At 31.2% G+C, this 72,089-nt stretch overlaps 2 protein-coding genes across 2 annotated transcripts; both read right to left on the reverse strand.

Annotated features, from left to right (window-relative positions):
- Positions 1-11,017: 11,017 nt before the first annotated feature.
- Positions 11,018-15,624, reverse strand: LOC124940005 (UDP-rhamnose/UDP-galactose transporter 4-like). Its single transcript, XM_047480482.1, has 6 exons — positions 15,398-15,624; positions 14,215-14,368; positions 13,951-14,135; positions 13,661-13,861; positions 12,703-12,864; positions 11,018-11,599 (listed from the first exon to the last, which is right to left on the reverse strand). Exons 2-6 carry the CDS (start codon positions 14,348-14,350, stop codon positions 11,279-11,281), a joined length of 1,005 nt encoding a protein of 334 aa, XP_047336438.1. The 5' UTR covers positions 14,351-14,368; positions 15,398-15,624; the 3' UTR covers positions 11,018-11,278.
- A 5,470-nt stretch (positions 15,625-21,094) lies between these two features.
- Positions 21,095-22,863, reverse strand: LOC124938655 (mitochondrial acidic protein MAM33). The gene is made up of 3 exons (XM_047479135.1): positions 22,595-22,863; positions 22,118-22,467; positions 21,095-21,480 (listed from the first exon to the last, which is right to left on the reverse strand). The coding sequence occupies exons 1-3, from the start codon at positions 22,751-22,753 to the stop codon at positions 21,288-21,290; spliced, it is 702 nt and encodes a 233-aa protein (XP_047335091.1). The 5' UTR covers positions 22,754-22,863; the 3' UTR covers positions 21,095-21,287.
- Between the last annotated feature and the right edge of the window lie 49,226 nt (positions 22,864-72,089).

A 72,089-nucleotide genomic window follows, 5' to 3' on the forward strand; every position in this document is an offset into this window, starting at 1 on the left:
AGAACATTGACGTCCGGTTTCATTTCATTCGAGAACAAGTCAAAGAAGGAAAGGTTGAGCTGAAGCATGTTGAAAGTCGAGCTTCAGCCGCTGATATATTTACCAAGTCACTATCAACTACACTGCTAGAGAGTTGTAAAAGGCTGATTGGAATGAGAGATGGAAAGAATATTTAAGTTTAAGGGGGAAATTTATTGAATAAACTTAAATTAATAAGGTATTTGGTTTTTTGATATTTGATATTTAATATTCCTAAAGTAATAATTAGGGGTTATGGGATAACCAAGAAATTTGGGTGAAAGTTATTTATCATTCGAAGAGTCAAGCATACGAAGAGTTTGTGCTTTCTTATAAAGAGTGTAAAAATCCATTTGAGAAATATAAGAAAAATATATTTTGTCATTTTGTTACCAACCGAAACTATTTTCTCTATCAATATGAAACGAGAACTTTCTTATGGAATACAATATAGGATCATCGGTTACCAATTTGACTATGTGCCCCATGTGTCCTCTCATAGGGAGGGGTAAAAAAGTAATTACTTATTTTGTTGACAAACAAACTGATCCAATTCTTATTATTTTAATATTTTGTAATGATTACCCTCCCTTTGGGAGAACACGTAGCCAAGTTGATAACAGGGATCTCAGATAATGTTTCACACGAGAGTAGGTAGAAGAGAATGTTTGTAAATAATAAATAAAGAACCAAATTAAGTTGAGGAGCACCAAAATTAAACACAAAACTCAGCAATGTAATAAGAAATCCACACACCTCAACAAGAACAAATGGAATGTTTCACCTGAGAATAGGTATAAGAGAATGTTTGTAAATAATAATAATAAGTAAAGAGAACTAAATTTTATATATATTGGTTCAGTCGAAAATACATTCATCTACTATCAAGATATAGCAAAGTCTCCACTAAATATCAACAAAGTGTTACATTCTAAAATGCACAAGACAATTGATAAAAAAAAACACAAGAACTTCTTGAGTCACACACAACAACAAAATTATTGTAGAAACGGTTGAATAAACTTAAATTAATAAGGTATTTGATTTCTTATGTTTAATATTTCTATAGCAATAATTAGGGGTGAATAGGATAACCAAGAGATTTGGGTGGGAGCTATTTAATATACAGAATAATTTTTTTTGTCATTTGAAGAGTCAAGCATATGAAGAGTTTGTGCTTTCTTATAAAGAGTGTAAAAATCCATTTGAGAAATATAAGAAAAATATATTTTGTCATCTTGTTACCAACCGAAACTATTTCCTCTATCAATATGAAACGAGAACTTTTATTTATTTATCTCAAATATTCCTCACCCATTCAGCAACAACTCATGAAAAACCCACTTAAATCCAAGCTTCAAATCGTCTACTAGTTAAAAGACAAGTTCGTCTTTTTCTTCTTTCTTTTACTAGAGAATATTCTGAAATCCAAAATTTTATCCACATTCAATTGTAGCATGTAATGAACAAATGAACTCAAGGTTGAAGCTTATCGAGTGATTAATTGTGCAGACAGCTCAACACATTTTGTTCTTCTTATAACCAAATTCAATTCTCAAACTGCTAGATTATGACATTCCAAAAAAATATTTCAGTCATCAAAACCAAAATTAACTCTTATATTCATTATTTATGTTTTAGAGGGTTTGGTACGTGTTCTTAGTTATTATTTTTTGTTACTTTTTGTTTTGTCATCATTTTTTTTTGTTGACCAACGTTTTCTTATAAAATAATATCCATATATGTTTAAAAAAACTATAATGATAGGGCATCTTTGTATATGTTAAGGGTTATATTATTTATGTTAATGATGATATAAAAAGGAGGATAAGACGACAATGCAAGTTGTGATTGTTGCTGGTTGGAGCAAGAGGCAATGGGTCCAAATGTCTTTCCCTTGTCCTCTCTCACGTATCCACCAATCAGCCATGAATATGGAAACTCAAAACCCACCACCTTTACTTTTTTTTCATTCAATTACCTTATTTATAACTTATTCACTCTAATATTTTGAATTATTTCAATCTCTTATACACGACTTTTACCACTTGGGTTTCATATGTTCTAACAAGATTAAGCCTTAATCGAGTATTGAAAAAAGAAATATATAGTAAGTAAGAATTTCAAATCAATCTTTGTATTGAAAAAGGAAATAGTATAGTTTACCTAATAAGTAAGAATTTCAAATCAATCTTTCTGTATAAAGGATAGTGAGTGAGAGAGAATCAAGATGAGTGGCACACGAGAGAGTGTGAAGATGACATGAGAAAGGGATAGAGCCTACCAAGAGCTAAATTATTACTTTTATAATTATGATAATATGTGAATCATATACACATTCGTGTGACCAAAAGTAAGCCCTACTTTACGGTTTTTTCAATAATATATAATAACATAATAATAAAGCATGTGCATTTTCATTTAGACACCCAAATTATATATAATTAGGAGTTTATGAGATTTTTCTCAAATATCATTGTGAAGCCTCGAAGGAATAGGAGATTTATTATTTTGATATATTAACATTGTGTTAGGCTTGAAATTATAACTTAGCTTTCTTAGTTCTTGATATCAAGAAACGAGTTCTTGATTGATGGGACTGAGTGTGGAATTCTATAATCAAGTGCAGCGAAAATAATATGAGAAGAGAATTCGAGGTTAAGAAAAGAAGAAACAAAGATGAGAAGAGAATACTACTAGAATAAACCTAGCAGTCCAAGATAGAGGCTCAAGACCGAGAAGATAATTAAGAGTAAGAACTTTCACAAAACTTTCATTCATAGGGCCTTAGGGAAGGAAGATCAGCCTTATATAGTTGTTGTCTTTCCCCATAATATTCATAATTATTATTCTAACAACATAACAGAATTCGGTTTGAGAAACATAAAGGGAAAGATAAACAGAATTATTAAACAAAAAAAAACAGAATTGGCCCATGTGCACAATAGGACCGAGAAAGGGTGCTGGATTTATTCTAGGACCGATGCATTAATTTGTAGACCGTAACATTATCTTCCCCTTCAAAGTTCGTCGCCTCGACGAAAAGACCGTGGCCTGGTCAGCCTCTAATTCGCATACTCAAAACTTCAAAGAAGACTATTACCTCTTGCTTCGGTTGGACTTCAACAAGTTCAGCAAGGGTCGTAGTATAGGACCGCAATCTTTTATAAGCCTTTGATAACATCTTTTCAGTAGTGGAGCTGGTCGGATCCTTGTAGTCTTTTGTACGGTCGGGTCACTCGTCATTCTGCCCATGTAAGAAATTTATGTGCACCCAATGTCAAGTTTTACGTTGTTTAGAGTTGACCTTTGTTGTTGTAATGTCGCCAAGACTTGGAGAAGATATATAAAAAACTTCTTCCAGCTCCGATTATATTATATAGTATCTTCAAAAACCTAGGCCAAGTCTTTCTCCTGAACCAGCATCACAGGGGCAACAAAAGAGCCATAGCTTCTAATTATTCTCCTAACTTGTGGTCGGTCTTCGGGTTGTTAGAATAGAGCGTTGAACACTTCACATAGTTGTTGGAGATCTTCAGGAATATCTTCCAAGGTCATTGCCGCGAGGGAGACAGTTTGGCCTTCATGCTAACTTTTTATTTGCACTTTGGCAGCAACACTACATTCTTCCAAAGTCTTTTCCAGCTGGTTGCCATGCATCAGAGTGACCTGTACCCGAGGAATATCCTTTAGGACCGTGGTTCTGCCTTGCTTCTCATAAGAAATGATCAGTTTTTCGATGTTCCAGGATGAGGGACCTAAATTAATCATCCATACAATGCCCAACACAATATCATATTCGTCCATGAAAATTACCTTCATTTTTGTTTGATAGTCATTTCCTTAATCGACCATTTCAAGTCTTTGCAAATGCTAGAGCATAAAACATTGGATCCATCAGCCAATCTAACCGATTGCGCCTGCGTTGCCATGCTTTTGTGGCCTATTTTCTCCAAAATCTTGCTATTGATAAAATTGTGGGTGCTGCTTGTATCAATCAAGATCACCACCGGCAGGTTCCCGACTTTGCCAAGAATCTGGAGCGTTTAAAAAGTTTTAGAACCCGTCAATGCATGTAAGGATATGGCTGGTTCTTCCCCTGCCCCGAACAACAAAGGTAGATCATCAAAAATAGATTCTTGAATGGGTTCTTGGTCTTCTTGATTATTAGTCGAGACAATGAATAATTTGGATTTGCACCTATGGTTTGGTTGCCATTTTTCATTACAAGTGTAGCATAGGCCCTTCTTTCTTTTTTCATCCATTGAGACCGGGTCTAATTGCTTAATATGGCCCTGGTTTGCACTTGAAGAGGACCCATATGATGAATTCTTGATGTCGGTGATCCGGTTGGTGCTCGGCCAGGCTGTGTTAATATTGGATGGCTTGGGAAGCAACGGTTCTTCAGCGTTGTACAAGTACCCTCTGTTCATTAGGGACCGGTATGTTGCTTCTTGGACCTTAGTCATGGTCATGGCTTCGTTTAGAGAGACAGGGAATCGCAACCTGATGCAGTTTGCAATCTCCTCCCTCAGACCGGACAGGTAGCAATCTATTATGTAGTTCCTTGGCATGTGATATAATTTTTGAGAGATCGACATGTATCGCAGATTATATTCTTGAACCGAACCAACCTGTTTCAAATTCATCAGCTGTCTCATTGGAGTGTCGTGTATAGAGGGCCCGAATTGCGCCAAGAGGTCTCTCTTAAACACATTCCATGACAAGGCTTCCCTATGGTTGCGGTTCTGAAAATATGACCCGTACCACATTCTTGCTTCTCTAGAAAAGTGAATGGGGGCGATTTCTAGTTTAGTTGCATCCTTCGTCTTGTCCACCCTGAAGAATTGCTCGGCGGATATCAGCCAGCCCTCCAGATCGGACCCATCAAACCGAGGAAAGTCGACCTTGGTTAGCCGGGTTGGAGGAACATGGTGTGTGTCACGATTCTGGCCAGGGTGTTGGGGCATTAACGGGGAAGGACCGTGGCAAAAATTATCATCGTAGAGACTAGCGGGGTTCTTGCACATTTCCAGATGCCCCGCTCTCAAAGTCTGTCATTCGTTCTTCAGCCGCATCCAATCTTCAGTCTATTGCAGCTTGCATCGCAGCTATTTGTTGGGACAAATTTTCAATAAGGGCCTTAAGCGCATCCATTTCAGACTGCTGGTGAGTTTCTACCATTTAGAGGATCGACCAACTCTGATACCAATATGTTAGGCTTGAAATTATAATTTATCTTTTTTAGTTCTTGATATCAAGAAACGAGTTCTTGATTGATGAGACCGAGTGTGGAATTCTATAATCAAGCGCAGCGGAAATAATATGAGAAGAGAATTCGATGTTAAGGAAAGAAGAAACAAATATGAGAAGAGAATACTACTAGAATAAACCTAGCAGTCCAAGATAGAGGTTCAAGACCGAGAAGATAATTAAGAGTAAGAACTTTCACAAAGCTTTCAATCATAAGGCTTTGGAGAAAGAAGATCAGCCTTATATAGTTGTTGTCTTTCCCCCACAATATTCAGAATTATTATTCTAACAACATAATAGAATTCGGTTTGAGAAACATAAAGGGAAAGAAAAACAAAATTATTAAACAAAAAAACAGAAACTGGCTCATGTGCACAATAGGACCGAGAAAGGGTGCTGGAATTATTCTAGGACCGATGCATTAATTTGTAGACCGTAACACATTGATAATTATTAAATATCAAATTATGACAATTGTTTTTTGTGTTAGATATTTTTATTGATTAGTTGAGATGTATGAAATATTCACTTGCATGAACACCTATCGAATATGTTTTGTTTTGTGTATTTAAAAATGAGTCAAATAACTTGTTATTTATTATTTAACTCGATTTTATGTTTTTAATATTTTTATTTTTAAAAAGAGTTCATGGAATGTTATAAATAAGAGTTGCTTAAATTTAATAACAAAAGCATTACAAAAATACAAGTGTTCAAATGTCACTTACATGAAACACAACTACAACGGGATTAATCATTTGAGAACAAAAGTAAAAACATAAGCAACAAAATGTTTACCAACAAAAAAAAATATAACATAAATTTAGAGTTAACAAGTTTCGAAATCTTAAAAAAGATAATGAGTTTATTCATAAAAAAAATTCCCCTATCGTAATAATAATAACGTTGTGTGGAAATCCTATTTTTAAACCATCTAAATGCTAGTTATACTATTTTTTAATTTATATTGGCTAAAATATTTTTATTTCAACAATACATATGATCATTACGTTAATAAAGTTATCAATATATTTAAGTTTTTTCTTACAGAGTACATAAAATCAAGTATGTTAAGGAAATAAAATTAGTTTTCTTATAATTTAAAATTTATATATTGGAAATGTTACAATTTATCATTTTACTAACAGTACAAATTTAATATTTGCAACTAAGTATAAATTCCAAAAATCTGTTTGAGCAAAAGATGATTGAGAAATGTTAACTATATGAAAACATAAAAACATCTGACCGATTTGAACTATGAGGTACCAAAATAAAATTGAGCAAAATTGGATCATAAAAAAGATTCTCTTAGCGATAATACTTAAATAATTTATAGAGTTTTTTTCACAAAATAATAAAATAAATCATTTGTGTGTCTTGGAATGCTTGAATGCTCAACTTTTCAGTAGATAAAAATTGTTTGTAATCTCAGTTATATGTTGGTGAAGCAGTTGGCTTAAAAGGAAAAAAAAAATTTTGAGAATAAAAATTTTCTTCAAATGGTTCTAAATTATTTTTTCATGATCATGGTCAATTTCCTTGAGTAAATTAAAGATCGGTTTTTATGTATATTTTTACTTGTAATAAAATACAAGATTGTAATGAGTTTAAGTTTAAGTTCAAGTTTGTATGTGTTCTAATCTTTTTAAACTAATAATAACTTTGAACTAGTTTATTTTAAATGCTGAGTTCTGTTTCTTTGAATTGTAACTAATCCTTGCAAGTTAAGCATTTAGCTCATAAACGCACTTAATTATTTAATCAGGCATAAAATTTGTTGTCTAACGGACTCGAACCCGAACCCAGAACCTCGGAGAGGCTGATTTATGGCATATAATATAATGTATCTCACTTAAGAGTAACCACTTAAGACTTAAGAGTAACGCGGATTGGATTGGATCAGTTTTTTTTATTGGTCAGTTTGACCATTTGATATATATCAATAATTTATATTTGACAAGTTTTAAACTAATTTTAAAATAATAATTAATCAAATATTAAGTAAATAAATATTAATATAATAATAATTTCAACCAAACTTTTTATTAAATTAAAACGTAATATCAAATTGGTATATGTAAAAGAAATTTGTTATTTATATTATTAGTTAATATATTACTAATGTGTGAATCAAATTAATTCTAATATTTGAATAAATTTTATATAAATCCAATCATTTAATAAACACCCAATAATGGATGTATGATATATTTTTGAATTTTGAATTATATACCTGTGAGGAGAACCTGTCTTGATAATCAACCAAAAGCCCATGAAGTACAAATTGACTTAGAGGCCCATTTTTTTCTTCATTTATATGTTTTCAATTCTTATTAAATATATCTTAAAAAATTCAACTCTAAAATAATTTGAAAAAAAGGACTAAAATTCTTTTAATATAAAATAATATTTCTTAACTTTATATAATAATATCAATTTATTTTAAAAATAAAATTTATTTTATTATTATATATTAATATTTAAGTTTTTTTTAAAAAAATATTTCTCACTCAACACTTAATATTTTTTAAATAATCTAAATTTATTTTAATAAATTACCCAACAACCTTATGGCGTTTTGATAGATTATTTAATGTTTCTTTTTTCTTATTTAATGGTATAATATTTATTTCATTAATTTTGTGACGAAAATAGTTTTTTTCATAATAACATATTCTATAGGCACGGAAACTCGAATATGTAGTCATTGTAAAAGGAGTTTACTAGTTTAATTAGATTTCCTATTTTTTTACCTAAACTTAATTAACATATTTCTCTTTTTGGTTGGACAATTATTGAATCACATTACTTACATTACAAATAAGCATAGATTTTAAGAGAATAAAACACATAGAGATCACATGTCATATAGTTAGAGATGACTTAAAAATTGTTTCATCACACCCAAGCATCTTTATACATAACATTGCATAGCTTCTTTCATTTTTTTTTTTTTTTGTTACTAAGGCAATGGAAACAGCTCGGTTTTAATATTTTATGTTCAATATGGATATTACACATCTCTATCGTTTTTAAAGGAGTGTAACACCATTAGGTGTTTGATAACACAATTTATCACTTAATTTTAAAAATTATTTTTCTTTATTTGATGTTTAAAACTACAAATTAAAAATAAGGTTTTATTTTAATTTGTGAATAAAATTTCAAGAATAAAAATTCTTAAAACATTTGTTATAATAAAGAAGATTTAACAGTATTCCAAAGGAAGACTACACTTCTTTCTCTAATCATCTTTAAAAAAATTAATTAATAAAAAATAAATTAAAAAAAAAAAAGCACTCCTTTTTATTTTGTCACAAGCTTGTCAAGCCACTTATATGGACATTAGTGCGTCAAGAGAGGATTCAGACGACCAAGTGGGCCGAGATGGATCAAAATATTTAATAAGCAATGCAACCTATGGAGGACACAAAACAGAAGACGAAAGAACAATAAATTCCGACAAAAACAAAAACTGAGCTTATTATACAAAATGTGGAAGAACTCCCCATTCTCACATGCTCCTAAGTAGAAAAAACATGTATGATAGCACGCATGACAAAGTCAGAAAAATTAGTTACGGGAATTTAAACACTTGATCTCAATATTATTAAGGATAATTAGTTTGACACATGCTATTATGGCCCTGCTTTCATTGTGAATTAAACTCGTGACTTTTTTGTTTAAGAAATGTTTGAGTTGGATGAACTGAAAAAATATTTGATGATATTTTTATTATTTAGTTTCGATTTTTGCAGTTAAATAATCAATGAAATATGTTTCATAATTCTCATTTTATAATTAAAAAAAATCATTTTTTACATCTTTTATCCAAAAGTTCTTGTCCTAACTTTCTTGTTTTTATATTGTTAATAAATAGAGTTATCATCCAACTTAATATAAATTAAAAATGCAAGTAATAAAAAAACAAGTAAATTATACGAGATATACATGAAAATTTAAAACATAAAAAAAGGACAAAACATAAAATTTTCACTAAGTTGTCAAGTGATACAATATAAAATAGAATAGAATAACCACTTATTCATTTTTAGAATTATCTTTGCTCATAAGATATAATTTGAAAAGAGAAATGCCAAAGTTTTAAGAATTCCCTTTGTGTATATTCATAATCCTATAAAAAAGAAAAAAAGTTTGAAATACATACACAAGAGTAAACCAAAGTCATAACTCTCTTCTACAAATAAAAGAAAAACACATCTCCTATTTTAAAAGAGCACGACTTTCTTCTTTTAATTTACATACAAGTTGATGTTTGTGTCACTTTCTAAATAGATAAAATTAATAATTTTATACTTTCAAGAAAAACAAATTAAACGAAACATTAATTGATAGCGATAATTAATTGAAGAATAATATCAATTTTTAGTCTATTAACATGGTGTTGATTTTATTACATATTGTTCATTGAACCTTTAATAAACATCTACTCACATTCAATGTTTATTGACATTAATGCATCAACACAAATAGAATTCATCAAGACTTTTGTGTTCCCGGTTTTATCTAATATGGGAGGTTGTCAACATTCTTAAATTGCTTTAGGGTTTCTTGGTCACGACTCACAAACTCATGTCCCATAGACTTACTGTTCTTTTTCTTCATCGTCGTTTTGTCAAGTCAACCCATCTTCGTGGTAATTGGTCTAGTTTCCTCCTTTTTTTTGGATTCGTCATATTTTCAATTTATGTTGTTTTATGCTTGTATTAATTTATCTATTATATAGTTTCTAACATATAAAAAAATAAAACACCACAATAAATGTGTTACATTTATAGCATTGGATGGGATTTATTAAAGGTTCAATTGGGCAATTAATTGGATGAGATTTATTAAAGGTTCAATTAATTGTTAATTTTATTCTTTGAATTCAATTGGGCAATTAAGTGATCATATTGGTTTTTTATTTGTGAGTTAAAAAACACAAAATTAATGCATTAAGGGCCAATTAATTATCAAAATTGAGCAGCTTATCCATACCTTGTACATATGTTCGATTTTTTTCACCAATTCAAACAGACCATAACAATTACTAAACACATTCTTCCTGTCTTCATTTCTTATTGTTTTCTGTCGTTGTACTACGAGAAATAAAAACCAACAAGAAAATATTATTAATCAAGTGAATTTGCATCTTGTTCAGAAACTTATTTGTTGACGAAAAATTGTCAATTCTATGAAAATATTCAACATTCAAAATATTTATGATTTTTTCGTCTCTTAAGCCGACATTTACCACTTAACCTTGATTGGTTCTATTGTTTTTTAGTTACGTTTAAACAACTCTCATTTATATCATATTATATGGAAAAAAATTCAAAAGAAAATCGTGTATAAGTACCCAATATTCCTGGAGTTAATGCAGCTACTCATATCCAATGTTCATTGAATGAACCTTTAATAAATATGCATAAGATTACTGTTTAACATGAATGCAACATATACAAGGAATATGGAGAGAAAACAAACCAGTGAACAGAGTTTCATGACAGATATTTATAATTTCTGCCTCATCATATTAGTAGTAAATGAAGACCACAAATAAATTGACATGAAAGAAGTCTCAAAGTGAGAACAATGAGAAAATGAAAGGGCGCGCTAAAGATTATGAGTCAAACGAGTATGATCAACAACGAAAAATCTAAGTTCGAAAAAGATAAGCAGAGCAAAATCGCAGCTCATTCGAGAACCTGTTGCACGGATGCTAAGTTGGCATTGACCAATGGTGTAATGAAAAGCTTTTACATGTAAAAAAAAGTGATAATTGTATTGCTCCTATAACAAAGGATGTAAAAAGAATGAGATTTTGCGGTCATTGTTGAATTACACAACAAGTAACAATATAACTAAAAAATTTAGTTGGTTTGACAAAATGTGACAACTTTCTTTAACTTTACGATACAACATACATAGGCTTATCGTGTAAAGGAACTTAAAAGAATGGGGTATTTGATCCGCATAATATTGAATCCTCTTTGTCATCTTATACCTTTTCGATAAGTTCACTAGAACCATTTTGTTTAAGAGGTTTGCTCTCGGGCAAAATAGGAGACCATCGCTCTTTCCCTCCAGGTTTGGAGGAGGCGTTTCCATACCAAATCATGCCCATTATGGCAACTATCATACCAAGTACAACATGTATATTGAGCCCTTCTTTGCCAAAGAAAATGAATCCCAATGTGAGGACGAGTACGGTCTTCATGTGTCCAAGCACTTGGAAGGATACTGCTGAAAATCTTCCAATGCAGATGAATTGACTCAAATTGGTCCCAATTGCAATTGTGCATGACAAGAATATGAAAAACTGCAAAGAATTGAACCCAAATAGTTAATGCCAAAAGATGGAAAAATTAGTGAATATATTACAAAATATGCATTGAAATAACATTTTTTAGACCACAGTTTTTCAATTAAGATGTTTTTAGTTAGAATCGAATATGAGACCTCAATTTAGCTCGTAGTTCAAAACACTTACCACTTGAACTACTACTTTGGTGTGTTAAAGAAAATGGATTTATCGGCTATGAATTAATTAAGAGAACAATGTGATTTTATTCTTTTCTAGACAGGAGTTATTTTTTTCCAGAGAAATCTAGCACAACATCCCACCATCATGATCCCAACTCCATTCAATGTGTTTTTAGTAAAAGTCGAACTTGAGAACTCAACCTTCTAAACACATTACATATTTTTTGAAATGCCCTTGTGGGTGGGAACAATATAATTTGACTTCATCCGTTGATAGGGAATAGTAATTTGACAATAGTAATTTGCTTACTTTCCCTTTCTTCATTTGACAATAGTAATTTGCTTACTTTCAAGCAAAGTTGAGGACATTTCTCAGAACAACAAGGCAGATTCTTACGGGTACACATTAGAAAGTCAGTGAGAGAAACAAACAAGCTAACACGATAGGGTAGGCAAAATAAGGATTCAGCTAGGCAAAATGAGGATCCAACTGATTGATAGTAGAGCAAAGGCTAACCCAGGGTAGCTCAAGTGGCAAACATTATTCTTATGAGACCAAAGGTCACGAATTCGATTCTCATTTAGAACACTTAAGTTAAAGTGGAGATCATGCTGGAAACACAGATAAACATGCCCTTATCATCCAAAAGTTGTTAACTAGGAAAATGCAAACAGATATATGCTTTTTGGCTTTTGAAATGGTAAAGTTAGTATTAATATTTCCCCCCAAAAAAAGTTAGTATTTAAAAGATGTAGCAATGCGACATCTAATAATCCCAAGAGTGTTATACTTTATATTAGGTCTTGAAACTTGACTGAATATCTAAACCATCTAGCCATGGTTTTTTGGTTATATAATACAGTCAAGACTATATATGCTTCCTGCACATTAGAAGCAGGAATAAGGAACATATAAAAGCATAAAAGTGCATTGCTTACCAGAGATATAAAAGTGTAGTTATAAGCATCAACTCTCTTGCTTGTCAACCAATAGTCCACAAAGGGGCCTAATAATAGAAGAGAGGCAGCTTGCACTGGGGCAGTATGCCCAAGTAAGTTAAATGATCCCAACGAGTACTTCTTCTGGAGAAAATGTACATACTGCATACACAACATAATCATATATGAGAATGAATGGGACATGACTGTTAAAGTGTTAAGTTATGGGAAACACTATATATAGAGTTCCTAATGCTTTAGAAATTCACAAATTAATGCATTTCAGGACTTCTAAAGAAAAACTAAAGATGCATGGTTCGCAAGTTCTGTTTTGGTTTTCATGTTTTCCCCTTTTTTTCCAGTTTAGTTTCCCCGAGATTTTTTCTTCTTGTACTTGGTAATAAACTAGTATTATGTAGATATGCGGGATGATCCTCTTTTTAAGCTAAAAAAGTATTTCACATCCAAAAGCTTTAGTAGACCTTTGATGAAGATAGATTAACCAATGTAAAAGAATATGGAAGAAAATTTTGAATCAAACAAATTAAGAAGAAAAATGTTGCATGTAAAGCGAGAATAAAAAATGGTGTAAAAAAGAATGATTCTATTATTCTTCCTAACAAGATTCTACCACTGGGAATATATCCAAAATAATATCATTAATGAAATATGTATAGTAGTCATGTATAAGTAGAGATCTTGTGGGCTTGATGAACCATGAGTTGATGCCTAAACTTTGATGCATAATAATGGGCTGTTTTGGTACCAAAAATCACACCAATACAATCTTGTACCAAACCCCCCAAAAAAAACTACTATCAGATTTTGCAATGAGATCATGATTGTGTTGTGACAAATATCAGTTTTCAAATAGGCTCAATATTGTGATTTACTCCAAAAGCAAGAAATACACAATCAGCTACATGTAATATATTCACAAGAAAAGAAAAACACTTACATACTGCTGCAGCGAAGTACTCCAAACAGCCACAACTGCAGCAATAAATCCCTTTGTATTCACACTAACATCAGTAATAGTGCAAACAGCGACCCCAAGAAGGACTAATGATATGCTGAGCTTGGTATCCCTAGAGTATCGAACCTTGTCTAAGGCAACCTCCAGAAAACAAGATACAGGGATCATGCTTAACTTTGCAATCTGACAAACGATCAAAACAAAATAGATTAACTATAAGGGTGGAGTATTATACAGCAAGGAAAAGGGTCAACTAATCACCAATAATTTACCTGATAAAATCCCACTGAATTCCACATTAGACTCACATTCATTCCAACAATTGAAAAATTTGCAAACAAAACGAACTTGATAAGATCAGGCAGAGGTAAATGAGATGATTGGATGTACCCCAATCGCCTAAGAACAATGGTCATCAAGGTAGTTGTTGCAAAATGCAGACCAGTTAAAGTTGTAGCTGCAAAAGAAAAATACTTCATTTGGGCTTAAAGTAAATAATAAAAGAAAATTAAGATGAATCTTATCGAGGAGCATACCAAAGGTGAAACCGTAATTGGCCATTACAGCTTTGTTGACGATAATGATTCCAACTGAGGTGACAATATTAAACGCCCATGCAGCTGTATCAACAGCTCCTTTATTCTCCATTATGCTTGTTGGAATAACAGTCATCTTCTCTCAGATTTTACACTGAAAAACAATATTTACCAAAATCTAAGCCATGCCATACTCAATTGGTAAGGAATGTATGTGTTTCAGGAAAGATAAAAATAAAGATAAATAAGAAGGCAGATAGTATCCTCAGCTTTTTGAATAAGTTATATTGATTATGAAGAAACTGGGTATGAAAGGGATGCCAAATCATTTGACTATTATTAGTGAAGCATTAGTAATGCAAAGACTTCATCAATAAGTTTCCTGCAGCTTTAGATTGGCTTCTACCATCAGCAATCTTGTCTTCAAACAGACAATATATTATCAAATTACTAAATCCAAATGATGTACTCATGTGTCAAATACTACTGTTCATAAATTGTATTTAGGCTGTGTTTGGTTACTCGGAATTGGAACTGAAATACAATTCAAATCCTATGCTTGCAAAAATGGCTAGAATTGAAATTCTAATTTGACTTACAATTTCACCATACTCTACAAAGAATGGAATTAAAATTTGGCCCTAATTTAAATTCCAATTCCACCTAATAAAATTTGCTCCACTAAAGTATCAGTTTAGCACATACATTCACATAAATCTTATGGACTAAAAGTCTCAAACACAGCCAATACATATGCCAAACAGGTCCTAGAAAGTTTCAGTTTAACCTTTTCTAAAATACATACATATATGTATTTCAATTTTGAAGTAAGAATCTAAGCTGAACAATATATTGTAACAGATCTTATAAAAAGCTTCTTAATAATTACTATAACAGTTGAACCCTTATGCTTTGACTCAAGTGATAATCATGACAGATCAAAAGATCAAATAACCACAAAAAGTAGATCAAGATGACAATTGCGGCTAATCTGTAAAGCTAAAGACAATACTAAATCACAGTAATAGAGATCAAAATTTTGATCCTTGATTTGAATCATAATCTTAACAAACAAAAATACAAACCCACAAATTGATGGATGAATTGATGGATACCCTTTTCGAAATAAATGGAAATGGAAAGAGAAGTAAACATAAGATGAAGAATGAATGAATGAACTAACAAGCTGAGATAGCAGATCCCACAATTTGAGAAGTTGGAATGAGGAAGGATTTGGCGTTGGTTAATAATGAATGAATTTGGTATTATTAGGCCATTATATAGAGTAGAAGAAGAAGGATTTGGGAGTCAAGTTTTCCGCCATTAAAGAGAGACTTGGACTGGCCTGGCCGGCGCTGACCTGTAAACGCGCATATTTTACCATCTCGTTTCCACCATATCATGAGAGAGAGAGAGAAAGAGGGAGGAACTTTTCTGTTAATTATCAACTTCTAAAGGTTGCTTTCATTTACCATTTATTAAATAATTGAGTAATTATATCATTTTTTTTAAATAATATTGACTTTGCCTATACATTTTTAAAATATATATTTAGAAAAAATGTTATTAAAATAAATTATTTACAAAATTTTAAAATTATCAAAAAAATTGTAAAATATAAGGCTCTTTATAAAAAAATTATAGTGAACTTAAAAAAAAAATAACAAAAATATTATGGATAAAACGATATTGGATAAAAGTAAGTTGTCTTTTTTTAAAAAAAAAATTAGATAAAAAAAATAGTGTATTAAATTAAAAATAAAATTAAGAAATTATCGGGTATATTACATTTTTAACGTAAAAAAAAAAAAAAGGGTAAACTGGAACCCCTATATAGATTCACCTGTTTATTTGGTCAATTAAGATTTTTACATAGATTCACCTGCTTATTTGATCAATTAAGATTTTGAATCTTCAAACATTACAATTTAGTGCGCTCTTTAAAGTTATAAAAAAACAAGTTATGTCTTTAACGTTTTATAACGCCCTCAACTTATTATTTACATTACATTTATAAATAAATAAAAGAATTATTATCACTAATTTAACTATCGATATCAACAAATTCTTGATTTTGACTATAAAATTTTTAAAAAAAAAATTAGTTAAATTTTAACTTCTCTGAAATTTAGTATTTAAATTAATGAGATTAATATTTATTTATTATTTATTAATGTCACATAAATATATTAAGTTAGTCGTGTTTAAAATCATTAAAACAAAACATTAAAAATAAGTTAGAAATCCTAATTGCTTTAATACTAATTTTTTTCTTTATTAAACTTTTAACTTTTTTTTTTTTTTTAATTCTTAATTTTATTGTCAAGAGAAAATACTTGAGAGTTGACACTTGAGACCAACCCACACATCATCACTTCATTTTTAAACATTTTTATGCAGGATATTTTTAGGCTTGTGGGTTAGTCACACTTTTTTATAAAAATATAAACAAAATTAGTTTCACATTGTACAAATATAAATGTGATAATAACATTATAACAAAATATTAATTAAAAATTGATTATAATAATTTATATACAGATAAAAAATATAATATTTAAATAATAAATAACTTAAATACAATGACATATTTGTTATACATGAAATTTCAAGTTTGATCCTTAGACACTAAAGTATTATTTAATATTTAAAATTTAAAATTTTATGTTGAATTGTTGTGCTATCTCGTTTAATCAAATTATGTGAAGTTGGTCTAGAATCAGGGACGAATTTAGGGGCATATTTTTTATTTTATTTTTTTTACGATAAAAATATGATATTATCCTTAATTTTTTAAAAAAATTAATATAATTCATTATTTTTTTTATCTAATTATTAAAAAAATGGTAAAACTTTATTTTTATATACTTGTTTTTTTCAAAATTTTCTCGTTATTATTTTAAGTTTACCTAAATTTTTTTTTATCCATCCCTGTCTAGAATACTCTAATTAAAAAACAAAATCACAAATAAATGTGCTGAAACAGTATGATCAAGATCATACTCTAACAAATAAATTAAAAAAATCAAATAATAATTTAGATTGAAATAGAAAATAATTCTTATAATAAATCAAACAAAAAAAACTACATGAAATAATTATATATCAAACATAAAAAAGCCACCATCAAGTTTGACTTGGAGATTAGTTTGATCTTTGAATTTTTTTTAAGATTTGTTTTAGATTTTATCTAAAAGTTCTTGTTTGATAAAAAAAATAGTTATTTGAAAATTGTGTAAAATAAATTATAAAAATATTTTTTGTATTTAAATTTAATAAAATTAAAGTAGAGTATTTTAATATTTTTATTAATAAATTAAATAATTAGATAATTAAAATATTAATAATGTGATATATAGATAGTTTTTTTATAAATAAAAACTCAAAATAACCAAGAGGTGTTATTTCAAGGATTCGTTAATCTTTATCTTAAAATATCAAATTTAAATAATATCAATCAATTAACATAAACTATATAACAAAATCCAAATTAACAAAGCCAGGTCAAAGAAAAGTTTTAAACTTAAAGGGCAATTTATTTATCCATAAAGTGTATAATGTTTTAAATTTGTAACAAAAGTTGACTCTTAGTTAAACCTGATCTAAGAGCTGGTTTGATTTTAGGGTTTTAAAAGATTTTTTTGCAGATTTAAAAAAAATATATTGTTTTAATAAAAATTTAGGTTAATTAGGATTTTTGTAGAATGAATTATAATTTTTATATATTTAAAATTTAAATTTAATAAAAATAAATAATTGTATTTTAGTATTTTAGTTAATAAATTAAATAATTTAATAATGAAAATGATAATGAATATTTTTAGAAAGATTTAAATAAAATTACAAAATAATCAATTAAAACTTTTTTTTTAAGTTTATTGAAAATGACTTATTTGTTAATAAAATAAATAAATGCACCGTTTTATTTGAGACTTGAATTTGGTTTAATTTTATTCAATATATTAGATTTTTTTTTTAGAATTAATAGTTTTTCTAAAGATATAACTTATGCTAACACAAAAAAATAATTAAAAAAAAATAATTATGCATATATATTATTCTTATATACAGGGAGGAAGTTAAATAAATGAGAGGTTAAGTCTAGTGTCCCACCTGGTCCAACTAAAATTTTGTTATATATATATATATATATTTTTAGTGATGACTATTTATAATAGGAGAGAGAAAACTAAAATTTATTTAAAAAAATAATAAGAGAGCAAAGATTAATAAAATAAAGATGTTATGGAGATGTATTTAATGACTCAAGTTTATTCCCAATTTATTTTCAATAAAATAAGGTCAAATTACTCTTTAATTTCTTTGTTTTTCATTCTAGTTAAATATTAGATGAAATATTTACCTACATTTTACCTTTTATTTTTTAAGCTCGCAATTTTTGTTCAAGTCCATTAGTTTTTTTAAGTCACCCTAACTCTAAATTTTGGATTTGTTCTCGCTTACAAGCTATATAATTTATTGAGTAACGTTTTTCTAATGTCATTTTTTGTCGCTATGCTTAAACGATTTTTTATCACTTTTAATCTATATGAATTTTAAATTTTTGTTATATAAGAATTGAATTATAAGAATTTTAGTCATTTTAGTTTTTGTCGCAAACGAACTAAAACATCAATTTCTTATTTCAAAAATGAAATTATTTTTTCACTTTGTTTCTTCTCCTTTGTTTCTTCTCCCTCCCGGCTCATTATATACTTTTGTTGAACTCAGTTACGTTTCATCTCCTGATTTGGTCTGTTAAGTCGCGATCTCAATAAATGAGATCTAATAGTTCTAGAGTTGAAAATCATAAGTTAATCGCAACACTGGGATTGAGGAAGTCTTAAGTAAAAAAACAATTTCATATTTTTAATATAAATATCATTTTATTTATATATATGATAAATTAATTAAAAAAAAATACTTAACCAGAGTTTAAGCTTCATTCAATCAAAATTTAAAGTTACAGCATCAATTGAGCAATAATTAAAGTCAAGTGAACAAATTGAGTAAGGTATAATAAATTTAAAACATTGCACATGGTCACATGGATGAAGAATTTGCCAGACAATTTCCCCCTTAATACCATTTTTTTTATAAAGTAGTTCCATCTGATATTACTAAGATTCATTCATTTATCTTTAATACATTCACATAATCTTATAATTCTTGATCAAAATTACATAAATACTCATTTATACATCTCTTCTTTAAATTGACATAGATATCCTAATTAAAAAAATGATTTTGTAAATAAATCACACATTGAGTGAGTCAAATTGAGAAGCTAACTCAATTTGCCTTATTCAAATATTTTATTTTAATTTTGCTAAGAAGGTTGCCTTACTTTCCTAAATAAAGAAATTAGAGTTGTATTGATATCATCATGAAAGTAGTCAGAATTAAACAAACTCTCCAATTTTAAACTCATCATAAATTGCTTTGCAAAACGTGCAAAATATCTAAAATTTATTTCCAATTGTTATTTTTGTTTTGGTTGTTATATATTTGATCTTATTATTTGATTTTTTTTTATAGTTTTATTATTTAGACTGATGTTAGATAATAGATAAATAGATATCTTTGGTCAATTTTATTGAACTTTAATTTTGCTTCAATGTTTTCTATGATCTATTAAAACTGATATGTAAAGACCAATTCCATAAAATTTCAAAAAATTGATGCCAATTATTTTAATATACATATTGCACCGAATTTATAATTTATAGGTTTGACACTAGGTTCTTCATTTCTGTATATAATACATTAAATTTTTAATATAGATGATTAAACCCTCTCATGTCTCAAATAAAATAATAATATTTTTTTAAGATCGTAAACTAATACTATCAAAATCGTAAATAAACTATTAAAATTGTTTGAGTTCACAATTGCTCAAATCTTTCCCGATTTTCGAAGCCGTTCTCTATGGGCAGATGTTCAACATTGTCTATCAGCACTAGAGGTACATAATAGACATAAATTTCAATTGTACATAATCTTTGTCATTGATTTCTAATAAGTCCTTCTATCAATCGAGAAAAGAACCAAGTTAAAGCTTGCCTACATCCCTGAAGGCCTTCTTAAGTCGAATACTTCAAAACCACATACCTCTTTCTAGGTAGTTTACTCAGCATTCAGAGTTGTCCGCTAAAACCATTAGATCGAAGGCGTCAGAGTCAACGAGGAAGTTTACAATACTTTCGAGTAAGCTAACACTAGTGAATCCTGTTTCTAATCCACTCAAACTAGTATCACAACCTTTGAATTATTGTCAATTTTAAATAATATAACCCTAATCCCAATAATATAACCATAACATTGTGGAATTGGCATATTTGAAAACATTTTTGAATCTTAATACAAATGTACATGAAAACCCATTAACACTTTCATAATTTATGTTTAATTATGTTCTGTTTTCAAAAATGGAGCTAAGAGAGAGAATGAAGAGGCGCATTTTATATATCCACTCTTAAAAATAGTCTCAAACATTAACGATTCAATTCAAAGCAATCTCACAACCCTTTGTGTATCAAAATCATTTAAAATTTATAATAGACTAGCTAGTGATTTTTATGATAGACAAGCCCCCCTAAAGTTTTTCATGGCCGGATCATGTTCAAGCATTCTTAACTCTAATTTATGATTCCATCCCTATACTCGAAAGTATTTCAAATGTACCCAAAACGAGCCTTCAGAAAAATGACATAACAATCAACTTCTATATCTTAGAAGGCTACCATCATTATCTCTTTGACTTTTCTATTATCAACTGATTAGAAATTGCTTTAAAGATTTGTTGCAATTAGCAGCAAATTTATAATACAATACTAGAATAGATAAATGTTAGTTCAGTTATTATTTTGGTAACATTATCAGCACTCTAAACAATATTCATCTGAAGAAACAATGCAGCAGCCAATTAAAATAGTAAATGTAATATATGTTTTACCAACTATCAGTACAAAAAACATGGAAAACATATGGATTAATAAAATGGAAACTTTTCTCATTTTCAACTTAAAACCAGCAATAATCAATCTATCCTTGGGGTGATGTTTGAATCTATTTTAACCTGTTGAAGCAGCAACTGTGGATTTCTTCTGGTCATCGACAAATTGGCCAATTGATCTAAACCAGCGCAAAAGATTCCGGTGATCCTTCACATATAGCCAAGCTTGAAGGAAATGAAATAGGGCCTCGTTTATGCCTCGTTCTTCAATATAACCGTGTAATGCATCTCTCATTCTTTCATCAAGATCCCTGCAAGTGAATGCAAATATAAATCTGGATCATAATCTTGAAAATATCAGTGATCCAAAAAAAACAATCTTATACCAAACCTTATTAAAAAAAATAAATAGGATCAATGTGATTGTGATAGAATACCAGTATTCAAATAGGAACAATTATGGAGATGCAAATAATAAAAAATACTTCCAAGATATTCCGACCAGTGCTGTTAGCTTTGATAAGAGCTTGATCAAATTCTTCCTTTCTTCAATTGGAATCAAATTCAAATGTGTAATTGAGCTCAGATTTGAATATCGAGCCAACTACGATCAGTCAACATATCCAATTGATAAACATACATACTTTGGTTTAGGGGTTGGTTCGAAGGAACAAATATAAAAAAACTGAATTCGAGTTCAAGAAACATTATGAATGACATGAAGCCCATATACAAAAAAAATGAGCTCAAATTGACATACGCATGTTTGCTACAACGGAGAAACTAAGCTTGATTCGACTAGTTAACACTCCTTAGTAAGTTTGCAAAAAACTATGCCAATAGCAAGGAACCCTATTTGCTTCAGAGGCATTTCACAAACAGTAAACCACATGTAACTGTAAGTGGAAACAAACATAACAAATGAAGAAAATACAGAACAGCACTTACTGAAAATCAGGGCCATGATACTTAGTGGGAATATGAAGAAATCCCGAAGCAGCATTATCAAGCTTTGGCCTCATAGAAACAGAATGAATTCCAATTGCATCTGGGTATAACCCACACAAAAAATGCAAAGATTCTTTCTGACCAGGCTTCGAGATATCCACATGAAGAAACAACTGATTAATTCCATTTTCACTCTCATCAGCATCATCTCCTACTCCACCTGAAGTAATATTCGCTAATCGCATAACATACAGACTAATCTCCTCCTCACCATAATTTCGTTTCAAAACAGGACCAGTACTATCAAGTGACCCTTTAATAACTGTGAAGGGTGCAGGTGGGTTTACTTTCTACAAATTAAATGAACAAACTTTAACATATTATTCAGATTATATAAAACTGAGTTAAACCCTAAGCTTAAACCCTAACAAAAATATGCAAAATATAGATTGAAAAGGAGAGGTAAAGAGAGATTACAGGTGGAGGAGACAATTTGGAGACTTCAAGGTAGTGTTCTTTGAGGGATTTGAGTACGATAGAGTTGATTGCAGAGGAAACACTTGAAGATTGTCGAGATATAATCATGTGTGAAGGTTGCAGTGCAACGGTAACACGTTTGATCGCTTGTCTCAACATTTCAATCCTTCGTCTTCACTTGTAAATCTTAGATGTTCGTCGGTCGGTCGGTCGGTCGGTCGAAGTATAAATTTCAATTTGGCGCCGGCGACTGAGAAGAAGTGATCGTATTTTTCTAGGCTACGACAATAAGAGCCCAAAAGTGTAAGAGAAGAAAATATATGAAATTAGTCCTTAAACTGTTATATTGAAGATACTTGAGACTCTAAAATTTGAAAAATGTTTCATTTCTTACTTGAACACTTTTAACATAGGATTTTGTTTGATTCCTTGTTTCGAATGGATCAGGCTTTTGTGTCTTCTGAGGGTTTATTGTTTAGGTGATGGATATATATAGTAATGATGGCAACGAGTCGGGTATTCGTCTCCATCCCCATTCGAAGGAGAGTTTTTTTATTTGTTCAATCCCTGGTTAAAGTGAGAAAATCCACTATTTCGAATTAGCACAGTTATATATATATATATATATATATATATAATGATGCTTAATTTTTAAAGTGTCCGGATTTCCGGGTCGAGAGCTATGGTTAATTTGGATATATGTGAGAGTAAATGGATACTTGAGTCGGATTGTGGGTTGACCCGCCCATAAATTTAAAACGGTTAAAAATAAAATTAAAAATACTATAAGTATGGTTCGAATTTTCAACCTAACAAAATAAATACAAACTTTTAACCAACTAAGCTAATAACACTTTATATTTTAAATTCAACACCAAATTTGATGAACGAGAAACATTTTAACAAAATAAGTTCAACTTTTTAACTAACTAATATATATATATATATATATATATATATATAATGATGATTAATTTTTAAAGTGTCCGAATTGCCGGATCGAGAGCTGTGGTTAATTTGGATATATATGTGAGAGTAAATGGATACTTGGGTCAGATTGTGCGTTGACCCACCCATAAACATAAAACGGTTAAAAATAAAATTAAAAATGCTATAGGTATGGTTCGTACTTTCAACATAACAAAACAAGTACACCCCTTTCAACAAACTAGGCTAATAATTCTTTATATTTTAAATTCAATACCAAATTTGATGAATGTGGAACATTTTAACAATATAAGTTCAACTTTTTAACTAATATATATATATATATATATATTTAATGATGCTTAATTTTAAAGTGTCCGAATTGTCGGATCGAGAATTGTGGTTAATTTAAATATATATGTGAAAGTAAATGAATACTTGGGTCGGATTGTGGGTTGATCTGCCCATACACTTAAAACGGTTAAAAATAAAATTAAAAATGCTATAGATATGGTTCGAACTTGCAACATAACAAAACAAGTACAATATTTTGACCAATCTATATATATATAATGATGATTAATTTTTAAAGTGTTTGAATTGTCGGGTCAAGAGCTGTGGTTAATTTGGATATATATGTGAGAGTAAATGAATACTTGGGTCTGATTGTGGGTTGACCCGCTCATAAACTTAAAACGGTTAAAAATAAAATTAAAAATGCTATAGGTATGGTTCGAACTTGTAACATAACAAAACAAATATAACCTTTTATATTTTAAATTCAACACCAAATTTGATGAACGCGGTGGTTCATCAATAGTTTTTAATCAGTCATAATTCTTTTTTGACTCTGCGCTATAAATTTCACTATTATTATTGAGAAATAATGGAAGAATTACGTCATATTTATAGAGATAGGGGACATAATTCACATGTATATAATTAGTCTCGTTTGTGCTACTTTAATGATAATCTTTACATTTTTCCTTTCACTCGTATTATAGGGAAGAAGTGAACTCTAAGGTCAAATTAATTGAGTTGTGATAACAAATTGTATCAATTGTTTTAGAGATCGTTCTGCAATGTGAGAGTAAATGGATACTTGAGTCGAATTGTGGGTTGACCCGCCCATAAACTTAAAATGGTTAAAAATAAAATTAAAAATGCTATCACATTTTTACCGTAATATTTTTTCACGGCGTTTTATATTATTACTCGTGCAAATGCACGGAATACATGCTAGTTAACATAAATAATAAACTCTTCATTTCATACTTAGACATCTATTTTTTGTACAATTAATAATTAATTTGAAACCGAAGATTAGATACAAAATTAATTTTAAAAATAAAATAATAAAATCCCCAAAACTAATTATCTCAAATTTTCACATGCATAAGATTTAAAATAAAGCCTGAACTTTGAAAACAACCAAACCATAGAAAGAAGGTCATGCTTAATTAGTAAATCATCTTTGTTTGTTTTGCAAAGCCGAATCGAAGAAGAAAATATGAAAGGCACGGCCTCTCTCACATATCATTTAATCCCCAAATCTCTAGGGTTCTAGGAGCATTAACGAGAGTTTTATTTTCTAAATTTGGGGAAAGTTCTTTAGAGAGGTCTTCTAATGGTTTTGCTGAAGGATTTGTAAATCGAGAGCGAGAGTGATTGTCCGATGGTTGTAACTGAAATCAAATTGAGAGAACCCAAGTGACTTGCTCGTTCAGTTTTATTTTTTGAGATTTCGAGAGTAGAATTACCACGATAACCCTTTCCTCACGATATTAGTTTCACAATAATAGTTGTTTAAGAACACATAAAAGAAGAAAGTGAGAATTAAATTCAATACAAAAGAAGAGAAAAGGAAAAGTAAAGTAAATGTTAGAATCAAAAAAAAGTTAATAGCAACGTAATTGTAACGGGATGAAACTCGGTCACCGAATATTTTCTCTTCCTGCGCGGCACTAGTCTAGATTGCCACAATACTAGCTAGTCAGCCTCTTAAAAGATTCAAGAAGATGGAACACTTTGAGAAAGAAAGAGAGCTTGAAGAATATCTTGTTTATTACAAGTGTGAGGTACAAGATTATGAGGTATGTGAGGTGTGTGATTTATGGCCAAGAATTATTTATAAACAAGTGGATAGATCATTCTAGATCCTCCTTAAACTAAGACTTTCTAGACTCTTCTATTACCTAACCTAGACCCATGAATTTCTAGAGAGTTATAGAGAATTCTACTAACTACTTACCCTTGGGAACTCCTAGAGAATTCTAGAGAGTTCTCCTATCTATACATACTTTAGGAACTCCTAGAGAATTCTAGAGAGTTCTCCTATCTATACATACTTTAGGAACTCTTAGAGAATTCTAGAGAGTTCCATGACCTTACATACAAAAAGGAACTCCTAGAGAAATCTTGAGAGTTCCATAACCTACCAAGAACTAGGAACTTAGAGAATTCTAGAGAGTTTGCCAAAATGGAAAAGTATCAAAAAATTCAGAAACTTCTAGATAATGCACCTTGTGGGTTATATATCTTCACCCACTTTAATGGGCCGTGACATTCTCCCCCATCTAAGTCGTGGTCATCCTCGTCTCGACCTTAAACCGATGCTCGGTTTGATTTCTATCGGTCAACTCCAACTGATATGAGACATTTCCCACATGTCCCTCGATTTTGATCGGTCCCTCGAATCTGCGCACAAGCCCCTTGAGCACATACCTTAGAGACTTCAATTGTTGCGGGATAACTTCCCCCTTCCTCGGTTCCCTTCCTTGATTGTACGCCCCTTCAGATCTTCCCATTTCTTTATCTTCTTGGTGAATTTCTCCAAAGATGCTCAAGCACGATCTGCTTCCCTTCTACGGATTTGGCGAGAGCGAAGGTAGATTGACTTTGGACAACGTAACTTGTGGCCAAATCTTATGGAAATGATGGTTGTTTGGAGCCTTTAGTCTTAAGCCCCTCGAAGGCCTTCCCGCACGCTCTCTAGACTCCCTTGAGTACTTCTCCTTTCCCCTTAGAACCGTCCCCATCATCCACCTTAACATAAGTGGAAAATGTCCCTTTACCACGTTTGCTACCTCAGCTAAATCTCATTGCCAAGAACATGCCCATTCCATCTAATTCTCTTCCTGTTGGTATCACACTAGTCTTCCCACGATCTAAAATGATTAGTGAATTGGAATAAGGCATTATACAAGCACATACCTAATCGAACCATTATAGTTCTAACACTACATTGTAGTCTGCCATAAGGACTAAGGTAAACGAGATTGTCCCATATTAGTCTTCGATCCTGGTGTGCACTTTCTTAGCCTCCCCAACCACCGGTTTGGCTGTATCAAAGGACTTGATCGTCCCCCTCGTTGGGTTGATTCAAAGACCCAATGCATTGGCCACTCATTCTTGAAAGAAGTTGTGAGTGGCCCCTATATCTAGTGCCTTGATGCGCTTTCCCCTAATCAAAGCATCCACGAACATCGAGCCCTTCTTTGTTACCTTGATCGACTCTGCAACACTAGTCTTCACAACATTGAGCAGTCTCTAGGATCCCACTCGAGTCCCTTCCTCTTCCTCGGAGGACTCAGTTCCTTTAATTATTGCAACATTTTATCCCTTGAATGGGCACATAAATTTTATGTGATTATGAGCACCACAAATATGATAAACTCTTGGCTACCCACTTCATCGACTTACCTCCCTAAGTTGCTGTGTGGATGCCTCTTCCTGGGTGGGCGGTCTCCCCCACATTTCTCCTTGTCATGTGTGCGTCCCTCACCATTTTCCTCATCATCTCGGATGAGCTTCGGCCTTTCAACAGATACCCTGAGCTCGATCATCCTCTCCACAACTACAATTACATCGGAGACGTTCTGCACCTTGGCCTTTTACAACTCTAATTGTGCCCAGGTCTTTAGGTCATTAACAAACGCGAACAAGGCCTCTTGTTCCGTTATACTAGGTAACTTGAACATCAACTCCCTGAACTCCTTTACATACTCCTTGATGGTCCTGTTGTGCACAAGTTGACTCAACCTCTTCCTAGCCTCAAACTCGACATTCTCTAGGAAGAATTGGCGCTTGAACTCGGTCTTGAAATCCTCCCACGTCTCCATTCGTAACGTGACTCGTTCCATATCTATTTCACGCCTCCTACACCACAGTAGTTCCATATCTTGTAGGAAAAAAGGTGTTGTTTCCAACTTGGTACGATCATCTAATATGCTTGATGCCCGAAAGTACTTATCCATGTTTCAAAGGAAGTCCTCCACTTTCCATACACTCCTTGAGCCTTTGAATGAAGTTGGCTTGGGAACTTCTATTCGATGAGGTCCTGCACCTCTATGTTCCCCTCCATTCCTCCTAATCCGACACTCCATCGCATCGAGCCTCCCCATTATATCCCTTTAGAGAGCGTCGATCATCGCATGGACTTCTCCTCAAATTATCTCGAGCACTTCCCTTTAGATATCATTAACCTCCCCTTGAACTGATCCTAGCACCTTGTCCTGAATGCTACGGTTCACATTGTTAATGATACTCATGACCTCGTACTCCAACTTTTCACTAGCCTCATCCAATGTCTTCACCCTCTTGGCCACCACACTAAACATTGCGAGAGCCTCCTCGTTCTCGCACATGCCATCCTTAAGCCAGGTCACCCGTGCTTCCATGCTGACACTCCTCTTGACGGACTTGTCCCTCTTGGACCTCTTGTCCATCTGTTCTCCGGTCAAAACCTTTGTGACTTTGAAATCTAAATTCATCTCTTCTTGGTACGATCTTCTTTCAAATGCGAAAGTACAAATATGGATACGATACCGCTTTTGCTCTGATACCACTTGTCACTAGATGAAAATCGGTCACTGAATATTACCTCATACCGCGCGGCACTAGTCTAGATTGCCACAATACTAGCTAGTCAGCCTCTTAAAGATGCAAGAAGATGGAACACTTTGAGAGAGAAAGAGCTTGGAGAATATCTTGTTTATTACAAGTGTGATGTACAAGTGTGTGTGGTTTATGACCAAGACTTGTTTATATACAAGTGGAGAGATCATTCTAGATCATTCATAACCTAAGACTTTCTAGACTCTTCTATTACTTAACCTAGATCCATGAATTCCTAGAGACTTCTAGAGAGTTCTCCTATTTATACATACTTTAGGAACTCTTAGAGAAATCTAGAGAGTTCTATAACCTACCAAGAACTAGGAACTCCTAGAGAATTCTAGAGAGTTCCACAAAATGGAAATGCATCCAAAAATCCAGAAAATTCTAGATAATTCGATATCTTCAGCTCACTTTGATGGCCGTGACATAGTGCCCTGATACTTAGAAATAGAAAATATTGAAATGAATCCAAAATACAATGCACCTCTTCATTAATGCTCTATACTTCAAGTCTAACAAATTCTTAAATAATCAACTAAAAGATGAATGCTAGATAACCGCTCTCAAAGTTACAACTACTACAAATAGTCAATAATAAAGTTTTTTGTTTTGATTTTGAACTTACAACCTAACAAAAAAAAATAAGTAAATTTTTTTAACTAACTAAACTAATAAAGTTTTATATTTTAAATTCTACATAAAATTTAATAAACGCCTAACATTCATAAAATATATAATATATAATATATATAATAATAATAATCTCTATCATTATTAATTTTATATAAATATTTTCTTCTTTTATTATATTTATATATAAATAAAAGATTAACCTATTAAATCAGAATTTTATTTATATATAAATTAATATATATATATATATACAACAAAATTATTTAGTATTTTTTTAAAAACAAAGAAAAATATTTAATATATATATATATATAATTAAATAAATAAATATGTCATAAACGGTTTCAACGTGAGATGAGTCTCCTTTAAACGAAACACGTCGTCCAAAAGTCTACGTCGAAAAGAACTCGATTTAGCAAGAGCAAGAAGTTAAACGGTCTCAAGGTGAGATGAGTCTCTTTTGAAAGAAACACGTCGTCCAAAAGTTTACGTTGAGAAGAACTCGATTTAGCAAGAACAAGACGTTAAACGGTTTCTAGGTGAGATGAGTCTCCTTTGAACGAAACACCCCGTGTCTGTTGAGGAGAGCTCAATATAGCAAAGAGCAAGACTTTAAATAGTTTCAAGGTGAAATGATTCTCCTTTGAACAAAATACGTCGTCCAAAATTATAATTCGCGAAGAACTCGATTTAGTAAGAACAAGACGTGAAATGGTTTGAAAGTGAGACGAGTCTCCTTTGAACGAAATACGTCGTTCAAAAGTCTATGTTGAGGAAGAGCTCAATGTAGCAAATAAAAGACGTTAAACGAATTTAAGATGAGATGAGTCTCCTTTGAACGAAAGTTTATGTTGAGGAGAGCTCAATGTAGCAAAGAGAAGACGTTAAAAAGTTTCAAGGTGAGATGGGTCTCCATTGAATGAAACATGTCGTCCAAAAGTCTACGTCAAGAAGAACTCGATTTAACAAGAACAAGGCGTTAAACGTTTTCAAGGTGAGACGTTAAATGGATATGAGTTCATACTCGTATCTATCGACTATTTTTCTAAATGGGTCGAGGCATCGTCTTATAAGATTCTGAAATCTACTCAAGTGACAAAGTTCATCCACATGAATATCATCACCAGATACGGAGTACCTCATGCCATTATTTCAGATAATGGGAGACACTTCCAAGGAAATATTTTATCCTTGCTCAAAGAATTCAAAATTGAGCACCGCAAATCATCGCTCTATCGACTTCAAACTAACAGAGCGATCAAAGCAACTAACAAAAATGTGATTATGATCATCAAGAAGATGACCAACACACATACAAGGATTGTCATGATAATTTTTCGTTTGCATTGTGGGGATATCATACGACTACTTGAGACTTGACAAACGAAACTCCATATTCTCTTGTATACGGTATAGATTACGTATAGCCTATCGAGATTTATATCTTTATGTTGAGAGTCCTTTTGGAATCCCAAGTCATTGAAGAAGACTAGGTAACATCTCTATATAACCAATTGACGTTGATGGAAGACCACATATTGGACGCGTTATGCAATACCTAGGTTTACTAGAAACGGATGGCCGATACCTTTAATAGAAAGGTCAAGCCCAGGAACCTTAAGGAAGGTGACTTGGTTCTCAAACGAACTCGAGAACTGTTAGACCCTAGGCAAAAGTTCCGACCTCGATGGGAAAGGCCATTCCTAATTAAAAAAATCCTCTTTGGAGGTGTAGTTCGCCTATCTATAGTTGAAGGTGAAGAATTTATTGCTCCGAGCAATCTAGACACATTGAAACAATATTATGTGTAATATCAACCCGTGCATATGACGACTCACAATTAAGCCTTACTAGGATTATGGAGGCTCAAAATCTAGCCGTACTAGGATTACGACGGCTCACAATCCAGCCTTACCAGGATTATGAAGGCTCACAATCCAGCCTTACCAGGACTATGACGACACACAATCCAGCCTTACTAGGACTATGCCGCAAGATACTTCAAAAGAACAACATGAGGCCGGTCACAATCCAACCTTACCAGGATTAAAAACGGATTTAGTCCCAGCCTTATCAAGACTATGACGACTCACAATCCAGCCTGACTAGGATTAAAACGAATTTAGTCCCCAGCCTCAAATGGACTAATCGACCTCTATTTTTTGTATAACTACATCATTATTAAGGGAGAACTATGTGAGACCTGATTCATCCAAAGAAAATATGTCAAGGACAAAAGGAAGATATGTAGGTAGCCTATATATAGGTTCGGTCTAAAAAATAATAATAATAAATAAAAGGAATCGAAAACTCCTAGTTTTGTCCCACATAAAATCAAAAGAAAGTAGGAACCTTGGTTCTTTCCACCAACCGGTGACAAGGATTGTAGAAAATAAGTAAGGGCAAAAGACAAGAACAACTTTGTTAATCAAACAATGATTAATCTCCCAAATATGACCCCGAGTCTCGTTTTTGTGCTATGCGATTATCCTGGAAATTAACTCTCTAAGGAAGGCTTTTGAAAAAAGAACTAAAATAAACCCAAAAGCCAAGCCAAAGCGGTAATTTGAGAAATGACGTGTCATTCCCCTTTTGTACAAGAGAACAAGGAGAGCTAGACTCACAACTTAAAAAAAAAATATAAGCTCCTGTAGGTTGAGGTGTTGAAATCATCGTTTATGCTCACATATGGTTATCTCGATAACTATTGCAAGAGCAAAATATATCGATTCCTCTAGATATACCCCGAAAGCCCAAAAGAAGAGGAAAAGAAAAATTCCCAAAGCTAGAAAGTTGAAACTCTCTCTACAACTATATTAGGAATAATCAAACTTTCAAAAAAATTGCGGCCCATGGAAAAAGCAACCAAAAATATAGCTGAACGAGACTTCACGTCTCAGTCACATTCCTTACAAGTTAAGAGTTTAAATAATTGTCTACACGAGATTGAATTTATCATCTATATCTTAACATAGGAGAAAAATAGGAACTCAGGCTCTTTAAGTGATATAATCTCTACCAATTGTAGAATGCTCGTAAATTAACGTCAAACACATTTCGAATTTAAGTTTCCGTGATTCTTGGATAATGATCAAGGTTTCATTTGTTTTCAAGTAGTATTTGAGACATAATTGGTAATAGTCCATCCCCAAATAGCTTTTGTTAAATCTCTCTCACACCATAAATAAATAAGGCACCATAAAGCATGACGAAATAACATGCACCCCTCCCTGTGACGAAAGATGACAAAACTACGGTCAATGAATCACCCAATTGTGAAGGTAACCTCGTAAAACAATAGGGACAAATGTTTTGTTGAAAAATCCCCAAGTGATAGAAGTTCATTGGAAGTTGACAGTTTTAATCTAGTTGTGAAGAAATTTTTTCCAAAGCATCCCTCAACACAATCGGTCGATGTTTCACCTAGTTGCGAATGACACTTTGTCGAAATCATAAGAGATAAATTGTCAATCAGAATAGCTCTTCTCGTAAAAAATCCCTAACTGAATTATGAATTTTCAACCAGCTATGAAGGTCACTTTGTATAAGACATCTCCAAAGCCCTATCTTGTTGACAAGCACAATAAATCATTTTTATGATTCTTAAAAACCCTATTTTAATAGGCAGTGATATAGGTTATTATTATAACCTATCTCTTTAGAAGGATTGTTGTCACTATCCTCAAGAAAGGCCTATCTCATGATAGGCATACATGGAAGTCATTATTATGATCATTGTCAAACGAAAAATTTCATCTCGTGATGGACATAGTGTATTATTATCACTATTTCCCATGAAAGTATTCTACAAGAGAGTCCTATTTGTTGATAGATATCCAAAAAGAAGTCTTACTAGCATAAAACTACTCCTTAGTCAAGCCTTATCTATTGATATGCATTATCAATCATTATTATGGTAGGGTTATTATAATAATCCATCCCCAACTAGAGTCTTATTTACTATCAACATGCGTAAGACAATTATGATAGTCTATCCCCAAACAAGATTCAACCGATGAATGATCACGTAGCAATCTAACTTATGAATCATTATCATGATTCATTCCCAGAATTCGTTGGCATCCAGGTTCTATCCTTCTACTTTATAAGTTAGGGTATGAATTTCAGATTACTCAAACCCACGTTTTCTAAAAAATGAAGTTTGTTTTATTCAAACTCGGTTAGAGAGGGAAATTCTATAAGCATGAAAATATAGCATGCCCCAATTTATAATAATATTATTAATTTATAGTAATATTAAAATAATATTTTGTTTTTTTTAATTCAAAATAACCCAAAAGTTCAAATTAGGGCTAATTATTGTGATTATTAAACCATAATTAGAAATATTAAATAAAAATAAAAAATAATTTGAGGTTAAAATATTGTATTTATTTTATCCAAATGAGACTCAAAAAGGGGTTGAAATTATTTAATTATGATTTTAAACATAAATTATGTATAATTTATGACTTAAAAATAATTAAATAAATACCCCAAAATATCCAAAAATACCCAAAAATAAAATAAATAAACATAATATTTATTATGTTATTAAAATTATTTTTGTGTATTAATTTGGTGAAAAAAACGCAAGAAAAGGGTTAAAAATTCGATTTCTAATAACTCTTATATTAAAAATATAAACTGATAATTTTGTGTTACAGAAATTTTGTTTAAATTTTAAAGAAGGATTCATAACCATCGAATCCGCGCTGTATTTTCATCTAGTGCTGTATTTTCATCCAACGCCAGGGAAGGAGCCACGCAGCCCGCTGTAACGGAAGCACGCACGCGCTCGATCCACACCGGATCAACTAGCGTGATAGCTAACCCCGCTAGTCCGATCGCCCAACAATCGATGGAACACCAACCGTGCATCCATTTTAAAACAAAATGGCTTTGTTTGTCTTATTCGTGAACGTCGAACGCCCACGACCGATGTTAGCAACTTTCCAGAAGGCTTATCTCCTTCGTTTCTCAACCTTATCCTCCATTCTTTCACCCACGAGCATGTCTCTCCCTCTCTTTCATTACCCTAAAGCCTAGAAGTCAAATCTTATGTTCTACCTAGGCAACTAAGGACAAAATAAAAATGGGCAAAAAGAACTTCAGTAGCCAATTAAAGTTGAATTCGATATACATGACCGACCTATCTTAGTATAAATAATCTTTAGGTGATCTTCTTCCAATCCATCAAACAAAATCCCAATATCACAATTTGACTGAAGATCTACCAAAAATTCCAGCGACTGATTTTTTTGAAGAATTTGCTCCAACGATCTAGGCTTCAATTGAGGGCTTGGGAAAGCTTCCTACACATCATTGGAGTGTTCTCCAATCACTAGTAAGATTCCAGACCTACTGTCATTCAAGTTAGGATTTGAAATTGGATTTTTCCAAGTTTGATCGGGTTGATCGTATTTAGGGTTCAATTCTGTGATTTATTCGTTTGAAATCAATACTTAGATGTTTTCTATGCTTTATGTCGAAAGAGATTTCATCAATTCAACTTAAATGAAAAAACTAAAATTTGATTTAAAAATATGGAAATTTGAATATTGCGATCTTGAGATTTAAGCTTAAATATTTTATTCAAAAAGTTACTTTACATGTTTGTAAACATGTTAAGATAATTTATAACTCATAAAATCAACATCCCGATCATGTTTGATCCAACTAAATTTTTTAAAAAAAGTTTGAATTTCAGTTTTAAAAGTTGTTATATAGCTTGATTGTTATTCTTTTTTTGTTATGTTCGACTATAAACATCATTTCAAAGCTGTTGGAACAAGAATTAGGCCATGAGATTGCCTAAATTAAAAGTTCTCAATTCTTGCCCAAGAAGTCGGTTTGAGAAATGATCATCTTAAAGCTTCTTAAAGCTTAATTGATTGTGTTTAGGATTAGAGATTATGATCCCTACATCCATATGAGTTGTAAGTAACTTACATATCATGTTTTCATGATCTGTATCAAAAGTTATAAACCTGCAATTCTTCATACCAATGAAGAACACTCAGTCATCGACGACCGAGTCTTGTAGGACCGAGACCAAGAAACAGGATTGAGAGCTCTCAGTCTTGATCGAGATCAAGGACCGAGAAAATTAACCTAGGACTGAGACCAAGGACCGATGGTATTGAGTTAGGACCAAGCCTGGACTGGTGTTCTTGAGGAAGGACCGAGAAATCTGATAGAGGGTTTTAACCTAGGACCGAGAGGTCTGACCTGGGACCGAGACTCCTAAGTCTCACGACCGAGGAAGCTAGACCTGGGACCGAGACTCCCAAACCTAGAACCGAACAACCTAAGTTCAGGACTGAGCCTCTTGAACTCTAGGGCCGAACCCTCTAATCCCTCGACCGAGTGTCCCGAGCCCCGATCCAGATCACTCCCGGTCTAGACTAAGCGTGTCCGAGCCCAGACGAACCCAAGCCCTATGACTTTGACCATTTATAGGTTGATTTGGTTCCACTTTTCAAAATTCAATTATTTTTGTAATTTTGGAACCCCAATCCATTTTCAAATAATCCCAAAAAGTCAAAACATTATTTTTAATTTTTTGGGATATTTTCCGAACAAATATTTTTGCTAAGGCCCCGTTTGAAATTTATTTTTAAATGTTAATATTTTTCTGATATTATACTTAGTGTTATATCAACGCAATCGCATGTACGTCCTTCTAAATAATTTTGTATAGTTATTTACGTAATCTAAATTTATCCTTGTTTAGAACCCCTGAACTACTAATTAAATGAAATAAATGTTATAAACAAATCTTATGATAACCAGACTTTTAAAAATAAAATCGTTCTTTGACGGGCGCAAAAGACATAGCGCGAAAGCTCTTTCCCGAGTGTAACAAAAAAACGAACTCTTTATAAAAACTATAGTATAAAGTACGTTTATACACGTACATTTTACTATTTTTTCTAAAATCATTTGGTGAATCTGTTTTTAAATAAAAAACTTTTTATTAAATTAAATATGTTTGATAAATTTAAACTGAATTTTAATCAAATTATTATTCTATACCTTGATTATTAAAATTTGAATAAAATTAATTTTTTTTATATAATTAATTTTAAAAGAAGTCAGATAATATAATTTATTTTTAAATAATGTTTTCTTTTAAAAAAATATGTTTAACACGTAAATCAAGACTGCAACACATCGAACCTCGAGCCTCCCCACAATCCTCGTATTATCACAAGTCAATTGACAGGTGCTAAACTACGAACAAGGAATGGGGTTACAATTTGGTTAAAGAATAAATCTATCCAAAGTTTGAAAATAAAGAAGGAATTTATATAATTATATCTACAATAGTATTAGATGCTAATGGTTAATGTGATAAAAAAAAAAAATTAAATCGCATTCTTTGTTCGACTTTTTCATACTTCATTTTTATTCTAGTTCAACTCAATTTTGTATATATTTTTTTTTCAAACCCAGTCTAATTTTAATTAACTAATTGAGGTGATTGTCCTTCAGAAGTGATTTTGAGTCAAAATGAATTGGTTGAATTTTCTACAATAAGATGTTGAAATATCCATTGATTTATGGTTGAATTGTGTTCCCTTTATGAGCTAAGGGATTTTTTTTTTAATTATAATGGGTGAGAAAGTTCAATGTATGAGAATTATTTACTCTAATTTTTCATTTTAATTAGAAGTTCTTAAAATCTAATCTTTTGGATTTTTGTTTCGTTTGTGAATTTGATTATGTGAGAAGTATCTATAACTAAGATTATAAAATTTAGTTCTATTAATAAAAGAATTTTTTATTTTTTCTTACAATCATTGATAGCTCCATTAATATTAATTATTAATTATTAATTATGAAAGTAACAAAACTTAAAAAATCACCGTTAATTGTATATGTTAAGTATTTTTGCTTTGATTGTCTCTCTTTAGTTATAACTTTACTTGTAGCATTTTCCAGTTGCAAATGGTCTTATTATAAAAGAGTGAACATGGAATAAAATAGTGATATTGGTTTGTTTATTTCTGAAATTGAAATATTCAAAATGGGCTTACAAAAAAATAATGTAGAAATTGTGAAGTATAAGATATTAATAAGCCTATTTGAAAATGTTACATTAATTTATTTATCTCTAGTTATTATGTTTTGGATGATTTTGAGTTGTTTATTTTTAATGTGTCATTCGATTCTAAATTATTATTATTTATTTAATAAATATTTCAATTATTGTTTAATTATAAATAAAGATTGTAAACGAAAGCTGAGTCTCCGATTTTGTGGGTCAAAATATAGGCCAACCTGGTCATCCTGGACCAATCCTCTCGGCCTGACAAAATCCTATCGCCGCCAATGGCTGGTGAAAACGAAGCTTCCAGTACTGTTCCACTTCTTCAAAGTGAGGGTAAAGACTTGCTGTCTTTCCACATCAAACATTTGGACCCTTATCCCCTCAGGAGATCCCAACAGCAGTGAGTTTTTCTCTTCTTGGTTCATGTAGGGACAATGTGTGTTTCGATCTCTACCTTTCCAAGAAGCAGGCGAGACGAATTGTTCACATCACTCTTGAAAAGAGTCTTGGTAATTGTCCATTCATAATTATTACAATCTATCTATACAACATTCTCTTCTTCCAAATGAGGGTCTTCTTGTTCTTGATATTGTTCTTGTTCATGCAGGAGGATTCTTATATTTTTAATAACATTTATTCTTGAACAAGTTGCATCGAACAATCACCCGCCTGAATGATTATGTCTTCTCTAGTCTCCTATGGGAAACTTTGCACTCTTTCTCTCTTTCCTGAAGAAGCCGGAGATCTCAGGAAGATGATCGAAGAAGAACATCAAAGGGCAGAGAAAATGGCCAAAATGGGTTGGGAGAAAACAACCATGGAGGAGGAGTTGGCAGAAACTAGGGGAATCCTTCTGCATGAACAAGAACAAGATCAAAAACAAGAAGACCCTCATTTGGAAGAAGAGAATGTTGTAGAGATAGATGGTAATAATTATGAATAGACAATTACCAAGACTCTTTTCAAGAGTGATGTGAACAATTCGTCTCGCTTGCTTCTTGGAAAGGTAGAGATCTAAACACACATTGTCCCCTACTTGAACCAAGAAGAGCAAAACTCACTGTTGTTGGGGTCTCTTAAGGGGATAAGGATCCAAATGTTTGATGTGGAAAGACAGCAAGCCTTTACCCTCACTTTGAAGAAGTGGAACAGTACTGGAAGCTTCGTTTTCACCAGCCATTGGCGGAAGGATTTTGTCAGGCCTAGGGGATTGGTTCAGGATGACCAGGTTGGCCTATATTTTAACCCACACAATCGGAGACTCTGCTTTCGTTTACTCCGTAAAGCTCCACACGCTCCTGCTCCTGCTGTTGCATGACCCATTTCATATATTATACTTTTTGTTTATTACTTTATTCTATTTTTAATTTATTTATAATTATACAATAATTATTGAAATCGAACAAAGAATGCGATTTAAGATTTTTTTTATCACATTAGCCATTAGACATTTAATACTGTAGATATAATGATATAAATTCCTTCCTTATTTTCAAACTTTGGACAAATTTATTCTTTAACAAAATTGTAACCCTGGGAATGATTCAGTCGTCCGTAGCTTAGAACGTGACAATTGACACGTGGCAATACGAGGATCGCGGGAAGGCTCGAGATTTGATGCATTTTATCATTGGTTTACGTGCTAAACATATTTTTTAAAATAAAATATCATTTTAAAAAGATTTAGACAGTACTTGGCTGTTTTTAAAATTAACTATATAAAAATAATTAATGTTATAAAAATTTTAATAATCAAGGGATTAAATAATAATTTGATTAAAACTCGGTTTAAATTTATCAAACATAATTAATTTAATAAAAGATTATTTATTTGAAAACAGAATCTCCAAATGATTTTAGAAAAATCAGTAAAATGTATGTGTATAAACGTACTTTATACTAGAGTTTCTATTAGGGGTTCGTTTATTGGTTACGCTCAGAAAAGGGCTTTCGCGCTATGTCTTCCGTGCCCGTCGAAGGACGATCCTATTTTTAAAAGTCTTGCTATAATATTTATTTCATTTAATTAGTAGTCTGGGGGGTCCTAAATAAGGATAAGTTTAAATTAAGTAAATAATTGTAAAAAATTATTTTGGAATTTGAAAAGTGGAACCAAATCGGCCTTATGATCAAAGTCATAGGGCTTGGGTGCATTTTTTACCGATCTAGGCTCGAACGGGCTTGGACATGCTTAGTCTAAACTAGGGGTGGTCTAGATGGAACTCAGGACACTCGGTCGAGGGACCGAAGGGTTCGACCCTAAGGTTTAGAAGGCTCGGTCCTAAACTCGGTTTGTTCGGTCCTAGTTCTGGGAGTCTCGGCCCCAAGTCTAGCTTGCTCGGTCATGAGACCTAGGAATCTTGGCCCCAGGTCAGACCTCTCGGTCCTAGGTTAAAATTCTCGGTCAAATTCCTCGATCCTTCCTCAAGAACATCGGTCATAAGGCTCGGTCCTAACTCAAGACCACCGGTCCTTGGTCTCGGTCTTATGTCAATTTTCTCGGTCCTTGATCTCAATCAGGATTGAGATCTCTCGGTCCCGGTCCTACAAGACTCGGTCATCGAAGACCGAGTATTCTTCATTTGGTATAAAGAATTGCAAGTTTATAACTTTTGATACAGATAATGAAAACATGATCTGTAAGTCGCAAACAACTCATATGGATGTATGGATCATAATCCTTAATCCTAAATAAGGCTATAAGATGATCAATTTCTCAAAACAACTTCTTGGGCAGGAATTGAGAACATTTGATTTAGGTCATCTCATGGCCTAATTCTTGTTCCAACAGCTTTGAAATGATGTTTATAGTCGAACATAACTAAAACAAGAACATCAATCAAGCTTTGTAACAACTTTTAAAACTAAAATTCAAACTTTTTTTTTTAATTTCAGTTGGATCAAACATGATCGAGATGTTAATTTTATAATTTGGAAATCATCCTAACATGTTTACAAACACGTTAAGCAACTATTTGAATAAAATATTCAAGTTTAAAACTCAAGAACACAAAATTCAAAATTTCAAGATTTTCAAATCAAATTTGGGTTTTTTTTCATTTAGGTTGAATTGACTAAATCTCTTTCGACAAAAAACTTAGAAAATATCTAAGGATTGATTTCAAAGAAAGAAAACACAAAATTGAACCCTAAAAATGATCATCCTGATCAAACTTGGAAAAATCCAATTTTAAATCATAACTTGAATTACAATAGGTCTAAAAGCTTACTAGTGATTGGAGAACACTCCAATGCTGTGTAGGAAGCTTTCCCAAATTCTGACTTGAAACCTAGATCGCTGAAGCAGATTTTTCAAAAAATCAGTCGCCAAAATTTTTGGTAGATCTTCAATCATGCTGTGATATTGGGATTTTGTTTCATGGATTTGAAGATCACCTAGAGACAATTTATACTAAGCTAGGTCGGTTATGGAGATCGAATTCAATTTTAATTTGGCTACTAAAGTTCTTCTTCCTCGTTTCTGTTTTGTCCTTAGTAGCCTAGGTAGGGCGTAGGATTTGACTTCTAAACTTAGGAATAATGACATAGTTAAACAAAGTAATCATACGTAGAAGACCATAACGAAATGGTCTCATGTAGTTCTCCCTAAATAATGATGGCCTTGCCTAAATATAAGACAAACATCAAACCCACTTAACTAAACTCCTAGGTTCCTATAGTGAGTTGAACCAACGATGGATGTGACATAGTTCTTACCTTCTATGGTGATGAGTTTATTGTTAGCCATGAACTGTATTTTCTGATGTAGGGTAGAGGTTAGAGCTTTAAGATGATGCAACCAAGGTCTTCCCAAGATTAGGTTCTATGATGGTTGCATATTTATTACACGGAACTCTACCTCAAAAGGTATGTCGGCTACGTAAATTGTTGTTCAGAAGCTACCCATAATTTCTCGACGAGAATTGTCAAAGCCTCGGACACACGGGTCTGAGGGAACGATTTTATCAGCGGAGATTCTGATTTCTTGGAGGTTCCTCCATGGACATATGTTTAGTTTTGAACCATTGTCGATTAAAGTCATGGGAATAACTTTATCGGCCATCTTTACATAAATTTAAAGTGCCTTAACATGGGTTTCGTGAGGAGCATGTAGATCTTTGTCCTTGAATCCTATCATGTTGATTTGCGAAGTTACTGAAATAATTCCAACCAACTATTCAGGGGTTGTGTTGGCTAGTATACTAGCTTTGCTCAAATCATTAAACACAACATGCTTGTGTTTTATACAATACATCAGAATTTCCCAGATAAAAATATTGGCATTTGTCTTATTTAGTTGAGTAAGAAGACTATCTCCCGAGTTTTAAGCTCTAGGCTCGTTTTCCCTTCATGGGTCATTAGATGGTCCATAAATATTAGCCAAATTGGTAGGGGTTGTCTTCATAAAACTATGCTGGAAGTCAGATCCGTTCGGGTTACTAAGACTTCATGGCGCACATTTCTTTTTGGAGAATTCGTACTAGGATTATTAAGAATCCATCAATTTCGAGACACCACCGATGGAGATGAGATTCTTAGATCATCCTTTTTAGGATATAGATTGATCATATTAACTTTAAGATTGTCAATATGTTAATCCACGAAGATCATATTCACATGGTGATCGGGTAGCAAATTTTTTGCAATCTCAAGTTTAGGGATGATCTTCTAGTCAATCAGGTCTTGACACTGATTATTAAGGACACTATAATTATTAGTAGAGTGACCTTTCATTTTATGGTATACACACCATGCAATTTTGAATTTCTCGAGTAACTCCCTACCCTCTCTTGGAGTTAAGAGTTTGATTAGATTCCTTTGTTGGAGGAGAAAAAGGGCTTGACACAATGTCATACCAAAATAATCAAAAGTTCTGGGAGGTCTTGGAACCTTTGGTTATCGATGGTTTAGATGTCTTCGGGACATTTGTTTTAGCTAACACATGTTTGCTCGGACATGGATTAGGAGATACTAGAGCTTTCCAAGAAGTTGTGACCTTATGAACTTCGGTTTTGACGATCTTCTGAGGTCGCACATGAGTAGAATATACCTTCATAGTTTTACCCTCATTTCTTTCCTTTTCAAAGGCTTCGTCGAGGTTATTACTAGCCTTGAGGAGCTTTTTATTGTTTTGTAAGGTTTTAATGGAAAATTCAACAGAATATTAACCATTACATTATCCAAAATCATATCAATTTGTCTTTGTTCGCTGGGTAAAGAATCGATTTCTTCAGCAACAACATTCCACATTTCGATAAAAACCTACAAATTCTTGTTCTCGTATTGTTTCATGTTCTTGAGTTTCTTCTCAAGTCGTTCTAAGCTGAGATGCATGTTGAACCATTCTATAAAGGCTGATGCGAGTTCATCGATAGTTTGAAGGTATGCTACATTTTTTTGTTTATATCAACGTAGGGATTCATCATCTAAGTATTGTGGAAATAGATGGAGGATTGCTGGTTCTCCCAGATGTAGTTTTATACCAAATGTGATGACTGCTCGTTCATTAGTTTTCATAGATTTTTTCCAATCATGGTGTTTAATAATGCTACCTTTGGTTAGCTGATTTAACTAATCCTAGATCTTAGCTTGATTAGCATTTAGCTAAGCCATTTGTACCTTGTATTCTGTAGAAGGAATAATCGTAGGGTTTATGCCCTCTTGGGCGTTAAGGTCAATGTCATCGGCTTCTGGCTGGGTTCTCGTTGATCTATCATCCTCATCTTCCTCATAAAGAGAGGCTTCTTCCATGTTACAATGTGTTTTAAGGTTAATCATGATTGATGTGACGATAGGTGGAACCGTTTGTTGTAGCTGTCATGACGAGGGTGGCTGATCCTGAATAGGAATATCAGGCTTGGTCATTAAAATCGTTATTATTGCCAATTGTTCTGTTACTTGTTGAAGAGTAGCCTTCATTTCAGCAAACTCAGGTTGGAGATACCGTATCCTTGTAGATTTTTAAAGTTCCTTCATCCATTTCTTGGCGCATAAAATGTCCAGATTTTAGATCTCTTCTTCGTGGGGCTGTACTGGCTTGTTATAGTCGTGAGTTGTGATTGCGAAGAGAAAGAGGTGAACGTTTGCAGATGTAACAAAGTATAAATGCAAATGTATAAGCATATAGGAATGGATCTTAGAGAATAAGGATATTTTTTTATTCGATTAAAACCAACATAGAGTCGTATATAAACATACTCGCAAAGTTTGTTACAGAAAAGTCTCTTTTGTTGATATTTTATCGAGAAAGTCTAAAAGGAAAAAAATATTTGATGGAAACTAAATCTTTAAGTCCACCTGTAGTCTGTTCCGATATTAGTATCTTCTTCCGCTTTAGTTTCCTGAACTTTCTCGTACTAATTGAGAATGTGTTCTAGGTATTTCATTCTCTTTGACAGGATATTCATTTGTAAGGCGATTTACCATTTTTCGAGATATCATACATGGGTTTATCGACAGTGAAGGAAGCTTCGACAAAGCTGTAGCCGAAACTCTTGAATAGTCTATGGGTATAGTAATAACCCATTTCAAACCCATAATCATGATTATCCGCTTGTTATCCATCATAAAAGTTGTTTTCTTGATGGGATACCATGGGAGAATGTCACAAATTTCATCATTTCTCTTTATGGGAAGTCCAGAAAAGGCTTCCTTCATTCTTCGATATTGGATAAAAGAGGACATGATCTCATCAGGCAGAACTGGCGGTAGGCGCTTGATCTTGTCAAGCAGTCATATAAAAAGGATTAAGGGGGAACCCCTTTTACTCATAGTAGAAGTCCTATATGAACTATTTAGGCCCATTAGTGTTTATGCTAGAATAAAACTAGAGGGATCTTTGTTGCCACTTTACATTTCGTGTGTTACCTCAATGATTCTCGAGGAGGGATTACCATCTACTGGTGCTAAAAAGAAACGATCCAATAGGATTGACAATATTATCATAGATGATCCTAACTTCAGTGGGATTCTCCATTTCTTATTTCCATCTTGGTCCAAGTTTGGAAATCAATGTATGTTCTTGTGATGATAGTATTCTATGTAACTTTAGAGTATCCATACTCTTCTTTTAAGAGCTTTCTGATGGACATTGAGTCTATGAACGACCTTAAATGTAAAACATTTTTCTTATTCATCATAAGAATAGCCCAAAATTCCTCTATGGTTGGACATATAGACCTTTTACCGAGAAAATAAGCTCGTTTGATAGGGTTCCACCTTTGTTGCATCTCTATTATGAAGGTGGAGTTTATTTTTAATTTTATGAACCTCATAATGGATGAGAGAATAAGATCAATAACTTCATTCATTAGCGTGAAAGTTATTGATCTAGAGGATTAGTGCGGCATTCGTCAACATGGACATGGTTTGAGATTGCGATACAGAAGAGGGAAGTATTGTAATTGTAAAAACAAAATCAAATGCATATGCACATAACATGACTTATAGTAAACATCTCATAAACATTTCATATATTTCCTTTACAAAACTCCGATTTTGTACCGTTTAAAATTTCGGGGTTCATAGTTTCTAGTTGATTATACTACTGTTTTCTAACTTTTCTCGTTATATATAAAAGCGGTAAAACTAAAGCTCCTCTTTAGGGGGAGCGAGTCCTACTAAAGCATGTAGATGTGACAAAACCTTCACTTTCTTCTTCTCCTTGCTAACGTCAATACTCATCCATGATCTGGTTTAGGTACCCCTTTTTGTCATTAGGATACCCATCTTGATTGCATCGTTCCACAACTCAAAGTAGTTTGCGAATTCATTGTGGTCAATTGACCTGTCTATGGAAACCATGCAATCACGATGGGGAGGCATGCAGTCTCGCCCAAATTGATTAAAAAGCTCGTTGGTGTAGAAATAAGTGATTCATTGAGACCTATAAGCATAATTATGGGTTGATCATCCATTAGACATACCATCTTCTTTATGGATGGGTATTTCTAAATTGGAACTCCAAATGCGTCGACATTGAACTGCAACACACATCTCATTACTGAGAATCGGGGAAGATATGCGCTCCATCTTTTCTAAGAGCCATATTTAAAGGATAATGGGAACCCCTCTCTTGTTGAGATAGTAGGTAAATAGGATTCATTTAAACGTAGAGATGTTTTAGCTAGGATGATTATAGTAAGATCCTTATTTCCTCCTTAATGTGGTAAGTCACTTCTAGTATTTTCGAGGATGGTGGGTGGTTGCCTGCCGGGTCGAAGAGAAAGTGGGCCATAATCATTGTTGATAGGATTGGCGTAATCAATAGAGACGGGGGTTAATCAATAGAGACGGGGGTCTGGCGATTGATAACGACTTAGGACAAACGATTTGATAGAAATCCTGTTAAGGATTTGGATCACTTTTTATTCTACACAAACTCTTGCAAACTCTTGAACGATTCAAGTGCAGAAATGTTTGCTTGGGTTTGAAGCTAAGAATCAAGAATGAAAAGATGACAGAAAGAAACAACACATCAGTTTGTTTATGGATATTCGGAGTTAACTCTCCTACGTCACCTCTTCTTCCAACCACCAGAAGGATTCACTAAACTTTCAACGAATCAAATACAATCGCACGACTAGCTCTCTATTGAACAGAACAGATTCTGTTCAACTTACAATATGAAGAATATCACTCAGCTAATACAATGCTTCGATTCTAACTCTTTCTTGATTGAACACTCTATAAAAGCAAGAAAGTAGCTCACTCAATTTGTATGCTTAAGATGGAATAATCTGAGTATCGTTAGATCGATAATTCTTTTGTTGTCCTTGAGGATCATTAAATAGGAGCAGGTACCAACGATCGAATCTTCATAATGACACATGGCGAGCTTTCATTGAAACGCCTCCATAGTACACAACAGACTCTGAGCACTAAGATCGTGGCCTTACCAATCTGGTAGTGCGCCAAATATTCTTCAAGGATATTCCTGCAAAAACAAGTAGTGGGAAGAATATTTGCTTACGTGGCATTAATCAATTGGTTGCAACTGGCTATTGTACTGATCTTCACAGAAAAGTGGAGCAGGAGTAGCGTACAACTAGTTGATCGTGGATAAACGGGTGCTAGCTTCAAGCAACTACTTAAGACTAGCATTAGACGTATTTCATTTAGACGACCTCGTCTAATGAAATTGGACGCTCCCGTCTAAAAGCATCATCCATTAGACCACATAGTCTAATGAGATTAGACTTCACGTCTAATTACAATTCACTTCAGACTAATCTGAAGGAGTTAGACTACACGTCTAACTTCCATTAGTTAGACAGCACGTCTAACTTTCACTAGTTAGACTGCACGTCTAACTTTCACTAGTTAGACTGCACGTCTAACTACTCTAGTTGGACTACGCGTTTAACTCCACTAGTTAGACTGCACGTATAACTTTCATTAGTTAGACTGCACGTCTAACTCCGCTAGTTAGACTGCACGTCTAACTCCGCTAGTTAGAGTGCACGTCTAACTCCGCTAGTTAGACTGCACGTCTAACTCCGCTAGTTAGACTGCACGTCTAACTCCGCTAGTTTGACTGCACGTCTAACTCCGCTAGTTAGACTGCACATCTAACTTCGTGCATCTAATGCCAAATCGGTCTAATGAATCTCATTAAGACCAAGTCTAATATAACCTGTTTTTGATACACCTGCACCAAAAACAATTAGACGCATAGATTGAGTTTAACTATACATTCATCATCAAAATTCCAATAGTCAAACTACTTTGACACTTAGTCAAAATAATTTGACCCAACAATTGTCATGGTGATTAGGGAGGTACTAAAATTCAGTGGAATTTCTACGGTCTGAGTAGCCAACTTCACCTAACGTGGAAGGTCCAAGTAAGTTCTTGCCAAGATTTTGTCGGTCGTGGTCTTCATATATCCTAACTCCTCATGGATAAGGTGTCTGAGCGACATGGACTCTATGTAAGGCTTGAACCTTATGATGTTCTTGTTGTTAATCATCATGATTGCTTTGAACTCTTCGTTGGTTGGACAGATTTGGCAATCTCCGATGATGAAGGCCATGTGTATTAGATCCCACTCTTGTTGTATTTCCATTATAAAGTTATGATGGAAATGAAAGTGAGTATATTTTAGGGTAGTGTTTAGACTATAGCCTCGGTAGTACCATTCCGTCTCCTGGAAATGGTTGCTCTATAGGAATAGCTCTTCGTTCTCTAATAGAGATATTTTGTGATCGTATAATCAACTTGACAAAACATGTCATTTGATTTTAATAAAGAAAATATGCTTAGAGATGTTTATTATATCTATTATAGATGTATGCACGTATAATAAATAAGCACGTACAAGTTGACTTGTCGAGGCTTTGTTGTTTTGGCACGTCAAACAACGGTTGGGCAGAGTAACAAGGTTTTGTGTGCTAAGGTTTAATCAATGTTTGTTTTGGAATTTTTCCCCACCGTCGCTAAGGCCGCATCTTGACGGGTGTATTAAAGATGAAAGGGATGATCGATTACGAGGTCTTAGTTTTTCCTCACGCAACATCTTTCGGCCATAAACCGGTATGATCGGTCTTCACGTAATTGATAGAAGTACAAAGTTCCGATCAGGTACTTCTTCACCTAGTCTCGAGTGATATACATGTATGATTCTTAGAAATTATTAGGATTAAGCCTAGGTATCCTTTGGGGTGATGAACTCTCTAAGGTAGACTATTATGAATGTTCTGAATTGTTGTAAATAAAAATTTATATAGCTAGAGTTTTGTTTATAAATTAATATTATAAATCCCCAATAGAGTCTCCAAGAGAGCTGTAGCCCTCGGGAATGGTTCCTCCGTCCGTAACTTAGCAAGTGTCGATTGCTACGTGGTAATACGGGGGATCGTGGAGAGGCTTGAGGTGCAATGCGTTTCGTCTTAGTTTGCGTGCCAAACATCTTTTTTTAAAATGAAACGTTATTTTAAAAACATTTTGATATACCTAGTTGCTTTTAAAATTAACTATATAAAAATAATTAATTTTATTCAAATTTTAATAATCTATGGATTGAATAATAATTTGATTAAAACCCGGTTTAAATTAATCAAACATAATTAATTTAATAAAAGATTATTTGTATGAAAACAGTGTCGCCAAATGATCTTAGAAAAATTAGTAAAATGTACGTATATAAATGTACTTTATACTAAAGTTTCTATAAGGGGTTCGATTTTTGATTACGCTCGGGAAATGGTTTTTGCGTTATGTCCTCCGCACCCGTTGAATGACAGTTTTATTTTAAATGTCTGGCTATCAAAAGATTTATTTATAACATTTATTTCATTTAATTAGTAGTCCATGGGTTCTAAAGAAGAATAAGTTTAGATTACGTAAATAATTGTACAAAATTATTTAGAAGGGCGTATATACAATTACGTTGATATAAGACTAAGTATAATACTTGGAAAATATCATAAAAGTATTATAATTTAAAAATAAATTCCAAACATGACCTTAGCCAAAATATTTGTTCGGGAAATATCCCAAATATATTTAAAAATCATTTTTTGACCTTTAGGGATTATTTGAAAATAAATTGGGGTTACAAAATTATAAAAATAAATTTGGATTTTGATAGGTGGACACAAACAGGCCTTAGGATCAGAGTCATGAGGTTTAGGTCCTCTTTTTATCGATCTGTGCTCAGACGGGCTCTATTTAGACAAGGAGTGGTCTAGATCAGGGCTCGGGACACTCGCTCAAGGGACCGAAGGGTTCGGCCCTAGGGTTTAGGAGGATCGATCCCGAAATCAAGTTGTTCGTTCCTACGTCTAGGAGTCTCAATCCTAGGTCTAGCTTCCCCGGTCGTGTGACCTGGGAGTCTCGGTCTAGAGTCAGATCTATAGGTCATAGGTTAAAATCTTCGGTTAGATACCTCGATCTTTTTTCAATAACATCGGTCCTAAGACTCGGTCCTAACTCAAGAACACTAGTCCTTGGTCTCAGTCCTAGGTCAATTTTCTTTGTCCTTGGTCTCGATCCTATTTCTCGGTCCCAGTCCTACAGGACTCGGTCATCAAGGACCGAGTGCTCTTCATTTTATATGAAGAATTGCAGGTTTATAACTTTCGATACAGATCATGAAAACATGATTTGTAAGTTGCAAACAACTCATATGGATGTAAGGGTCATAATTCCTAATCCTAAACACGATCAATCAAGCTCTAAGATGATCAATTTCTCAAACTGACTTCTAGGACAAGAATTGAGAAATTTTGATTTAGGCCATCTCATAGCCTAATTTTTGTTCCAACAGTTTTGAAATGATGTTTATAGTTAAACATAACCAAAATAATAACATCAATCAAACTCTGTAATAAATTTTAAAACTGAAATTCAAACTTATTTTAAAAAAACAAATTAGTTGAATTAAACATGATCGGGATATAGATTTTATGATTCGAAATCATCCTAACATGTTTACAAACATGTTAAGCAACTATTTAAATAAAAAAATTCAAGCTTAAATCTCAAGAACACAAAATTCAAAATTTCTAGATTTTCAAATTAGATTTGAGTTTTTTTATCTTATGTTGAATTGATGAAATCTCTTTCCATAGAAAGCTTAGAAAATATCTAAGGATTGATTTCAAACAAAGAAAATACAGAATTGAACCCTAAACACGATCAACCCGATCAAACTTGGAAAAACCCAATTTTAAATCCTAACATGAATTACAGTAGGTCTGGAAGCTTACTAGTGATTGGAGAACAATCCAATGATGTGTAGGAAGCTTTCCCAATCCCTGGATTGAAGCTTAGATCGCCGGAGCAGATTCTTCAAAAATCAGTTGCTAGAATTTTTGGTAGATCTAAAATCAAGCTGTGATATTAGGATTTTGTTTGATGGATTGGAAGAAGATCACCTAGAGATTATTTATACTAAGCTAGGTTGGTTATAGAGATCAAATTCAACTTCAATTTATCTACTGAAGTTCTTCTTCCCCATTTCTGTTTTGTCCTTAGCAGCCTATGTAGAGCGTAGGATTTGACTTCTAGGCTTAGGGTTAATGATGGAGAGGGAGAGACGTGCTCGTGGGTGAAAGAATGGAGGGATAAGGTTGAGAAACGGAGGAGATAAGCCTTTTAGAAGGTCGGCGACGTTAGTCACAGGCTTCCGACGTTCGCAAAGAAGACGAATAAAATGATGCAATTTTGTTTTAAAACGGACGCTCTATTGCATTCCGTTGGCATTCCTTCGGTCGCTAATTGATTAGGCTAACGAGTTTAGCTATCCCGATAGTGATCCGATGTGGAGCGGGCGCGCACGTGCTTCTACTATAGTGTGGGTGTATGGATCCTTCCTAGACGCTGGATGAAAATCCAGCGTTGATCCAATGGCTATGGATTAATTTCTACCATACAGATTATCAATTTATATTTTTAATAAAAAGTTTATTTGAAATCGAATTTTAACTCCTTTCTTGAGTTTTTCTTCACCAAATTAATACACAAAATCCTTTTTGATAACATAAAAAAAAAATTATGTTTATTTATTTTATTTTTTTGGGTATTTGGGGATATTTATTTACTTGTTTTTAAGTCATAAATTATACATAATTTATGTTTAAAATCATAATGAAATAATTTCAACCCCTTTTTGGGTTTCATTTGGGTAAAATAAATATAATATTTTAACCTCAAATTATTTTTTATTTTTTATTTAATTTTCTAATTAGATTTAATTATCACAATAATTAGCAATATATATCTTTGGGTTATTTTAAATTAAAAAATTCAAAATATTATTTTAATATTATTATAAATTAATAATATTATTATAAATTGGGGTAGGCTATATTTTAAACTTACACAAAAAATTTTTAAAAAAATCTTTGATTAAATTGAAAATAAAAAAAATTCAAAATCAAAATGCTAAAGTTAGTTATTCTAACATATTATACTAATAATTTAGTTGACAAATCTTATCCAATTAATCAAAATTTTCAAAATTCAATTTCCATAACAATGATTCTAATTAAAAAAAATGGTAGTCAAACCCACCTCCCTAGGATAAAATTATTGATGAATTTGTAACCATCACCGGACTTAAAAAATATCAAAATAAAAACAAAATATTTTGTTATGTTTTTATAAAACTCATATATATATATATATATATATATATATATATATATATATATATATATATATATATATATATATATATATATATATATTTTAATATAGAAAATTAGCATATCCCTAAGTCATAATCTCTTCTTCAGTTTAAGGCGTTATAAGTGAAAATAAAACTCGTGACTTTTGTTCTCTTCGACACTAGTCTTGTTACTTAAACTACCTTAGAATGTTATATATTTCATCTTTCTCTAAACTCGGACATTACATTGTCAAGGATTCAAGAGCAGTCACATCTTATTTCTTATCAAGTCAAATAATCTAAGTTCGCTTAACTGAAAATTGTGATCGATTTAAAAAAAATTTGATCGACGAGTTTTGAAAAATCTAGGACGCTCTTTAAAAGTCAATTTTGAAAATGTGAGAGTAATTAATTTTAAAGTTTGAAAATTTAAGTTTATAAACAAGGCTTTTTAGACAACATCATAACTTATCGTTCCGACGAATCTGGAACAGATTGAGAGTTTTTTAATGAAAAGTATGTCATAAGTCTATTTTCAATTTTTTTCAATTTTAATTTCCTCAAGACTAGAGAGTCGCCATCTAATTTATAAAAAAAATAGGAAATTAAGAGATTGAGTTCGGCGTTTAGTTACGTGTGGGAAAGAGTTTTTGAGACGTTATGTCCCACAACGCCCCTAAGGTTTCTACTAGTTAATTTTGGCAGTTTTTTAAATTTTTTACGCTTTACAATTTAGATTATTCCATTTTTAAAATTTCAAGGGTTTGAATGCAAGAAAAGATAAGGAGAAAATAGACAAATACAAATCTTAAAAGTCTAGACAAATAATCCACAAATAAAACTTTCCTAAAGAATTAAGACTAAGCACATTATTCATCAACATTTAATTGGCTTAAGTCTAGATTGATTTTTAAAATTTTTATTAAAGTGAATTATCAAATATTATAGAGGCTCTAGTAATTGTTTTTTAAAAAAATTAAGTGTTTTTAAAAATTTTAGAATTCAAGAAAACTCATAAAATAAAAATATCATAAGTCTAAGTTGGGTCTAGGTTCAATTTAGATAAGGGTTTAATTTTAAAATTTAAATTTCTAACCTAGGATCAAACAAGGAACAAACCTATTTAAGAGAATAAAAAAATGTCAACAAAAATAAACCTAAGTCTAAAGTGCAGAAAAATAAAATAAAATAAAAATGTTGTAGTTAGCCTCCTCGGTCAGAAATCAACCTCTCGGTCACATATCGAACCCGACTTGGTTGGATGCTGAAAATGTGGTCGCATCATCGGTCACAACAACAACTCAATTCCTCAGTCGGGTGCAAAAAACGTGGTCACAACAGTAACTCCATTCCTTGGTCGGGTGCATAAAAAGTGGTTGCAACATTGGTCGTAGTAGCTTCATTTCTTTGTCGGGTGCAAAAAACGTGGTCGCAACATCAGTTGTAGAAGTTTCATTTCTCGGTCCGGTGCAAAAAATGTGGTCGCAGCAGCAACAAGGTCCGCTGCTTCTAGTTTTTTGACCTATTTCCTAACTAACTACACTTTTGGTGATCCAAATGGATCCCAATTCACACGAAAACTTTTAGAATAGCTATTAGCATGAATATAAACAATAAAATCAATTAATACCACAAGATCAGGGCATGCAAAACAAAATAAATAAAAAAAAGACAAAAACCACAAGTGACCTAAATTTCTTCCAAAATAAAATTTCACTCCGACTCAAATGATTTATTTAGAAAATAATTTAGAATAGCCATGCCAATTACGATTTTATTTTATTTTTAAGGAACATGACCAATAATGTTTTAACATTAAGGTTCATCATCGGTCAAGTATTGTCTTAATAACATAAGTTTTAAAATAATTAAGATGAGTGCAAACGAAATATATTTATAGGTTTCTAAAAAGCAAGATGACCGAAAAGGTTAAATCCTAGGCTAGTTTTTATGGTTTTCGGTTTTGATTTTACAAAATAGAAACTTTCTGTTTTTGTTTGTTTTATTGTTTAATTATGTTACAAACATACATATCTAGAAGATCACACACAAAGTAAAAAAAAATCAAACAATATTAAAATTTAAAGCATGCATATTTCTTTTTCTTTTGGTACTTTAAGTTTTTATCTTTTTGTGTAAGGTTTTTTTATACTGTCTGTTTTTTTTTCTTAATTTAATTATGTCTAAAAATAAAATAAAACCCTAAATTCCTATCAAAACAATAAGTTTAAAAGGTTTCATAATAAGATTGAATATAAAGAAAGCAAAATTAAATTCAAAAAGGAATGTACAAAAGAGCTTTCAAAAGGGCAGATAATTTGCTTGTGGGATAATAACAAAAAGTTTCTAAGCAAAATATGTGACACAACCCAACAAAGGCTGGTGTTTGCTTGGGATTTAAGCAGTGGAAAAGGTTGGGAAGGCACTTGAAGATAAAAAAAAAGTTGTGTTAATTGAAGGAGATAAATGAGGTGTATTATAGGGAAATCACGAGAAACCCTAAGGCCCAAGGCCTATTTACCCCCTTAATATCTTAGGGAAAGGCTCCTCATGACTTAGTCAAAAAATTAATTTTGTTTTATTTAATTTAAATATCCAGTCTCGAGGGATTGCCTAGTCTTAAGGATTGGATTTATAATTAAAAAATAATAAAGTTTTTTCTCCTATTTCATTGCTCATTCAAACTCACAGTTGGGAGTGTCTTCTAATTCTTCCACCACCTTCTAGGCCCTGGACATGAGAATCTTCTAGATCTTTCTATTTTGCATTGAAAAATAAAATCAAAATTCTGAAATTATTTTTTTTTCATGAATTTTAATTTATCTTGATGGACCTAGAATAGGGATGACAATGGGTACCCGTAAGCCCGATACCCGTGGGTACCCGATGCTCGGGTTCGGGTATTTTAAATCGGGTTCGGGGTCGGGGTCGGGGATGGGGAGTGAAAAATGGTACCCGATCGGGTTCGGGGTCGGGGATGGGGAGTGTTGGAAACCCAAACCCGATACCCGATACCCGAATATATTAATATTAATATTAATATATATATTAATAAAATTTAAGTGACTTATCAAATTCCACGTCACAAGTTGTGGCTACTAAATATCATTAAATAAATATATTAATTATTTTATCATTACTCTCAAGTCTCAACATCACGCTTAACATCATTTCCTAGGCAAATCACGCTTAACATTATTTCATTTATTTGTAATAACTATTTCTCTCTCATAATATCTCCATTCAACCTTACTTAAAGACTTCAAGTCTTCAACTTCTATCTTCTTCAACATTCTTCTAGTTTTTGTTCAAAGTCTCCAACAACACAACAAATGTTATATTTTTCAATCTCTAACACATAAGTTACATGATTATGCAAGTAAGTAATGTTTTCATTTAATAAAGTTATGCATGTCGTTCTTCAATTTTTACAATCTTATATTTATTTATTAACTTAATCTTTAATCTCTATTTTGTAGTTTCTTCTTCCGTTTTAATAATAATAAAGTTGATTTTTTCTGTAAGTTCTACACGTACGTAAGTAATACATTCATTATTTCTAAATTTTTTGTTTAATATATATATATATAGATATAATTGATATATATGACATACTTTCATTATATATATATATATATAATATGTCTCAATTATTAAACATGGTATAAATTTATCCAGTGTTAGTTATTAAACATTGTATAAATTTATTCAGTGTTAGATGAATTTTCACAACTCACAATATAGGGTTTTGTAAATTATAATAGAATATTAATATTTTTAAATTTTTATAAAATAATATATAATTTAATAAAGTAATACAATAAATTTATTTATTTTTATAAGGTAAAAATAAAAGGTCAAAGAGTTTTTTAAGGAATATTAAAAGTTCCTCATATTTAGTTCAATATATTATTCAAAAATAAAAGAGTTTTTTAAATATTATGTTTAACTATATTTAGGGAATGATAGTTAAATACTTTAATCTTAATTCTATTTTTTGTATTTGTTAATGTTGATTTTTTATTTATTGATTTTGTAGGTTGTAATTTACTTGTGTTGAAGAAGTTTATTCAAGACGGAAGCTTTTTATGAGAAAATTAATTTGATGATTTTTGATGTTTTTGTGTTTAATTAAGAATTATGTTCTATCACTTTTAAGTTTATTTGTATTTTTGTAGTATGGATGAATTTATAGGATGTAGTATGGATGAATTTATATTATATAGTGTGAATGATTTTTTTTTATTGTTTAATGATATAATATTTATTAATAGTTTTAGGTTAATTATATTTTATAGTAATATATTATATTTAATTTATATTGTTTTAGTTAATTAAAATATAATTTTTTAATATTTAATATCGGGTAATGGGGTATCCGTCGGGGATCGGGTACCCGACGAATTGGGGATGGGGATATAAATAGAGATATCCGTCGGGTTCGGGGTCGGGTAGTAATTTGAAAATCGGGTTCGGGGATGGGTACTTCACTACCCGACGGGTAGGGTACCCGTTGCCATCCCTAACCTAGAACCTTCTTGATGATTCTTGAATCTTCTTTCCCTTTTAATTTTCTGAAGTCCTACAAAATCATTGTTAAAATAAAAAACTTATTAGTTAACTTAATCAATTAACGAATTAATAATAAAAATAATAAAAGGGAAAAAATTATGTTGTGATAGATTTAGTCTTATACCCAAAAAGATTTTATTTCTTAATTAATCAACTAGTACAACTTAATCTAATTTATAACTAAACTAATTAATTTATAACAAAACCTATTTTAATTATATAAACATAATTAACAAAATTTTAAAACATTCTTTAAAAAAATATTAACATGTATATATTATATATATATTTTTTAATTTTTATGTTTTATAATATTTAAAGTAATTAATTAAATAAAACATAAATATTCAAAGTATAATAACTTTCCTAAGTGTTATAAGTTAGACAAATTACTACATTAACTTATTAATAATCCAAAATCTTGTATTTTCAAAAACACAATTGTTCTAAAAATATTTGTCTTTAAAATAAACCGTGCAATGAGCCTATGAATGAATTTGAGAAATTTGAATAGATTTGAATTTTTAAAAATATAAATTATAAAATTGGGGGGTGAAAAAATGAGTGTCTACAGAATGGCCCTCTTGGCAAAAAATTGTAGAAAATATTAGTTTTCGAAAAATACGTGTCCAAACTTGAACATAGGCACTGCTTTTTTTAAAATACTTAACTTATAGTTTATTTTGGAATCCTTGAATGAAAAGAGAACAAATCTGACGAGTCTCTTGGGAGACCCATGTAATTATTCTTTATTATTCAAAGTTGGTTTAGCATCCACTTGTTGATGATTCACCTTTGTTTAGATTATAAATCGCTCCTGAATTATTGGTCGTGGAAATCGAGCCTAGTTACTTTGACTATATTTATACGCACCTTGTCTAGTCTTTGGATTGTATGTGAGTACACATCTTGACTTAGTTTGCTGATTGTGTTTACTTTGAATTGATACCTCGTTCTCGATGTCAGTGTGTTGATTGTATATGTCGCTCCATAATCTCAGTGTGCTAATTTATTTCTCTTGATCTCATTGTGCTGACTGTATGCGTTGCTCCATAATCTCAGTGTGTTGATTTATTGATCCTGATCTTAGTGTGTCGACAATATGTGTCACTCCATAATCTCAATGTACTGATTTATCTCTCCTGATCTTAGTATGCCGACTGTATGCGTCGCTCCATGATCTCAGTGTGTTAATTTATCGCTCCTGATCTCAATCTGTTGACTGTATGTGTTGTTCCATAATCTTAGTGTGTTGATTTATCGCTTCTGATCTCAATGTGCCTACTGTATGCGTCGCGCCATAATCTCTGTGTGTTGATTGTATGCATTTGTAATATACATTGTTCCTGGTCAATCGATCGTGTGGATTGGCACCTGGTTAGTTCGATTATATCACTATACACCTCGTCTAGCCTTTTAATGTACATGAGTACACATCTTGACTTATTTGCTGATTGTGTTGATTTGGTCTTCTCATTAAACAAGAAAACTTAATGATTATCCTAAGCACAACTCTACTTAGTGGTTATGTTTGTGTCTCTCCTTTCATTAAGCGAGAAATTATTATTATAATCACAACTCTTCTTAGTGAGTATATTTGTGTTTCTCCTCTCATTGAGCAAGAAATAATTATTCTAATCACCACTCTACTTAGTGATCATATTCGTGATTTAAGTACCGTTTCTCAGTTTGGCGAAATACTTGAATATAATCTTTAAAAACATCGCTTTTCTGTTTAGCAAGAAATTTAATGATTCTAATCACAACTCTAATTAGTGATTATGTTCGAAGTAAGACTCCCTTAATTTTCATGGTACTAGTGTCTTCTTCATCGGTCTTGGAGTACTTTTAAGAATCGGTTCCGTACTTCCTTCCTTGGAGTGTGTCGAGAGGAAACTACATGTAACTAGTGTTCTTCGAGATTAATGTTATCGTTTTAGGGACTTGTCTTTCTCCATGATGTTTTGTCATGAGTTTCTTCGAGGGATTTGTCCGCTTGAATTCTTTATCTTTCAATCGTGCATCATGAGGTTGAGTCTCGCTTCTCAAATTCTGAGGTCAGCGTGCTTTAGATTCTAAGGTCTTTGGGTTCTTTTTATACTCAGGGTATATTTAATAGAATCAGTACATTCTAGTTCTTGCATTGTCAATTTAGACAAGGGTATAAATGAACAACAAATGGTGATTTCAATATCTCAACCTCTATGAGTATTATTCTAATTTCTTCAGCCTATTTTCTTGATGATCGGGGTGTATCTGATAGACGTAAACACTTTTTTCTTTCTTGGAAATTAGACAAAATCTAAATGAACAACAATATTGTATTATATATCTCAACCAACACAGTTGTGTTTGATTAATTTATTTTACTTGAGGTCTTAGATCTTTCCATTTGACTTCTAGTTGAGACGAGACTTCGCTTATGTTGATGACATGGTTCTGAGTTTGAGCATTCATATTTTATGACATGCCTCTTAAACATCAACAATTTAAACTTTCATTTGAGCTCGAGGTAGGGCCGTTTGCGAAGTGCCTTATTCGGATCCCACTAGTTATATCAGCTCGTCAAGAGACATCCATTGGGAGAAACGTCTTTTATAGCATCCCTACTTATTTTTTATGATTTCTCATTAGTTTTTTGGCACTAGAAAGGTTCAAGGGTCTAATTCATTTATCTTTCAACCATGCCCATAATATCAATAAAGGAGTTTGATTGTTTTTGGATAAATTTGTGATCCCAAGTTCCTATTAGGTTGAACTCTATGGGGATGTATTTTGTCCCAACTCAAGAATTGACTTGCTAAGAATTTTATTTTTATTAGGACGAGCTCGTGGCAAGTTGCCTATGTATTCTCATAAAAGTAGAAATCATGTCCGAATGTAGTTCCGAAATTGTATCACGGATAGATCATGATTTCACATTTTATTTAGGAGTTAAGTTTATGTTGGAATGACAATTGACTTAAGCTGGGAAATTTTATTAAGTGTTTGCTGGAGTGACAATTTAACTTACGATGTGGGGATGTCTTAAGTGACCGCTGGAATGGCAATTGACTTAAGGCTAGGGATATTTCTTAAGTGTCTACTAAAATGAAAATTTACTTAAGTTAGGGATGTGATGATTTGTTTTCAACTTTTCATAAAAATACCTTAGTGTTGACATATGGGTTTGGTTAATTTGGATTTATTAGGATCGAGCTCGTGACAAGCTGCCTACTAATTCTTATAAAAGCAGAAATCAGGTCCGAACGTAATTCTAAAATTGTATCACAGATATATCGTGATTCTAAATTTCGTTGGGAATCAACAAATGTGTTTACTAGGGAATTGCCAGATGTTTAGTCCCTTGTGTGAACCACTGTGGATTGTTTTTATCACACAAGTCTGCTGAGGATTTGTTTTATTTTATTTTAAACGGACCAAACCCATGACAAGCTGCCTACGTATTCTCATAAAAGGATAAATCAGGTCCGAACATAGTTCAGTTCTTAAGAAGTTTTAACTGCTTGGGGATGCATTTTTTTATCATTTTTTTATTTTAATAAAAGTTCCCTTAGTATTAACATAGAGTTTGTATATTTTGGATTGATTGGGACCGCACCCATGATAGGTTCCCTACGTACTCTCATAACAATGAGAGATCATGTCCGGGCGTAATTCATAATTTGTGAAGCTATGAAATTTGGTTGTATGGATTGAGTGTTTTTGGATTTTATCAAAATTTTGAAGTAATTACTATTGGGACCGCACCCATGATAGGCTGCCTACGTACTCTTATAACAAGGAGAGTTGAGGTTCGAACGTAGTTCATAACTTGTGAAGAGATGAAGTATGGAACTTCGTGAATGGATTTCATCACGCATACTCTAGACGAAGTATCTTTTGAGCATGTAGATGTTGAAGAGTGTTGATAGTTCTTCTCCATTTAGGATGGGAAATCGTGTGGCACCACCTGAAAATACCTTCTTGACAAGGTAGGGTCATTATCATAATATTTGGAATTTTCCTCTAAGGTCTAGTATCTGTAAGTTATTCTTTAGGACTAGATTGTCTTCTTGATTTCTCTTAGGTTTCACCTTCTTGTTGCAAGCTCTGGTCATTCGTTTTTGATTTGCTTGTGTGTGACATAACATGTCTAACCTCTTGTATTATATACCATAAATTACAACAATCTTCTTCCACTACTCGTGTCTCAAGTAAAAATCTTACAGTATGGACTTCGATTTCAATAGGTTGCACTACATCCATTCCGTAGACCAATGAGAACGATGTTTCTCCCGTTGACGTCCAATGGTCGTTCTATAGCCCTAGAGAGCGTATGACAACTTCTCGTGACGATCTTTGTAAATCTGAGCCATCTTCTTAATGATTGTGATGAATTTCTTGTTTGTTGCTTCAGCTACACCGTTCGTCTAAAGGTGATACCTGGCATAATTATAGAAATCAAAGAAAACCATATTTCTTTGTTTTTAAAAGTTTAGTTAGATCTTTTCATTTTAAATCATTTAAACTTTTCTTTGATTTGAACAATTTGATACTCTTTTACAATGTTAGGATTTCAATTGTTTCCTCTAAAATGGACAAATCCTCCTCGTGCTTATCTAGATAATGCCTCATCTCATAAGTCATTTTTTATTTAAACGTTTTATCGGAGGGCATATAATCAAAAGTTTCTTCTTCATTGTTAAAAATATTGTTCAAATTGTCCACAGACTTAGAGTTATTAAAATAATATTCTGCATGCGAATGAAATTCAGAAATGATAGATTTTAAGTTTGAATTATTTTTAAAGGATGAGTGCTTCGTCACGTACAAAGTGTCCTCCTCGCTATCCATGCTTTCATTATGGTCATAATCCATGTGGATCAAATTTTCTTGTCGAAATGGCTTAGAAGGGATTATGTATGCGTCGTCTTTTGAGTTGTTCCTCGTTCTCAGCTCGTGTTCACGGAATATTTCATACATTCCCTCTAGTACGTTCTGCCAATCATATGGTTCCCCTATCACGAAAGAAAAAGGGGTTTGAGTAAGAAGGAAATCAAAAAAGATTTCTAAACTTGGAAATCGACGTTTGGAGGCTGGGTGTATGAATGGTTTTGGGAATTGAAAATAAGGAAGGGTTTCTCCTTGCTTTACGAACTGTCCATTCAAGGTAGGTGGGATCGAATGTAAGTATTAATTATTACCTCGAATTCCCTCATAGAGCCCAGAGCCAGATGGCTCGTAACCCATACCACAACAATTCACATTTCTTACCATCTACACTAAACTCGAAATTCCTAAAGCTTGTGGCCCTAAACTAAAACCCGGAAAAGTAAGTCATCTTGTTCATCATATACAACAACGGGTAGGAAAATAATCAAATACTGATATCTCGTACGTATCATTACCTTTCCCTAATAGCATACCCATAGTAAAATCATTGGTGAACTACTTTAGACGTAGAATGTGTTGAGCTAGTACCTACCATGCATATGACTTCCATTTATTGCGATCAACTTTTCTCGTGATACAAACTAACCCTTCTGGTCCAGAGTTGACGATACTGCTTTCATTTGTTGTAACCATGGTAGACTCATAATGATATTATATGATGGTTTCATATCAATGACAACAAACTCCACTTCATACGGTACTCGTGCTATCTTCACAGTTGTTTTTAAGCCACCCATAATTTCTTTCTTTGCGCTATCGAAACCGCGAACACATAAGTATGAATGTACAAAACTTTCTCTCTGAACACCGATTTTCTCAGAAGTTCTCTACACACAAATATTTAATATTGAACCATTATCAACTAAGGCCATCAGGACATATTTCCCTTCCATACTGACGGGAATGTATAACGCTTTTGAATGATCTGCACCGTATGGAGTTAAATCTGAGTCATCAAATGCTATCCTTGGTTCTAATGCTATCCCACATATCATCCCATCTAATTGTTTTGGGAAGGGTTCACTGAGATGCTTGCTTGGGAAAACTCGTTTAGTACAACCCATCGGTACTCAATATAATACATCAAGAGTTCCTAGATTGACAAATTTATATTTGTCTTTTTTAGTTGGACGAGTAAATTGCCGCAAGCATTTTGAGCGCGTGAAACATCAACTTCTCTACCCTTCTCCTTGTTAGTTCAATTTTCCTCTCTAGAGGCATTATTTTCATAAACGTGGGCTAGTAGACTGTATCTCAATTTTCCCCTTTTCGTCGCGTGTATCTCAGTTTCATTGGACTTGCCACCTTTATCTATCTTCTAAATATCATTTGTATTTACAAAAACTTTAAATTCTTTACCTGGACCACCAATCATTTAATAAGCCTAAAATGATTTTTTCTTCTTTAAATTTATTTTTTATTTATATACTTTTTTTAATTTTAAATATATTTACTTATCAATATCAATTTTTAATAATATATATATATATATATATATATATATATATATATATATATGATTTTTAGGTTTTAGAGTCAACTAATTTATTTTTATTTTTTAAAAAAATATTGAATAATATTATTATTTGAAATATAAATTTATTTAAATTTAAATAATTTTAAGTGATAAAAATTTTGTTTATATTAAAATTTTAAAAATTTATTTTAATAATAAATAATTGAATAGATGTATAACTTAGTATTGAAGAGGGGCTAATTGAGCAAAATTTCAATAGTAATCTAGTAAATAAAAGACAAAATTATGATTTATTTATTAACCAAAAAAATACGATTTCTTTCTTTCTCTCTTTGATTGGCTAGGCCTATTTCTTTAGGAGATCACAAACTTTTTATTGGTTAGTGATAGAAAAATAATAGTTTAAATCATTAATTAATATAAAGTCTCATAAATATAAAATAAAAAGCATATTCAAATAAAATACTAATAAAGAATAATAAATAATATTTGGGAATAAAGCACATCCCATATGTTAGATTTTGAACTTCATCATCATATGAACCCTAAACCCTACAATATTTAATCTTTGATATTTCATAGCTCTTTGATTTTGTTTATTTTATATATTCAATTTAATATAATCTATACCCTAACTTATACTTAAGGGTCAATGTTATTGTAGCATTTATTTATATTATACATAGCTTAATTTAAAAAAAAAAAATACATATATTTAAGAAATTATGAAAAAAAGTACGGCTTTTAGTTAAAACATCATAATTTAAGCACGAGACTGACCAACTTCCAGAAATGGGTGGGCTCTAGATGGAGAGTGGATGAATTTTAATCACACAAGCAAATAAAGTAGGACTTGACCCACAAACAACTCTCTTTTCCCTTAATTATTATTATAAAGTCATTTCATCAACATTAATTTAATAAAATGTTAAACTAATATATTATCAATTAAGAAAAATATATCTTGAACTAAATAAAAACAAAACTCACTCTCATATAATATAAGAGAATAGGTTATTGAGATTTTAAGTTTAATAGATCTAATAGTGGAAATTGGAGTTTATATACAAGTTGAATGAATTGGTTTTTGATACGAATCAAGATAACTATTAACTAGTTCAAATAAAAAATTAACGTCAATATAGGCCAAGACGTTAATACTATTAAGATAAAAAATAATATTAACTTAATTGTAATTGACTATTTTGGTAGTTTGAAGAATGAATTACCAAAATAATCAATTACAATTGCTAAAAAAAAAAAAAAAGTTCATGTTAAATAAAAAAATGTTCCTGTAAGTTGGATAGGAATTCGGGTCGGTTCTAATCCTGTGGTAGGGTACCTCGTGAATTAAACTTTCTGGTCAAATGACTAAAAATCTTTTTTTTTTTAAATTCATTCTATTTTAATTTTTTTTATAAGATAAAGATTTTATTTTGTATTTTTATAAAATTAAAAAAATATCCTTTTAATATTATAATCATACATTTTTATAAACTTTTTTTCTCTAATCGAGGTCGGATAAATGAATAACTCAACATAAAACTATGAACATAACATTTGGCTGGCTATTGAAAAATGAACTTGCATATGCTCTGCCAATTTATTTGGTTAATAATTATAATAATAATAATAATAATAATAAAAGTTATTCGACCAATTATTTATCACAATTTTAAAATACTATGATTTTAATATTTTAGACAAAACTCTACATATTTTAAGTATTTTGCAATATTAATTTAAAAAATATTTTATTAATATCAATTATTATATTTAACTTATAATCAAATATTGTAAATTTGTAAAGAAATTAGGTATGTGTCGAATATCCACCCATTACTAACCGACCACTTTGGTATAGATAGAAATATAAATTTATCGGATAATTTTTTATTAATAAGTCAAAATTCTAAATTTATAAAAAGAAAATATTATAAAATAAATGGGTCATTGTAAAAAGTTGGTTCCAATTTATTATAAAAACATATTTACAAAACAAACGAATTCAAAAAAATAATTTGTTTCTTGTAATAAATGAGATTTATATGATATTCGTAATTATTTCAAGTCATTTTGATACTCAAATTTTTTGGCAGGTTTGGATTCGGTTCGAGTCGGTTTCGGTTTCGAGACTCGAAATTTTGTCATGTCCCAACATTACCGCTAACGAGTGAACAACACTTGTGAAAATTTGAGTCTTAAAGTAGTACTAGAAAATATAGACATTCATTTAATGCATATCCAACCAAACAACTCAATCTTAGTAAGACCTATGAGTTGCTAAACTTACTAATGATTACATCCCAAATGAATAAAGGTATTGCCAAGCCCTAATCAATTGCACATTGTTTTATTTAAAAACAAATCCCCACAACTCTATTAATACATTTTTTTTAACCTTTTGAAAAAAAAAAATTGACATTTTAAAAAGGAATAGAAAATTTTTGTCACCTAATAATGAAACAAGGCCAACATCAGCTTTTCATTGTTTAGGCTACTATATATATATTGAAGTACCTAACCTAGCTAATTAGCAAACACAACTCGATCGTACTCAAATGACTCACCGTTGTCTTGCACTATTTTCCCCAATAAGAAATAACAAATAGCTCCTCACTGTTTTACGTACTATTTTTTCAGAATCTAATTCATTTATTCACATCAATTAATTAATTAGAATCAACTTGTTTTTTTTATTTGGAGATTTTTTTGAGTAAAATTATGTTATGTGATACTTATTTATATAACATTTGGAATCATATGATTAAGAAATACTAAATAATTTAAAACAATCCTAGTAATTAAGCTGATTTGAAAGTGAATGGATGATATTTCTAATGAATTTCCAATTTGTTTATCAAATAATGTCAATAAGTCACATTATAATTCAAATTAAGATACATAAAATAATTTTATATATCTAAAAATCACACAATAATTTTAAAAATAATAGAAAAATATCTTAAGCCAAACTTTAAAAATAATAGAAAAATATCTTAAGCCAAACACGAGGAATGGAATTAATTTGACAAAATAGCATCATATATCATTTCAAACTCGACCATCTATAATTGAATGTTTAGTGAATTATGATCTAGACAGTGACATAAAATTCCCTTGTTCATTTTTGTTCCATCATGATTCCGCAAAATACAAGCTCAATTATGTGATGGATCGAAAGCACGAATAAGAAATTAAAAATGAGAGTATTTTATATTGTTAATGAAAAAAATATGTTTGAATGTTAGATCAACTTCCATCAAAGAATAAAAAAAGGAGCATCAAGAATGGATTAGGGAAGGATTTATGTAAAAAATGACTTTCATAATATGTTTGGTTGAATATTATGTTTACATATTTATTTAATAAAATTATAAGATTTCCTTATATTAGAAAGTTTTTTTTTTTGTATAGTTTAGTTTAAAATAATAATTAGAAACTAGGTAAATGGTAAATGTAATGAAAAAAATGAGAAATAATAAGATTTAATGATTAAATGAAATATTATCCTTTTTAATTTTGTTTAATAACAGAATCTCAACCAATCAAGATTTTGTTTCATTTTAGAAAAACAAATTATCAATATCATCATACTAAAATACTAAGTTTTTTTTACATATTTTTATTAAATTTTAATTTTAAATCTGAAAAAAATACTTTTAATCATTTATATATAACCAATCTCAAATAACAAAACCCATTTAGAATTCAAGATCTAAGGAGTCATTTATAAAGATGGTGAGACTAATATATATAAAAGTTGGGTATTTTGATTATTTTTAATAATCTCTTACTTCAATAATTTACTCCTCAAGATTCTAAATTCATTATAATAATTCCTTTTAAAATTACTCAAAAACAAACAAGCTCTATGTAGCTAGAATAGTAGGAGGGAGTGGTTATGATATGATGAGTACCAAATCAAGGAAAATACGTGTACAAATGAATCAACATTTACTGCAACAAGACAGATGAATTAATTTAACTTGAACTAAAAGGCAAATCTTCTATAGACGTTGATTTGATTCAACTCCATCACATGATTCATCATTATTAATTTATATCATCATCCTCACTTTAAACAACATCACACATGCCCAAATCATCACATTCATATCGGTTCAATTCAACCAAAAATCAATAAATTAAACCCCATCATATATATATAGCTAGCCAGAAATTAATAACAAAACATATAGACTAACAATTTACAGTAAATAATAAACCCCTTAAAAATTTCAATTCTCCCTAAAAATATATAATTTTATATGTAGAAAGACTTGACTAGTGTTTGAATATTTTCATTAAAAACACCAAACCGAAGTTTGAGTTCAGATTGAAGTGGGATTAGCTAGCCCTATTACAAAAAAAGGAAAAAAAAAATTATATGTAAGATCGGTCTCACATGATGATAATGATTAGGGCGATGAACATCTGCTTTCCAAGCCAATATCATTGTGTTTCCTTGACGGACCGGAAGGAGGAATAGGGATCCGTTTGGGAAGAAGTTCCAAGAAATGTGCGGCACCGGAGTTTTGAGAGTTGGGCTTTATTACTTTGAAGATAGTTCTTGAACATCTTGATGATCCGCCGCAGTTTGTAACAAGAAAGATGAAGACAATAATGAACCAGAAGAGTTTTAGAGACGGCCGTCTTCTTCTCCGGCAGTTAATCGTCATGTTTTTTGTGGAGAGAGAAAGAAAAAAGGGTTTTTACTTGATGGAAATTAATAGTAGTGGTGGTGCCTTGTTTTTGAGGTTTTGATGTGAAAAAAGGGTTTTGAGATATAGAGAGAGAAAGCAGAAAACATGGGAAATTAAATGGAGGATCAATGTATAATAGATTGAGCTTGTTTTGGGCAAGTTTCTTCCTGTTTTGTTGTGTCGGAAAATTTAATATAATGTTACTGTAACAACAATTAAATATATTTTATTTATTTTTATATTCATAGATGGGACTGCACTTGAAGAGAGAAGGATGAAAGTTGTACGAGTAGAACAAATCAGTAGATATGAAAGATGAGAATTGAGAATGCATATTCCTAAAAATTTGAAGTCAATTAATTCAATCATAATAATTTTATAATTCAAAATATAATAATAATAATAATAATAATAATGAAAAAGCAAAAACTTAAAGATTTTTGGATCGAGTTTTTTTCTTAAAATTTAGAAGAGAAAAAATAATAATTACTTATGATTTTGTGAAAGTAATTATTATTTTTTTTTTTGTAAAAAAAATAAAAATAAAAAAAAATAAAAAAATGGTGATATATATGAATAAAATAAAATTTTAAAATAGTTGGTATTTTAATATTTTGGTTATTTAGACAAGTGATGTGATAGTTGAAAATTAATGAAATTGAAAAATTAATTTTGATTGAGTTTTTTTAAAACTTAAGTTTTATTCGGATTGGGTTTTTGAAAAAATCTAGAGAGGGAAAAAGTAATGATTGATTATGATTTTGAGGAGGTTATGTTATTTTTAGTAAAAAGACGGGTATTAATATATATGAATAAAATAAAAAATAATAATTTAAAATAAAGAATATTTTAGTATTTTGGTTAATAAAATTAGTGATGTGATTGATGACAAGTAATTAATTGATTGAAAATTTAATTTTAGATAGACTAAAAAAAAATGTTTTTTTCATTTTAAAATTGCTATCACTATATTAAAATTTTAGATAATTCTTATATTATTTGTTAAAGTACCTTTATTGGTATTAAGAAAGTTTGAAAGATATTTTTCCTAACTTTAAAAATAATTAATGCTAATTAACATTGTTATCTTGTTATTTGTTTTAATTTAATTGTTAGAAGTAATTTATTTTTTAATTGTTTTTTTTAAGTTCTTTAATTTTGATTACTGTTTGAATTTTTATTTTTAGTTGTATTAAATTTATTTTTTTCTTTTAATAAAAAGAAAATATATCAGAGGATAAATATATAATTCAATGATGACTCTCACAATATTTTTAGAAGTATTGACCAAGCTAACTTATTTTAGGTATTTTGTTTTTGTTAGTGCATTGAGTAATGAATAATAACATACACATATTTAATTTTAAAAAGTAATAAAAGAATTTGAGAGAGAATTAGAAAGCAAACTAGAAAATAGACCCTTAAAAATTTAGCCAACCAAGGGACAACTATTAAAGAATTTTACAATCTATTTGCGCAGCTTTCATCACCTTTTTGTCATTTGTATGTTAATCTTGGGAAGATTTAATTTTCCAACATTTCACATTCATCTTTAATTGATTACTCTAATATCGAAATTCTTTGATTCGTTTTGCGTTGCAAAATATTTTTTTTTTATTAAGATTAAATAATTTTTTACGTTTCTAATTGTGATATATGATGTACTTAGAAAATCAAAGATCCAATCTTTAACACAATTTATGGAAAAAAAAGAATACTTAAACAATCAAATTTTATAGAGTTCATGATTAATTAATTACCTTATGTATTCAATTATTTATTTGATAAAAATTGGAGAAGAATAGTGTATAAGTTTTTCGTTTTTTTTTTAATCTAAAAGACATTTCATTGTTTTTGTGCACTATTAAAACATCATTTGGTTATTGAAAAATAACCACCTACCCATGCACATTTTGAAATCTGATGTCCCAATACATATATTTTCCATTTCAATTCCTTTGTTTTTTTGGTTTACATACCAATCATAAAAACAATGAATAATTTATTAAAACCAATTCCACTTTATATATATATATATATATATATATATATATATATATATATATATATATATATATATATATATATATATATATATATATATATATATATATATATATATATATATATATTATAATAACTTAATATAAATATTCAGTAATATTCATATTATCTATAATGTCTTACAGTTATTTATATATTTATATTTAAGTGTGTGACACATTAGTCTTAGATTTTATTTATTTTTCAATTATAATAAACAAAATAATTATAATAAATAATAATAAAAACTTCTAACAAAATGTCCATGATTCTAAAAAGTTAAAAGTCTTGACTTCCAATAAATGTCGAATCTTTAGTATACATCTACAATATTCGTCACCTATTATACTTAACTGAGTCAGTGAAATATGGTTGATTATAAGTTAACTCCAACCGGTTCGAATTATCATTCATACTATGTTATCATGTATTTGTCTTTCAGAAAATTAGATACTCCGTTACTTTATTATCTAACATTCTTTAAAAATGACCTAATCACCCTATGGTATCAAAATATAATATCGATCCACATATGATCTACTTGAGATAGAGAATATTAAGTTTAAGAATATTTTACAATAGTCGTTATGGAGGTGTAGTCCGGGTCTCTATTAATTATAGGAGTGGTCACTTATTCAATAAATATAATATGTAATAGACTTTTAGATATATATGTTAGTTTATTAAGTATATACTGGTAACATATAATGAGTTTTAATTTATTTTAAGTACACACATTTGTAAATACAATTTAAACATTTTAAATCCAACAAGAAAGAAATGTAATATAATGAAGATCATAATATTACCATGTGACATTTGCTATCAATGTAGTGGCTGTAGAGTGTAGAGAACTCTCCAAAAGAGGAAAATCCACTATTCACTATGACGATTTAATCTCAAAGATATTACAAATCACAATGAATATTTATCTAGTTCATTATGAAGAATAAATCACATTAACTTAGAACTTTTCGAGGCTCTTGTGCCTTTTTAAGGCTCTAATACCTCAAAATGATGGCTTCCCTTGAAGATGAATGAGGTTTAGATTTGCTCGAAAAAGAATTTAATAATGGAAGAACACTTAACACATGCTATAACATTAGTATAAAAAATAACCTAATCTTCTGTGACTTATATACCAAATAAATAAAAAGACCAATTCGATTTAAAAAAAAAAAAAAACCAAAAAACTAAAATAAAAATGTAGCGATAAAAGTGATTTAACTATATCTTTAATAAAAAAAAAAGTTAAGAACTTCTACTTGTACCTATATCTAATATTTATACCTAGTCCAACTAATTTAGCTTTTTTTAATCTATAATCTATAGGCCTTCTTTGGTTGGGGTTATTTAAATAACTCAAACCACTCAAACATCTTTTCACTCACCCTCTCATCAATCACATCATTAAATTCATTACCCAAAATACTAAAATACCGTTTATTTTAAATTATTATTTATTATTTTATTATTATATATCAATACTCTTTAAGTAATTTTACCAAAAATATTCTTATCTCCTCAAAATCATTATCAATCATTATTCATTTCCCCCCTCTAGGTTATTACAATAAAAACAAAACAAAAACAAACAAATCTAATTAAAAAAGAAAAATGTTATACATTTGATTTAAATAAATGAAAAAGCAATGTTCTTAAAAAAACTTGGTATAATTAATTCAATAGTAGAACCATTATTCTTTTTTTTTGAATATTATCAATAAACTTTTAAAAAAGGAAATAACCCTTAAACCATCTATTTTTTTATTCAAATTATATTCTTAATTGATGTTGATCTCTATTTTTATTTGTATTATTGTAGTGGAAATATCAACTTGATTTGAATACAAATGTGAACAGATGATCAATTTGTATTCAAACAAAAGATATCGCACCAATTATTTCTTTCATATATTGATGTGGAGTAAGATCTGGTAAAAAAATTCAATAACTGTTCAAATAAATAATTTTTATAAATTTCTTCAAACTTCATATTGTTCAAAGAAAGATCTATTGAGAATTTTTGTTTTTGTTTTTTTATGATTAATGACAAGAAATAATGTGAAACACTTTGAGCTCATACAAAATTACAATTTAGTGGGTTTGACCGACAGACTCTGCATTATTTAGTTCTAATTTAAAACATAATAATTAATTAATAAAATTCCAAAACATAATAACAAAAATCAAAATTTATTTTTATCAAAACATATATATATATATATATATTATAATCATCTTATAATTATTAATTCATATATTTGAGTGATTGCTCTAAGCGATAAATCATAAGATCTCGAGTTAGAATATTCAAATTTGGACCATTTGAAAAAGAAATTATTATTTTTATATATTTGTAAATATTATTTATTCATCACTTTAATTAAGTAAAAATATTTTTTATCTTGATGAAATTATACATAATTAAAAAATATAACTTTTAACAATAATTATATTTCTAAACACTTATACACTTTATATTATCCTGAATGTTTATATCTGATACATATCCAAGAACACACAAAAACATCTCAATTTCAAATGGGACCGTCCTCTCCTCAAATATATAAAAGCTTTTTTTTTTTTTTTTTTTTTTATTGTGTGTGGGGTGGATGGAAGAAAAAGGAGTGATAGACATGGATGATAGCTGTATAAGATGTGAAAAGTAGCTAAGAAACTTTTGATTAATCTTTTCTCCCTCCATCTCACAAACTCTTTCTCTCTCTCTCTCAATACCATGAAAAAAAAAGGGTTTAATTTTCTTTGTAATATTTTGAAGTACTTTTTAAATTAAAAAACTGAGCTTGAGAAGAAAAAGTGATTTTAGGGTTAGGTAATTGCATGGGCCATTGCAATATTAAATGTTGAAGTTATAAGGTATGTATTCTGACTGGTCCCTTGTAGTGTTAGACCCCTCCACCCTATAACAGGAAAACATGTCTCCTTCCACACTCCTCCTTTTTCCTAATACTGTATTCTTAGCTGCACCCTACATGCATCACATTCATTTGTTTTTTTAAATGACCTCATCTTTCTATTATTATATATCCATATATATATAAAACTACCTTATATTATTCTCCATATATATATACTAGTTAATTCATGGTCACTTGTCATAGTTAAATTTT

The sequence above is a fragment of the Impatiens glandulifera genome, chromosome 5 (assembly GCF_907164915.1).
Source record: "Impatiens glandulifera chromosome 5, dImpGla2.1, whole genome shotgun sequence".
Taxonomy (NCBI): domain Eukaryota; kingdom Viridiplantae; phylum Streptophyta; class Magnoliopsida; order Ericales; family Balsaminaceae; genus Impatiens; species Impatiens glandulifera.

Bases quoted from the DNA above. Each gene is read 5' to 3' on its own strand.
- LOC124938655 (XM_047479135.1), bottom strand. From the start codon at position 22,753: ATGTTGAGACAAGCGATCAAACGTGTTACCGTTGCACTGCAACCTTCA. The intron at 22,468-22,594 runs GTAATCTCTCTT...TTTAATTTGTAG, and splicing joins CCAAATTGTCTCCTCCACCT to AAAGTAAACCCACCTGCACC. The intron at 21,481-22,117 runs GTAAGTGCTGTT...ATTCACTTGCAG, and splicing joins TATCATGGCCCTGATTTTCA to GGATCTTGATGAAAGAATGA.
- LOC124940005 (XM_047480482.1), bottom strand. From the start codon at position 14,350: ATGACTGTTATTCCAACAAGCATAATGGAGAATAAAGGAGCTGTTGAT. The intron at 14,136-14,214 runs GTATGCTCCTCG...TTTCTTTTGCAG, and splicing joins CAATTACGGTTTCACCTTTG to CTACAACTTTAACTGGTCTG. The intron at 13,862-13,950 runs GTAAATTATTGG...ATCGTTTGTCAG, and splicing joins ATTCAGTGGGATTTTATCAG to ATTGCAAAGTTAAGCATGAT.